Source organism: Leuciscus leuciscus, assembly GCF_965113295.1.
Source record: "Leuciscus leuciscus genome assembly, chromosome: 13".
Taxonomy (NCBI): domain Eukaryota; kingdom Metazoa; phylum Chordata; class Actinopteri; order Cypriniformes; family Leuciscidae; genus Leuciscus; species Leuciscus leuciscus.
In genome coordinates, this window is record NC_138737.1 from 5,829,193 (window position 1) to 5,885,241 (window position 56,049).

General features: G+C 36.8%; 2 protein-coding genes across 2 annotated transcripts in view; one reads left to right on the plus strand and one right to left on the minus strand.

The window, feature by feature from the left end:
• Positions 1–4,232: 4,232 nt before the first annotated feature.
• Positions 4,233–42,693, minus strand: slc6a8 (solute carrier family 6 member 8). Its single transcript, XM_082189149.1, has 13 exons — positions 41,730–42,693; positions 30,076–30,207; positions 29,248–29,512; positions 28,568–28,700; positions 24,665–24,799; positions 24,292–24,395; positions 23,152–23,276; positions 13,485–13,597; positions 11,353–11,490; positions 9,958–10,060; positions 9,695–9,795; positions 9,387–9,557; positions 4,233–8,009 (listed from the first exon to the last, which is right to left on the minus strand). Exons 1-13 carry the CDS (start codon positions 42,013–42,015, stop codon positions 7,869–7,871), a joined length of 1,947 nt encoding a protein of 648 aa, XP_082045275.1. The 5' UTR covers positions 42,016–42,693; the 3' UTR covers positions 4,233–7,868.
• Positions 42,694–55,231: 12,538 nt separating this feature from the next.
• The window catches only part of pnck (pregnancy up-regulated nonubiquitous CaM kinase), a 14,787-nt gene continuing 13,969 nt past the window's right edge, over positions 55,232–56,049 (plus strand). The window contains exon 1 of the mRNA XM_082187646.1: positions 55,232–55,752. The gene's annotated coding sequence lies outside the window, so the exon portion shown is untranslated. The remainder of the gene's footprint in view (positions 55,753–56,049) is intronic.

Below are 56,049 nucleotides of genomic sequence, written 5' to 3' on the forward strand. Positions count from 1 at the left end.
ACTGTCCTGCAGAGTTCAGCTCCAACTCCAGTTAAACACCTAAACCAGCTATTCAAGCTCTTACTAAGCATCACCGCCTGGCCCAAAAAGTCAGGGATTTAAATATAACATACTAGAAACATAATCACTACAATAATGATCCAATCCTTGACTTATTAAGCTTATGCCTATGTTTGGCAACAGTTTTTCTAACCCTAATTGATGGAGTGTGTAGCTTTTCATTTCTTAAACAACCATGTAGAAAGATCCATCATGGTCATGTTCCAGGATGACAATGCCAAGATTCTTCAGGCTCAAAATGTGAAAGAATGGTTGTGAGGGAGCATGAAGAATCATTTTCACAGATGAATTGGCATCTCTTGAGTCCAGACCTTAAACTCATTGAAAGTCTTTGGGATGTGCTGGAGGAAAGACTTTATAAAGCAAGAATCCAGCACTCTGTAAATACAAGATTTGACCAAAAATGTATGCACCTCTTGATGGAAACAACATTTATTTTCATCTAGATGCATAAATATTTGGTCAAAATCTTGTATTGACAATGTAAGAGTCCAGCACTCTGCAAAGTCTCCTCCAGCACATCCCAAAGACTCTTTTTTTACTTGTGGGTAGATTATTATTTTATTTATTTTTTTCAATTGTTTGCGCACTTGAATTATAAGTAAATATCATTAGTAGTTATCAGAGTTTTGGTAATAAAAATATTTTCTTACTTGTCAATAAGTAGCTGCGTTTCCATTACTCTTCAAATTGCGCGAATGGAAAATACGCCCAATGGAAACATGTCAATTTCGCAAAAACTCCCATATATCGCAAAAACTTTTTTCCACTCGCATGAGGTGATTTTTCAGGCATTTCGTATAAGGAATAGTTCGCAAAACTGCAATGGAAACAGTTTTTTCGCATTCACAGGTCACCTGCCGTACGTAAAAGTCACATGATCATTCTTTAAAAGATATGTTTGGACAGAAGACGAGACAGAGTTCTTCATTAAACTCGAAAGACAAAAGTATTACGGGAATACTGGACTCTAAACAACAAAATGCCACAATTTATCAAGACCTCGGAGCAGTTAGGAGGAGTAACACCCAGAAATATGTAGCCGCTCCCAAGTTTAAGGGGCTTTCCTTGCCATTAATGATTGGATAACACATATACGCCTCCTTCGATTAAATGGAATGACTCATCGCAAGAGGGAAAAAATTTGTTTTAGTCTCATAACATCAGTTAATGGAAACGCCGTCATTTTGGGATAGTTTTTTATCGACATTTAGAAAATATCGCAAAAGTTTTGCGCAAATCTGTAATGGAAACGCGGCTACTGTCTGTTTAATCTTCCTTTGTCTAGTGCTGGCTACTTAACTATTTAATAATTTACAATGATGTCAGATTAAGTTGACACGCACACAGTAGCATTAATCATTCAGTATTAATCAACCCCATTCCTGGCCACATGTCAATGTCCAATGGTCCACTGGTTGCATGGTAAGTTGTAAGGAACACTCTCAAGTCTAACTACCTTTAATTTAATAGTTGTTTATTTTTCTCCTGTTTTCCAGTTTCCTCTATTAAATCCAGTCACGCTTCAGGATGTTTTGCTCCTCAGTTCTGCTGAAGGAGTGTGTTCCTTCGGGAAAGTGACGTCAAAGCAAACCCTCCATGGGGACAAATGAAATCAGTTTGGATTTTGTCATCAATCGTCTTTCAAAGCATTTTTGTGCAATTACAGACTGAAGCTTTTTAAACTGCATGTCTATCAGATAGTCCTCAAACGTTTAGATCAGATTTGTTTCTCAGATGCATTCTGTTATGTAACTAATTGTGCTTAATCACTGCTAAATATTGCATTCAAAAATGACGGCACAACCCACTTAAACACCTTGTGATGTACCATAGTGAGCTAATGTTGAAGATAATATTCAATGCAAGCTGTGTAATCCATCGTTGTTTTTGAGTGTAAACAGCGAGTCATTTTCGTCATCATGGTTAACTTGCTCGTGTAAACGTGTTTAAGTGAGTGGGAGCTGATTCGAGCGTTTGTGCTCCAGGACTGAACGGCCAACTGTTTCAGGCTCTGGGCAGAAATAGAGCAAAGGAGCTCAGCTAAACATAGTCAACAAACTTCTGCCAGCCGCAGCCCGGCTTAATATGGCAGCTGCGCTCTCCTGACAAACAGGCATTTGTCTTTAAAACCAGTCTGAACCGCATGAGAATCATGCCTGGCCCTCCTGCCCGCTCCGGTGAACAGGCCCGACACAGACAACAACTGCGTCGCCAGGAAAAAATGATGTGATCATCTCGTGGACAGTAAAACTGACAGAGATCTTCACTCATTTATATAAAAACTGCTCTAACGGTGATTAAAGCCACTGTAAATTAGTATGGATCTGCAACCCTAGTCAGAAAAATCGAATTTTATGAAAGGAAATGTTTTTGTTTCATGTTTTCTGTTGAGAATCATATTTGATACATCGGGCGTTTATGTCAGTGGCACAAACTGAGCAAATAAGCAGTTTGTTGTGGTTTCTAATATTTAGCCTTATGCTGGGTACACACCAAAAGATTTTTTACATCTTATAAGATTTTCAAAATGTGACAGACCACAAACATGAGGACAAAAAATCCTAGATTTAAGCGTTTTGCTCCTATAGTGTGTGGTGTGCCATGATGTGACAAAGACAGCACACCACACACAAACAGATTTTCAACCAGAGTCTCGACTATGAACACAGGAAATCTCGCAAAATATCGTGAGACTTCAGAATAAGCATGACGGACGATATGCAGGAAGAAATTGCGATAGTGTTTGGAATGATTTTCACAGAAAATTCACGTGAAAAAACCATTGTACCTACCATTATATATAACCTTTTATACAGAAATATATTCATTCTGTATTGTCTTTATTTATTCTTTATTGGATTTATTGTCTCTTTAGAAAAAGTTATTTAATCCCTCTAGTCTATAGAACCTCACTGAACCCTTAACACTCAGCTTTTTTTTATTTTTTTATTTCTTTTTTTTATTGATTTTAAGAATTATACAATTACAGTCAGGGGGGTACAAAGAGTAAAGCCGATAAACAAACATAAAAAGACATATACATAAACAGTGACAAACTTAAAAGTTAAACAAAAATTTGAAAATGTTTACAGATTGAAACGCACTTTGCAGCTTTCTTATTTTTCAAACCCAATATTGTGTTTAGGTATTGTAAAATTTCTGCTCTTAAAATGAAAAACAAAGGCTTGTTTCCTCGAAATTTACACTTATGAATACTAAATCTTAACATTAAGCTTCCTGCAAGTGTGTGTGTGTGTGTGTGTGTGTGAGAATGACCGTGTCTTCCATCATCTCGCTTTCTGATTGGATATTGTTTCGTTTCACGTGATAATCTCCAGAGCGTGCGCGTGTTTGTCCTCGGAGTTCCCCCCACACATCAGGATTTCTGATCGTAAATATTAAACATGTTTAATATTTACGATTCGCGATTGGAACGGCTCCGACGTTCTTCCGAGCAGGTTCGGACACTCTTAACACACCTCACACCAAGGGAAAATCTGATAAAATAATCTGTTGAACCATCAAGATAATCGGGACATAGCTAGGATTGTCGGAAGGGGGGAAATCGGCCCAAAATCAGCCCGATTATCTTTTGGTGTGTACCCAGCATTAGTAAAATGAAATTCGGATAGCTTGTCATGTAAATCAATGAGATCTCAGTGTAACAGAGTACTTGCATAAAATACATAAAAAACCAGTTGTCACTCTATATCTCAAACAAAATTATATTTAAATGCTTGGTTTTATGATCAAAGCTCTTGTCTTTTTTTATGGGGGGCCAAAACATAAAATTCAATGCAATACAATGATGATTGACAGATGAACAAATAAATGTTCATTAAAAGCCTGATCATATTTGATACATTTTAAGATGAAAATGATGTCTGGATAATGAAGTAAACTTAAGTTGCTTCAGTCCCAGTATGTGTTCATGTTGAAATATTACTAACAATATAAATGTAATTATGTGGTTTTGACGTGGTTTTTCCCATCAGAGGGAAAGATACTGAAATATACCATCTTATGTAATCGCCCAATCAGTGTTTCAATTGTGGAAAAACTTTAAAAGGCTTGTAAACAACATCACCTGACGTCACCTTTACCTCAGAAAAAATAATTATATATATACAGAACAACCCACATCTGTAAATGAGACAACGACAAGAAAGCACATTTTTAATGGAGTTAGTTTATTGCCTTTTGTTGCTTTGATTTGGGCAGGTGGAACGGCACAAGATCACAGTGTGGAGCATGAAGCCCTTCTTACATGAGAGGGATCCTGTTTGATAGATGGGACACTAACATACACAGTACAGTTACCTTAGCTTTACTATTGTTAGATTTAAAAACGGACTACCATGGTTACATCACAGTGTGTTACAAAGCACAAGAATGAAAGACGTCAATGAGCGGATCACCAGATCGACTGTGAAGCTTCAAGACAGTATCGTCACCCAAAAGCTTTGGACTCTCTCATTAGATTGTCCTCTCGAGGACTGCTCCATCATTCGGCTCTCCTCATCTGTGACTGTCTTTGGAATCAGAGGCTAAACGAGTTGATAAATGAATGTGTTCATTCATCTGTGATTCTAACTGTGCTATTCACCATTCCCTTTAAGGACTTCACTCTCGACAAACGGCACCATTCAAGCAAACCTTCAGTGCAAAGATACTGTCGAGAACATTTGGCAGAGCACACAAAATGACAAAAAATGTTCTTGTTTTGTTAACATGTATTTTTCTAGATAAACATTTATACTTAATCACTATTTAATAACTGATCCACTGACCAACCCAAGCTCTTATTTGGATGGAAAGAAAGAAATGTTTCTGATGCCAAAAAATTGGTGCTTGATTCCTTGTTTGCAGTTTTTGGACTAAAATTGGGCTAAACGGTTAAAGAGTAAGGCCTTTGGTAAACCAGTAGCTCCTAATGTGAACCGCAGAGGAGGTCTAACTCGGTCCTCAGATATCTGAGGGGCACTTAGATCATTTCATTCTCACTACACACAGTCATAAAGGCATTTTCAACTCTATGGGAATCAATGGATGTGCCGCTAAAATGGGCAGGGCTAAATATTGTATTACCCATTTAAAGGGTGAATAACCTGATGGAATAAAATGCTCAAATTTTCCATGAAACCATAGAACGCATGTGTTTAAAGTGGGAGAAGAAATAAACAGAACGACGAACTAAATGGCTTCTCAAATTGAAATGGTTTGCTCAACGAAAACCAAATGGAGCTGGGTGGTCGGCAGAAAATACTGGAGTTTTACACACACAATCTAACACATTTAACAACTGCAGCACTTGATATTTCAAATAAAATCAGATTCATGTGCTATCTGTCTCATATGCCTCCCTGCAACTGCATTTCAGTAAGAATTCCCACTCCCCGTTATCATCTTTATCAAAAGTACATACGGCATCAAACGTTAAAATATAACACACAGATATCATTTATATTTATATGCATATAAGCAAAATAATAGCCTTCACAAAATAAATCTCTGATTTATTTTACAGTATGTAAATCACAAAAAAAAGAAAAACCGCTTTCTAACACGATTAAAAAGTGCTAGCAGATTATTTTACAACAATGTGCAAATGTATTCTGAAGCCTTACATTATGTAGTCTAATTTGTACATTCTGATTACATCTATAACGCCACAATGATTTAGTGTTTGAGTCGATTCTCCCACGGGGCAGAATTCCCACAGGTCGGAATGAGGCCGGTTTGTCTTGGTATAATCTTGGCTATTTGTCCATGGGTTCTCAACTTAAGACAAATAAAGGCAAAGTTTGGCAACTATGTGTCTATAGTTCACCTGCTGTCACAGGCATTACAGCAGAACGACAGAGATCAAGCGTTCTGCACCTGACATTGGCAAAAAAAAAAAAAAAACCTTGGTGGTTCTAGGTGGAAAACATTTGACTATGTTATTTTAAATTGTCCTTTTCAATTCTCTGACAACCTGCATTCAAACTAGGGCTGTGCAATTAATCGAATTTCTGATAAAATCGCGATGTGAGCATGTGCAATTTCTAGGGCGGCCCCCTAATAGTCGACTAAATGTTAGTCGACTTGAAGAGGATTAGTTGACCACAATTTTATCAGTCGGTGAGTCGCAGGGAAAAACTTTGAAGTCACGTAGTCTGTGCGGGACAGATGGCTGACAAAGGGGCCATGCAGTAATTGCAGAATGTCGGGCAGGAAATCTAAACGTTCTCCTATCATCCATCAACCTCAAATATGGCTTAGTATCATTCGAAACGTGTAATTAGTAGCAACTTTACATAACTAAAATGAGCCGGGTAATTTGCAAGACCTGTCAAACTATCATTGCGGCAAAACAGAGTAGGGGCCATTCAAACAGAACAGTTTTTTTTTTACAAATTTACACATTTTTAAGTTAAAAAAGCCATAAAAAATAACCAACGCTGTCATGCATCATTTATGCAAATATATGGTGCTCGCAAAGTATGTGTGTAAGAAACTATTGTCTCAAAATCGTAAAAAAATAGTTTTGTTTTGTCCATATTGCACAGCCCTAGTTCAAACTGTGGAATATTTAATTGTTAGTTGAAGCTACAGGAATCTTTACGATAATGTGAAACTTTATTAAGATTTTAAAATCATAAAATAAAATATATCATAGAACATATTAATACTGGCACTCAAAATGTAGAACTGAAACTAAAAATCAAAAGACAAAAAAAAAAAGTCGTCATGAAACATTGTTTGCAACCAATTTGAAATCAGTAATGTGATGTTATTGGTTGCGTTATAAAAAATGGGTGTTTCATGTTGAATAACCATTCAATCCTAAACAAAATGCAACGTTTGGTTCACAAGCACCTTAAGGAAGTGCCACTTCTTCATTTGAAAGCCTGCTCTGTGTCTAATAAAAACTCTCTCGATGTTTCCAAACATGAAGCACGTCGGGCTCGCGGTACGTTTCAACTCCACTATGAAGATGTTGTTTTTTTATGGCAACCGAAACCATCTCCTGACAAACTTGAGGAGAGATGGAAAGTGGCACATACAGTAAACGCTGTAATATCATGCACCAGGTATTGAGGTCACCTGTCTCAGATGAAGACACATTGAGAAAGCGACAGAAATGATTTTGCATCGTTTGGCAACCACCAACTTATTGACATGAAATCTGCAAAGACACATTTAATTTGATGGTTAGATCTTGTATCTATTTTTGCTGATCCGTTAAACTCAACATCGTTTATTGAAGCATGTATTTTAGTTCAAATCTGCATTAGAATTGATGAATTTGAGAAAGTGAATTACTACATGTCACTATGGGCCAATTTAAGTCAAGGTTGCATTTGTAAAAAAAAAAAAAATTTCATTTGAAACATGTGATTCTCGCTCAGATTTGATACTCGTGTGTCAATGCAAAGAGACCCTTATCACGTTCAGGAAAGTTGCCTGTGGGAATTCTGCCACTCTATCAAATGAAGTTAAAGGCTACACTATACTGTACCCTACCTCCAAAGACACGCTGATTTAGTCCTGCAAGTCTTGATATCTGCACTGAACATTGCACATCTTTTTTTCAATTTTTAATCATGAATAGACTGCAGTTTGAACTGGTGGAAGAGGAAGAACATCTGGTAATGTGCATGCTAGAGGATCTGTAGTTTGAAACAAATGTAACCATCAATATCCATCAGCTGTTTTAAGACTGTAAGATGATGCAGAATTCCATAAAATGTCAAATAAATACTGAGGATTTCGTCAACCAGCTTGCCTTAGGAGGGTTGTCGTAGGATTTCCCTTTTGATCTACATAACACTCTCAAAAATGATCACCTTGTTCTCCTCCGTTCCAGGAGACAGAGAGGTCAGGCTTTTAATGTCAGTGTCAGGGGCCATGTATTCGAGGTGATGGCCTCCCCACACTGGTTTGGTCAGACTTTCCCAACGCTGCGTGAAAAACAGAGGAGACAACCACAAATAAGCTTAGCTGTGACAATTACAATGAATGACCATCAAACTAAGCTTTATGTCAACAAATCGCTTCTGATTTTTACATTTAGAGTGTCAGCAGGTGTTCCCTCATTATCCTACATTATTGTCTAAGGGGTGTCATGATAATGCATGCAAATTATGGGTTATTTATTTATAAATCAGGCCCTGACAGACGTTTAACAAAAGCAAAGTCATTTGTGTTCTTTGTACGGTCAATGTTTTTTTTACAACCTTTTTCGTAATCGAAATAAAGCATCGGAATTTAGATAATGCTAAAAAACATACCAAAATTTAAGACTAAAATTAAAACGAAAACTTTAATATTACAAATATAAAAAAATTTAATATTAATTGCTGCAACAAAGCTTTGAAATATCACTCATGAGTGAAACAATTCATGGAAAATGTTCACCAAATATACAGTTGGTTATGGAAAGTTGTTTCTGCCATGGAATAAAAAATAAAAAAGCTAATTTCAACGCTTTATGTCACAATTTTTTTTAATCTCACAATTGCGAGTTTATATCTCACAATTCTGACTTTATAACTCGCAATTGCGAGTTTACATCACATAATTTTACGAAAAAAAGTCAAGCTTCCATAGTTGGTTTCTGTAAAGCTGCTTTGAAACGATATATATTTGTGAAAAATGCTATACAAATAAATGTGAATTGAATCGAATTGTTCTATTGAATTCTGCAGATTTAAATTGACATTTCCGGTGTGTTGAGATGCAGTTTGAGAAAAAATAGGAATATGATTGTTTTTAGTCCAAGCAAGACGAGCAGAGCGAACTATTGCATAAATATACCTCTGGCCAGTGTGTCATTCATGCAATTTGCTAAACCCCAAAATAATCTTTCTTGATTTAACACAAGATTAATCACAACTTCTTGACATCCCTATTATTTTCCACTTTTTCTCCAGCATCCTGTGCTAGTTTTCCCACAACATACATGCCACAACCCTCAGCTGCCTTCTGTGTGTTTGGAAACAAACACTGAGGGGGTGAAGCATTGTGGTCTATCTGCAGAGGAATGACAACCATTAGCCTAGTTACTATAAATACACGCGTCGTTTTCTCATGAGTAATTCTGATGCTTTTCAGTGAGGTAACTGACCCATAGTCCAACTCCAATGGCACCCAACCGCTATATTACACTGCAGATTTTGGACTGTTTGCACTAACTGCTGTTGCTTTATGTGTTTATGGGGTTGATAGTGTTAGAATGGATCACTTAAGTAAACAAAACTACTCTTTCGATGCCCTCCGCAACTCTTATTATATTATAGCTAGTGCATGAATAGTGAAATGTTTGCAACGGTGCACACCTCTCTGAATGTTCCCTTGGCTCCAGCAAGTTTGTACACGAGGCTAACGGGGATACAGAGCATGGAGGAGAGAGCCATACACCATCCGATCACCTCTCCCCACCACGGGTACACGTACACATTGTTGTAGGTCAGAGGTTTGTAGTTCAGCAGGTGAAATAGGAAGATACCCTGAAGACATACAGAACAATGGCATCCATCTGATTAAATTATACAGGCATTAACATGTATTACCTATCATTTTAATGGCTGACAGACTCAACCTTTTTTAAAGGAATGAACAGGTGGGAGTATTTTCCAGCACTCACCATGCAAACACATGGAGTTATAAAGGACCAGCACCACTTTATCCACGGGAATGGCCGGTAACCGATCATACGGGCAATATCGTCCATGAACCTGTCAGCACCTGCACACAGTGGCATGAAGTCAACACTCTTTTGGGCGTATGTAGGATTAGAATAGTGTTAGTGTCAGCACAGGGTCCTACATGCTATTTGTATCTCTTAATGCCTGCAGTGCTCATGATAAACTGATGAGACATGAGAACTCTGCATGAAGCGATTCTTACCATAAACCCACGCGACAACCACGCATTCCCAGAATGCTTGCCACAGTAGAGTCATTCCACTGGCTGAGTAGTAGTCAAAAAGCTGGAAGACGTACATCCCTCCCTGCAAACGCAAATATATATGGAGAAATCAAAAATTGGTATTGAAATGGACCCTATTTGACTAAATATCTAAATAGAAACCGTGATACTTTTTTTCAGGATGATTCTTTGATAAATAAAAATAACAGCATTCATTGGAATATAAATATTTTGCAACAATGTAAATGTCATCGATTTAATGTATAATCTCTGTATAAAAGTTTCTTTATAAAAAATCTAATTTACAGTATATTATAATATATATAATATAATATAATATATTAGAATATTATATTATAATATAATATATATGAGCTGTTTAATATTACATATTTTTTGCAATTTTTGCAAATCTGACGTCAAAATTTGGAACATAATCAAAACCTGACTTCCATTTGTTATTTTCTAGAAATTAACATTAAATAAACATCAAAACAGACAACTTTTATAAAATTCTATTTTATGCAACAAATAATATTCCATAATGGTTATGTGTAAATGGGGTGCAAGTGATAAATGTTGATTTGTAGTTTCTGATTATTATTATACTTTTTATTATTATTTCCTGTAAATTATTTTCCCAAATTCAAAAAGTAATATTAACCAATTATATCACAGTTCACTTTTCACAATCCAATCAAATCCCTAGTTCCACCCTATATTATTCCCCATTCAATATTTTGCTGAAATGGCAACATTATCAATGCCTAAATTAGTCTGCAGCAGTCAGGTGGTACAGCGGTCACGTGGTACAGTTAAGAGCTCTCCTGGGAAAACTGGGACTTGTAAATCCCAGTTTACAAGTTGTAATTACAAGTTCTACAAGGATGTGAACGCTTTTTACAATTTGGAATCTCATAATTACGGTAATTACGACTTGGCGTGAACGCATAATGTAAGTCACAAAATGTAAGTTAAATGCATCATGAATGTTGTTTCATGCCGTCTTTACACAATATTTTGTCAATGTCATCTGCGTTTGAAAAACACATCTGAATCAATCTCGCAAATGCTTCTTGTCAGGCCGTTATTTTCACTGAGATTCTTTGAAGCTTTCTTGTGTAAACTTCTGTGTGATTGTGAGCTTTATGAGTCACATCACTCCCACATACAGTAACAATTTCTCATGAAAGATCAGCCTCTGAATGAGAGCATGACGATCTAATATTCAGTGAAAGGGCTTGGGATAAACCATTATATTCTTATCTGACTAATGGGGGTTTATAACACTACTGACTGTGAGAGAATAAGATGCTGATATTCTCACACCTGACACTAACGCTAATGAAGGGGTGTTTCATTAAGGGGACTAACCTGTGTAACCATGGAGAGATCTATAATGAAGCATAATAAACAGCAGATCGCCACAGCGATTTCGCGCTGATAGCGCATGTAATACTTTCCAGGGAAAAGATCAAGAATGCCAGTTACGAAACCCTCCACACCAACAAACTGTGAAAAACAAGATGTGTTATTAATGGATTTGCTTTCAAATATTTTCAGTTGTGTAGTGATATACAGTATGAATCAAAAACACACAAGGGTGATTCTATGTTAACTGGAAAAAATTAAATTCAATAATACCACATTTGGCACACTAGACTCATGTCAGTTTTATTTTAGTATATTTAGTTTTATATATGAAGAGCTCTTTTCCAAAACGCGATAAACGCCATTTTTAAAGGCCGAACCTATTTTTAGCCTAAACTTGATACATCCTCTGGACTAATCAGAATTCTCTCTCTCTCACCCTCAAATCACTCGCGCGTATCGCGCCAGATGCTCAATTCGCCTCATTCGCGCGCCCGCGCCGCGCTAAACGCTGCAGGACCTCCAGACGCGCGTAAACGCGTCTTTACATTGACTTAACATGAAAATCACTTGCGCCAGACGCTCTATTCGCGTTTGGTGTGAACGCCACTCACTCACTCTCTCACTCACACAAGGTCATGTCGTGATTTGTTTTATGTAAAGTGGACAATGGTTCTACTTTTTATGTGTGCGACACTTTACTGAATGCCAATGTATTTATTACTGACTGACTTGCCTATTTTTTTTTATTTTTTTTTTTAAGACAAACCTGGATTTATAGCGTTTTGGGGAAAAAATTGATGGATTTATAGCAAAAAAAAAAAAAAAAAAGAATAACTTTGAATTTATCATCAACAATATTGTTGTTTGATTTAAAGGTAGGGTAGGTAATCATTTTTCTAAAAAAAAAACATTCCAAATTTGTTTAAACTGTCTTTATATACCAATACATAATTAAAATGTAAGTACTCTGAAAAAGAAAATATAAAAATCGAGTGACTGTAGACCTTTTAATCTGCAATAAACACAGCTCATTATTTCCATTCACTCCACCCCCTCCCTTCTGAGCTCCTTCCAAAGCCACGCCCCCAAAACACATGAACGCGCGACGCCAAACGCTCAGGCTGGAACAAGACGCATTTATTACCTGAGACGAGTGGAGAGGAAGGAGCGCAGTACATACAGTGACATCATGTCAGAATCACATGTAATAAAATACCTAACTTTATCACTATGAATATAAACAAATAAGATTTCTTTTAGTACTCACTATCAAGCTAGCATATCGATAATGGTAAAGTTTCATTCGGTAACGAGCTATATTTATAAGGCAAAACTAAAAACAGGTTGCATTGATACACGTTTTTCCATTACCATCAGTTACACTGTGATGAAGATGAATTTCGTGTAAGATTCATAACATATACGGTGTTTTGCATGTAAGAGTTTCCATGATGAAAACATTGTTGACTCTAATGAAGACTAACGTACACTCCGAGTCCGGAGACAAGTACCGCATCGTCGGCTCGAGGACAGGTCCGGGGTTGAGGGCGAAGCAGAGGAGGTCGTTCAAGAGTGCGGGCAGGGTCCGAGGAAGTAGTTTTTGCCTTGTTTGCCTTCGCTGACTGCATATGCAGGTGCTTTGAGCTGAATATTTCCGGGAACGGTGACATGTGATGAGTGCACGCCGGGCAGCGCGCGCAGTGGGGCTCGGGGCGGGCACGAGACATGAAGGCATCTGATTGGTTCTTTACATTCGCACCGAATGGCAGTGATTGGTCAGAGTTTTTACTGTCCTGCAGCTGCTACAGAGGTCTGATTTTTTTCATTCCTTTTTCTAAACACATAATGTATTGACTACTATCAGGATGGAAGGACCATTTCACCCAGTATAAAAAAAAGTGTTTCTGAACAGGATTACCTACCCTACCTTTAATAATCATTGTTCAACATGTTCAGACTGAGCCAAAAAAACATTTTAACAGGATAAATTGAATATTCACAAAATGTGTGGGTCTAGGTAACAAAAAAAAAATTCCTGAAAACTATTTAAATGGATTTATAGCGTTTTGGAAAAGAGCTCCTCATATATACACAACACACACCATCTTTTAGCTGTTTCCATGTGAACTGACCTGACTGTCCAGTCCCAGCAGTAGCAGCATGATGAAGAACAGTGCAGCCCACACCGGAGCCACGGGCATCATTGAAATGGCTTTAGGGTATGCTATGAACGCCAAACCAGGGCCTGCGGGGAGAAGAGAAACATGAGAGACGCGTCACCACGGGCTACAGGTCGCCCGCAACTCAGACACACATACACACATACAGCACCAACGGAACAGAGAGAGACAGAACTGAATAAAAGAGAGAAAGAGAGAGTATGAGAGATAGAAGCACCTGGATGAGGTGAAACGAAGTGATAGCTTGTGGAAAAAAGGGGACGGAGGGATTTAGTTTGTTCCTATTTTGTATTGTTTTTGTTTGTTTTTTTACTGCTCCTCTATATTGAAGGCAGTTTTCAATTAGCCATTTAGTTGTTATTAATGTCTAGCATTTGTGCATTTCAGTCTAATGCTTTTCATTGGAGGTAGTGTAGGCGGTGTCTCATTAGAGGCCTGTAAGTGCATGTTAACACCGAGGGCGTCTAAATCTATCAGCGTCAATAGTCATCGGCTACAATACTGGTAAGTATCACAGCACACTGTTAGTTCACGGTCAGACAAATATAAAAAGCTGGTTAAATACAAATTTGAGTCTTGAGTTTGTCATCTGAAACATCTGTGTGTCCTAAAATATAAAAGGGACACAAAAATGAATAAATGTTAATGTAAACTAAACTGAGCTGGCAATCAAATGACATGGATTTCTGCATTTCCATCTAAAATTACTGTTTAACTATTACCTATTTTAATCATAACAGAAACAAAACTAAATACTGTACTTAAAGGGGTCATATAGTATACTTTTGATCATTTATTTATTTTATTTTATCATTTTATTTCCACTGATACTGCTTATAAAAAATGTTTTTGCAGCAAAATATTAATTGTTTAGTTCACGCTCATGATATAAGGGTTATTTTTTTGCTGGTTTTGCCTATAGGACTTCTATGTATGTTCCCTCTTTGCATGTAAAAAGAGATGCAAAGTTTCCAATGTGGATTTAAGCTGCTCCATCCATCAAAAACAGCCTCTTTGCAAAGCCTGCATTACATAGTGACAGATTTATAAAACATTTTGACTGTCAGAAATGAACAGTGATCAGTCGCTGTTGAGATTTTTCTGCTATACAAAACAAGAACAGCACATGGTTTAACATATTTTCTGTATATTTGACTCTAGTTAGCTCTTCAGGTGTTTAGGAATGATAGTATATATCATACTTTGTCATTATTACGTTATTATGACTGGATGTGCCATGTTATAAGCGTCATTGATGTGTCAGTTGTGTTGAGTTCAGAAAGAGTTATTTTTACAGCCTAGTTTTAATAGATTCTGGACTGGATTCTGACAGTTTTCATGAATAATCAAACCGATTTGTCAAAAGATCATCTAAAATTGAATTTCTCATTATATGACCCCTTTAAGAAACTGTAGAGGTGGGAAATTCATGCATTGCCAGCGATATATTGCCAATGACACACTGTTTTTACATGACTTTACAACAAATATGCCTGTCATGATAAGGAATTCTGTGCGGACAATTTTAAAGGAGCTATATGTAAGAATTTTCATGTATTAATCGCTTTTTGTATTGTCATTTGCTAAAGCTTGTAACGACACTTAAAAAACGAGAAAATCCAAAGGATGTGACGTTTATGTGAGCTCCCGAGAGCCTCTCTTCCTTTCATGAATGCTTATACAATGTTCAGGATAATACCTAAAGAACCATTCTGTATTGTAATTTCAATGTGTCACACAAAGAAAGGGGATTCATGCAAACTAGAGTCTCACATAGCCAGATCTACAGGGCTTGACAATAAGGACTGCCCGGTGTCAGCGTGAAAGACGCTCAGGACAGGTGATGGAATTGTAACTTGCTCGATCGCCAGAGCTGCGATGTCACGAAAGTTTATCATTTGAACATGTTTGAAGTCAGGTCAATTTAAACATTCACGCGATTTTTATCCATTCAGATTCAAGTGAAAGAAGCTGTGAAAGAGAACTTTCGCACACTGTTTTCTGTGTGTACACTCAAAGAGCCGAGTCTCACAGCTCTCAGTGTGTGTGCGCGCACAGAGAACAGCTCGCGAGTACTGGATTGAGCTCTCTTTTGCGTCTACTTGCACTTGAACGGAAAAATACACTCAACAAAGTGTCAAAATGCCCATCTTGGGAGTATGCACGTAAACACTATCGGTTATGTCTTACTTGAACGTAAAAAGATGAGAAAATGCATGTGTAACAGTATATTGGATCCATGCATTTGGTCTTAAAGTGACAGCAGCCTAATATTCCTGCTGCCGTCGGTGTCCTTTTAAATAAAATCAAACAAAAGACGAAGAGAAAATCACTCACTGCTCTTGACTGAATAACTTTTGTAGCTTTAACAAGGATTAATCTATTAATCCTTGTTAAATTAAGCGATTTTTAATCTTTATTTAATTTATTATTTCTATATTTAATTAATTATATTTTTTCATACAATCTATAGTAAAGTGAAGACTATGCAGTGTTATTTTATGTTTGATTATTCAGTTTCTATACCTGAATACTGTTAGACCTGAAAACATTAAAGCACTGTTTTTTTAGTTTTTTTTTGCATAACTAATTTTTTTTTTTTAGCTCCTTGTAATTAGTTTATTTGTTCAGTATAATAAAATAACACTGAAGACACACTTGTCTTCAGAAATGTTTTTACTTTATATTAGTTAGGCTAGTATTTTTTGCTGGGGTACTGAAATATGTAAAATAAATAATAAATTTCAACGGTATCTAAAATTTTTGGTGGCTTATTTATTAGAATAAAATGTTATATGGGTCAAAACAACAAAAGCAAAACTTTTAATTTTTCTTACTTTTAAAGAGTCCAGAGAAAATTTGGGCCCAACCAGGCCGGTAGAAAAAATTGTTAGCGTCTATTTAGTCTGAAGTCTCAAATATACTTTATAATCAAACTATTATAACAGAGTAATGTTAATTACCCTTACGGTGGCTGAGAGAGCTCAATGCGCTGCAACTGAAGGAAACATTTCCGTTGTGGTCTGTGCTATTTGCAGCGCGCTTCTGTATTTGGTTGTGTTGTGAGAATTCGGAGCACACGTGATGTAAAACTGATGATGTTTTCTTAATTTGAGGGTGTTTTTTCTATTTGCATGTGTTTTCCTCAGTTGCAGCGCGTTGAGCTCTCTCAGCCACCGTACACCTCATCCGTCGTCATGATGCCGATGAATTGCAGAGCTTGAGCAAACATATCCACATCACTGTGATCAGTTGCTTTCTTAACTGCTGCTTTCTCACCGCTGTCATTTTGTTATTGAGGAAAGCGCACAGCACATATTTACATATTCATTTGAACGTCGCTCTCAGCAGTGTGGAAGGAGTTGGGATGTTCATTAATAGTATATCGCTGCAAACGTATTTCCAAATTTTACTACTAATCGATGAGCGAAAAAGATAATTACAAGTATATAGGGGCCTGGAATCACATTCAGTCTCTTCTCACTTGTAGGCCTACGTTACGTGTGGACGAGTGCGAGCACAAGCAATAGTTGTTGGCTGCAGTTCAATTAACGGCCACCGGTGTCGCTAATAACCAGGGTTTCTGAATTCTACATATAGCCCATTTAATTGTCATTCAAATAATTGCGATTAATTGTCGTGTTCATGTCACTTACAGTGTAAGCCTAATATGTTATTGTTTTACTTGGAATTATATATAATGCAATAATAATATTATTATATAATAGGCCTATATAATTTAATAATAATAATATAATACAATCTGATTAAACCCACAAACCCTCATTTAGTATGAGGGATGACCTTTGACTATCTTTGTTTACTTTATTTTTTTTATTCTTTGACAAAATGTGATTGAAATTTAAACTGCACTATGATTGCGGTTATCTCAATTAACTTTGATTAGATCGAATAACCATGATTAATCGATAATTACGGCAAGCCTAACAACAAAATATTCCTTTTTTTAATTTGATGGCTGATAAATGAAACCACGATACAGGGAAATTTAATGGAAATACAAGGTGAAGAGCCAGAAGAAGGATGTGTCTTATACTAACATCAAGTGACTGTTCTATGAGATTCAACACTGAACTGCACTGAAGTTTTTGTGCTGACAAAAGTTTGGAGAATGTTAGTGCTAGACATTAGCATGTTTCTATTGTGTTGGGGTTAAAACAGACTGAGTTTACAGCTTTTCCACACTTTGGCTTTGTCTTTCAAGATGGATGACCCTAAATTGTGAAATGGCGCTAGGCTACGCTGTGCATGTCGGGCCTGCCTGTGTCGGCAGACGCTCGTAGGTGCTGACTTTAGGGCTGGGCTGTAGTAGTGGTGTAAATGCTAACATTAGATATCAGAGGTTTACCTGCGTTGGCAGACTGCTCCAGGACCCCTCTTGAAATCGAGATGTGCACATCTCAAGAGGCAAAGTTCCTGGTTAAATAATCCTTAAATTAATACTTAAATAAAGCCAAAATATAGATATAGAGATATAAATGAATATATATGAATCACAAGATATATATATATACGGGACTGAAGACAATCAAGGAAAACTAGTCAAAGCATCAAATTTAAGACGGGGAATCTGGTTCGCTTTCTAACTGTAACTGTTATCCGATTGTGTGCTGCAGGAAAATGAAAAATAAGAAAAAGCCACAAACAATGTGTCAATGGTTTCCTTCTCAAAGTTGTCTGGAAGTACAGCACATCACAACCCACTCGGACATCACAACACAAACCCACTGACACAAAAAAGGCTCATTTAGACCTTAGGATCTGTTTCTAAACATCATACTGACACAGACAACACACTAGAAGACAAGGACCAACACACACGCAGATGAGATTTCACACACTCTCACTCATTCTGACAGACACACATTCAAAACATGTCTGTGTGTGTGTGCATATGTGCGTTCTGGATGTATTCTTAAAGGGGTCACATCATATATTTTTTTCCCTCGTTTATAATGTTTTTGTTCTGAAAACATCATATTTCATGATTATTTTCATCTTTTTTTTTTTTTTATCAGTAGCAATAGTTTGGGTTTCTGATTCCTGAAATTCATGGATCCTAAAATGAAAATTTACAGCTGAAATTGTATTTGTTGTTAAAATGAATAACTTTGCAACATTAAGGGCCAGATTTACCAAACAGGGCAAATTAGCGTGAGAGCGCAAATCCATAAAAGTGCCGATGGGAGTGGAGAGTTCTGCAAAGTAAAGAACACGGACGCAGCCGGATAATTTCCATAATGAACAACGCAATCTACAAAGAACAGCGCAAATTAGCGTCTGGTTTAAGACATGCTTTTTTTTGGGTGGTAAATAATGGCGCAAACTAGCACAAACCTTAAAGGGATAGTTCACTTTGAAATTCATTTTTGGTATGTTTTAGCTTACCTCAAGGGCATCCAAGATGTAGGTGTCTTTTTTTCTGCGGTAGTTTCAATTTTGATATTTTTAGGTCAAACCGTTCTTGTCTGTCAGTCATATAATGCAGGTCTATGGTCACGGTCTCAAAACACAAGCACAGAGTCCAAATTAAAACAATTCCCCGTCGTCCAAATTAAACAATTCCCCATCGTAAGTACACATTGATGGCCTGAGACACGAAACGAGCGGTTTGTGTGAGAAAACGAACAGTATTTATATCGTTTTTACCTCTTATACGCAGACATGTCCGAGTGATCTGATCTGACGTGTACGCAGACTGGTGCATAGATATATACACTAGATGTCACCTTAAAGACATTCGTTCCAATGAACTGCCGTAGACAAAGCGACATCTAGTGTATATATATCTATGCACCAGTCTGCGTACACGTCACACACCAGGATGCGCGAGCGCCCTCAGATCACTCGTGGACATGTCTGCGTATAAGAGGTAAAAACGATATAAATACTGTTCGTTTTCTCACACAAACCGCTCGTTTCGTGTCTCAGGCCATCAATGTGTACTTACGATGGGGAATTGTTTAATTTGGACGACGGGGAATTGTTTTAATTTGGACTCTGTGCTTGTGTTTTGAGACCGTGACCATAGACCTGCATTATATGACTGACAGACAAGAACGGTTTGACCTAAAAATATCAAAATTGAAACTACCGCGGAAAAAAAGACACCTACATCTTGGATGCCCTTGAGGTAAGCTAAAACATACCAAAAATGAATTTCAAAGTGAACTATCCCTTTAAACCTTTACCATATTAAATCACTTTGCATGATTCATTTAAATACTCTCTCCTCCCATACGTTTTGCGTCTGAAAGGGAAACTCCTAAAAATGCATAAGGTCAGCCACAAAAATAACTGTGTCCTTGCCTTTTCAGCGCAAATTTTTCACTGTGTTTCTTTAGTAAATCCTGACAGTAGTTTTTTAACGCCAAAAGAGGATTTGCATCGCAGACGAAACACAATGAACGCTCTCATGTTATCTTGCATTTGGATGCCTGGTGTTTGTAAATGCAAAAGTGTGAGACACTTCCGGGAGGGAATTAAACCAAATCATTTTGATGACAGACTTTGGCTCAGGCATATAACAATGACCAAACCAACATTTGAGATGCTGTGCAATGAAACTGATCCTCTGGTTAGTCCAGTTATGCAATCACATCCTCTGTTGAGCAAAGCCATGTACATTTTTTGTTGCGCATTGAGAGATTTATAAACACGTTTTCAAACTAGTTTATGCGCATGTCTTCTTATTGGATGAAAAATGTTCCACCTCAATTGAGCATTTTTAGAATTTATGTGCATCTTAGCGTTTCCATCCAGTGTTTCTTTTCCCGCTAACCCAAAATTTGCATAAAAATAGGAGGATGGAAACATTGTGAAGCTGCTAAATAAATATTTACATTTACATTTATTCATTTAGCTGACGCTTTTTATCCAAAGCGACTTACAATTGCTATATATGTCAGAGGTCGCACGCCTCTGGAGCAACTAGGGGTTAAGTGTCTTGCTCAGGGACACATTGGTGTCTCACAGTGGATTCGAACCCGGGTCTCTCACACCAAAGGCATGTGTCTTATCCATTGCGCCACCACCACCACCAAATATGACTTGACTTGATTTAAATGCCATCTCTTCCATGTGTTTAAACCAGTCATGACTAGCTACATTCAATTTAATTAGTTAATATTTACATTAATATTAAACTTAACTTGGCATTACAAAAAGCCTAGTGAAAAAAGAGCAAGGACATGATTTGACCCCTTTAAAATTTGCAGTACACCGGTAGGATATCAACAACACATTAAAGCTGCGATATGAAAATTCATTAAATGCAAGGACGTGAGGGTCAACTTTGTATGAAGTCAGTGGCATCTTGCCAGGTTATTCAAAAATATTATCACTTCATAGTCATTTAGTCTTTCTGTGTGTCTCCTTCAGGCCAAGAACATGCTGTCCTTTACTGAGCCTCAACAAACCAGTGCACTGCTTCCGTGCCGCCGCAAGCTGAAACTGATTTTAAAATGACAGTGCTAATTTACTATGCAGGAGAAAGAGGAATACCATTTACACAAAATGGAGCTCAGCAACAATTGAAAAACTGTACAATTTTAAACCAGGTCTACTGAGGTTTATTTTGGGGCGGGGGAGGGGGGGGGGGGGGGGGGTAGTCTTAGATTTCTTAGATGCTTAGGAAGTTAAACTATTTAATTTTGATTAATTTAATTTTGATAACTTTTGTAAACATCAATGTTATAATTGAAATTTCATGCCCAAAGGTTCATTATGATATAGTTCATTTTACTGATTAAAAATCCTGTTAAATGCAAATGCATGCAGATGATGGACCGACGAGTCAGTAAATCTAAAGTTTCTATCAAATATCATATTTAGTTCTACAGAAAACACTGTTCGGTTTTCTAACAGCCAGATTGTAAAATTTTGCTTATTAAAATGACCAGGTTGTGTTTTTTTTTTTAAAGAGAACAAATGGTATTAGCAAGCCTTTATTAAAAGTAGTTTCTTAATAAAGCTTTAAAGGATTTAAATGTCACGAAATTATATCTTAATTATGCTAATGTCCATGTGTCTATAGAAAAGTTATACACAGTATGAAACAATTTTCTCTCAGAAATGAGTTGTAATAGTAAATTTCACAAATTAACAAGAAACACATTGAATTAAATGTGAAATTTTTAAATAGAAAGACTGAAACAGAATTTTCTAATAAAACATACTCCAATAACCGCTGTTTTCTTAAAAAAATAAAATTAAAATTAAATCAGTGTATGAAGAAGATGGCTAAAAAACAATAAATGACCTTCAGCTAACCGTCACTATTTGGATATTTAGTGATTTCCCGAAATCTTCAAAGGGAAAAACGATTATAGTGTGCATTTCTTCTTTGTGCAACAGATTTTATAAAGACATTTATGCATATATTTATTTTTTGTAAAAAAATACATGAATCTAGTGCCAATTCTGGAGGATGGTCATGTTATGTACAGATCATTAGTGATAACTTCATAAAAATCTATGTGACAGATGGCCTGGTATTCACACTTTAAATGTGAAACATGTAGGCCAATGTGTAATGAGCTACAGTAACACCTCTGCATGCGTGAGATGAGCCTATCCTGCACATCCTGCTCTGCATGCACAGATGAGAGATAAATTCATGCCGCATACTATTAGTCTAGTCTGTGATTTCTGTTCATTTGTATTAGAATGATCAGTATTTCACTATAGGTAACATAAACATAAGATTAGACTTGAAATGCCAATAAATGTCTGCTTTTATGTGTGCAAATTGAGGGATTGCATTCTGGGAATCATGTCATCCTCATAAAGTGTTTGTGTTCATGGAGGACACCGCATACAGGAAGAAGACTGCACTAATTGTGATAGCAAAAAGTCACAAACATACGCACACACACGTACGCACGCACGCACACACACACACACACACATACACCTTCATTCAGAACAGACACATTAACATTCACACACACACACACTATTCCACCCAATACAAAAATGAGTGACATACAGTTGTTAATTCATGAACCATTATCTGTTATTTACCATTATAAACTCATAACACACACAAAAAAGTATGCATACACACACAAACACACACACATAAAACGAACTGCTAATTGTCTGCTCCCTTTCACAGTAACATGACTAAGAGCAAATAGCATTGTGTATAAATATAAACACGCTCTTCATTGACGTTCTGTTTTCAGTGATATTGTCAAACCAACAATAAACATTTACAGTAATACAAAATACAAGTCACATGTCACACTGCATTGAAATTCATTTACAATAGAATATCGTCATCACAGCACATATGTTCATGACTCACACAATGCACGTTTCATTCATTTTCAGCAGATCTTTCTTGCATTAAATATTGATCTCATAAATGATTTACAAGAACCAGCCCCAGGTCAGCAATGCTTATGTGCACTAAAAACAAGTGGAAGTGAATTATTGAACACCTGCATTAAGAGGCAGGCCTGGTACTAAGATCAAGGCTGGGTGGCACACACGTGAAAAAGCTTTAAAAATATACATATGTTTGTCTTACTTTCCATTATAGTACATACATAATCTGTCACCTGTACTGAAGTAAATGACTGTAGACTCTTACCCGATTCAGCCACTTTAGAGATGTCCACACCTTGCTCAGAAGCCATGAAACCCAAGATGGAGAAGACCACGAAACCAGAAAAGAAACTGGTGCCACTATTAATAAAAGCCAGAACAAAAGCGTCCCTGAAAAGAGAAGAAAAACACATTAACTGCAGCTCGGTTGTGGCGTGTGTGTTAATGCCAGGTGGTTGTGGAACACATTTGATGAAGCACATGTACCGTATGCAAAGTTATAATCTTTATGCCATAAATGCATTCATAATGTATATTAATAATAATGCCACCTTACTATCAATTATATCTTCTCATAGTTATACATTAAAGAGTCTACTGCATTAAATAACATGATTTCATCATTTCAGAGATATCATGTTCTTTAATGCACAGAACCTTGGATTGGTACATAAAAAATGATCATAACTGTGGTTACATGCACTCATTTATTTAGAATTATTAATAATTAAACTATTTCATAATTAACTAAACCAATTATTTAAATCATTAGTACAATTAATTATTTCATACTTAAAAATAAAAAATAATTATACATATAAATTAATACAAATAAATCTATAAAATATTTAATGGAAATAGTTTAAAACAATAATTTGTAGTTTACTAATAACATTCACTTCTAATTGAACACAAATTTTTATCAAGAGTGAAAAGCGTAACACTTTAGTTTACAAAACTTCATAGTAGCCTATTCGATTAGTCTATTTTTTCTTATTTGAATAATGACTTAAAAATAGTGCAGAATCTTCATCAAAATAAATTCCACTTCTTACCAAACTTTGTTTGTTCAATATTTTTTTTTGAATTTTCAGGATTAAAAAAAGAAATCGCAGATTTTGAATGCATATTTATGTCCTGCCAAAGTGCTTTGTACATTAAATTCAAAGCAAATTACTGCTGATTCAGTGCATCTGCAAATTTGAGATCTATTAAAGTGAGAGGCTGTTTGCTCTTTGCCAGCCACACAATCCAGCTTCTTATAGCACAAAGTCAGGGCTCTCTGATTGGGTAAACGTACTAGACACAACGTCTTTCGAAAAGAAAACACACTGGGTTCAGAAAGATCGCAAGGCGACATAACAAAATGTGTCCTTGTCTGTTCAAGGCTGTGACGAAGACTTACTTATAGCAGTCATTGTTGAATCTGTTATAGCTGCCCAAGGCGGTGAGGGCTCCGAGCCCGATAGCGTAGGAGAAAAAGATTTGAGTACCGGCATCGATCCAGACCTGAGAGAGACAGAAAGAGTAATGGCAGTCAGACAAACAGATCCACCTCTGAATATGAGCTCAATGTGACTCCAGGTACTCTGGAGAGAGACATAAAAGTCAAGTTTAAAAGTGCTTAGAAACAGAATTAAAGTGTTGTGTATCAGACCGATAGTAGAGCGAGAAAAGTAAGAAAGAGTGAAGGGTATTGAATTTATTCATTTGGGTAAAAGCAGATGATTTCATCTAAAGAGAGGTATGAAGCTAAAGGAGAAAACTAAAAGTCTCACCTGTGCCTCTCCTAGCTTAGACCAATCAGGTTTGACATAGTACAAGATCCCATCATAAGCTCCAGGAAGAGTAACGCCCCTCACCAGGAGAATAATCAGGACCACATATGGGAACGTGGCAGTGACGTACACAATCTGTGAAAAACAAAAAATAAAGACACAGTCATTTTAACTGGTTTCATTGCACATAACTCGCTGCTTAGCTTATTAACTTATTATTTGCATTTGCTAAGGCTATTACTGTTAATATTGCTAATATTTTAGTGGGGTATTTGAAGCATAAGCATTAAACTTTGCCACAAACTCATCCTGCATCACATGTGGAACATCCGTGACCCTCAAGTCGTGTTTGTTGAGCAAAATTATGCTACTATTTCTCGAAAATATCAGAATTATTAAAACACTCTAGCAATGATTTTGCGACGTCCTGAAAACCATGATAGAGTGGTGTTGCACGAGAAAATTACATTAAATGTAAAAATCAAGTTTTCGACAATGTTATTTCAATAAACGTCCTTGTTTGCTAGTCGTGTACGTGCATTTAAGAGCATTTGCTAGACTGATCGTAGAAAGACACATACAATCTAGATAACATAATCTAGTTTAAGCCACATTATCTGTCGATTTATATCAGGGAATTTGCTGCATTGCATCTCTAAAATACTCTTTATCTCTCGCAGGTCTCAGCGAGGACAGTGTTAGTCACATGCTGAGCATTCTGTCATGTGAATAAAGCTGAGAAGCATGTACCGCACGTCTCACTGCCTTCTGTTATCAGATCATTGCTGATTTATTTTTTTATTTTTTTCTGCAAGGAGAGGTTTATTGATTCAGTGGCTGGGTCCAAACGGTGTGAACTTTGAACTCTGACAATATGAGACGGATTGTTATCAGGGAGCATTTAAATGAGACCGGCTCATTCCAGGTGTTGCTGGTTTATGGACTTGGCTCACAGTATGGTCTTATGAGGGCTGGCAGTCTTCAGTAATTGCTCCACATAGACAAATAAAAGTAGGACAGCCATTCTAGATCAAGCCCATCACATTAAAGCACTCCCCGCTCAGCCCCAGCTCTTCACAGACTTCAATTGTTCTTTCAAAACTCTCGCCTGAATTCCCTCAGGAAGGCGAGCTCAACTCAAAAAGTACAATGCTGCCCAGTTACGACAAAAACACGGTCACTGATTATGATGCGCTGTGGATAGTAAGTGCTTTTTGAATTCTCCACGTCATTCTAACATCTTTGTCTGTCCAAAGTTCAAAGCACCATGTCATCTCTAGTAGTCCTGACAAGAACAATAATGAATCCTGACATATAAATGAAAAATGCCCCAATTACCTCTCAAACGCATTGATCAATAATGATTGAGTCAGCCTATTACGATTATTTATAAAGGATCATGTAACACTGATGTTTGGAGTAATAATTGGTGAAAATTAAGCTTTGCCATCACATGAATAAATTCCAATGAAAAATATATTCATATGAATTATTAAAGTTATTTTAAATTGCAATTTATTTTGCACAATATTCCTGTTTTTTACTGTATTTACTGTAAGTAATGCAGTCGTGGTGAGCATAAAAGACTTCTTTCAAAAACATAAAGAAATTTACCAACACTAAACTTCTGAATGGTACTGTACAATACCACACCATTCAAAAGTTTAGGGTTGGTAAATACTTCAGGACTATACATTTGTATTTTAATAATAGATAGCTGTCTGATGCACAGCCGTTTAAATCAAACACTTCTACCGAAACTCCGTTACCAGCTCAGACTTTAAGATTCAGTCCATGCCGCTTTCAAGTGTCAATAAAGATGCAGAAATAGACCTGAACTAAAAATACTGTCAGTAAACAAACTCGGGTTTAATTCCCATGAGGCCCGTGAATCTGGGGTAATCTGTGCCCCGTAATAAATAATCAGATTCTGAAATAGCCAATTAGCTCACTGTGTGTGTGTGTGTGAGTGTGTGTGTGAGTGTGTGTGTGTGTGTGTGTGTGTGTGTGTGTGTGTGTGTGTGTGTGTGAGTGTGTGTGTGAGTGTGTGTGTGTGTGTGTGTGTGTGTGTGTGTGTGTGTGTGTGTGTGTGTGTGTGTGTGTGAGTGTGTGTGTGTGTGTGTGTGTGTGTGTGTGTGTGTGTGTGTGTGAGTGAGTGTGTGTGTGTGTGTGTGTGTGTGTGTGTGTGTGTGTGTGTGTGTGTGTGAGTGTGTGTGTGTGTGTGTGTGTGTGTGTGTGTGTGTGTGTGTGTGTGTGTGTGTGTGTGTGTGTGTGTGTGTGTGTGTCAGTTGTCTGAATGAGCTTGACGTTTACTCACAGTGTCCTTTGCATCAATGAAAAACTATGAATTTGGCAACTAAATATTTAACTAAATAAACAAGTTTAGATAACCTAAATTCCATTATTTATCTTCCTTAACTGTTTTACTAGAAACATTAAACCCTGCTTTGAACACACACAGGAGTAACACAGCGGAGGTATGTTGTAATACGAGAATGACCTTCTGCACAGCAATACGCAGCAGGAATAAAATGAAGTTATTATATTACTAAGGGCTCATATGATCCCGCCTCCCAGAGAGAGAATATGGCTGTTGGCCATTTGTACGAGCACCTTATCACGTCCCACTGCAGACACCGGCTCGTGACCGACCAATCTCAGAGTGCCTTCCTGACAAGGCACTTTGTAATATTCCCGCCACACCCCCATGGCAAATAATGTTGCTATGGCTACCTTTCTGCCTCACTTCAGCGCTACTGTGGCAAAGCAGCAGTGGGTGGAGCTATGCCAATCAAGGTTACACAAGAAAGTCACATTGCATTTGAGCTGAACAAGGGAAATGAAATAAGATGCATAAGATGCAGTCTTTGACATTATATTTTTATGAATTTATGTGAGGCATAATAACACGGTAAGATTACATAAGAACATATTAAATGACCTGCAGAGTGAATTAAAGTTAATTAAAGATTCAGATAAGATAAAAATGTTGGTTTCCTGAAATTACTAGGAATATACAGTATGCTCTGTTATCTAAACATATTGAGCTGTTAGTGAGCACAGTGGCACAGAGAAAGTAAGAAACAATTACTGCAGCGTTTGAAAGTCCAATTCATACTAGTGTATGAAAACACTAGTATTCAACAACACTAAGCAGCATTTGAGGTCTTTTCTTCAATCAGTGATCAGAATACAGTAATATTGTGAAATATTATTACTATTTAAAATAACTATTTTTTATTTTAATATATTATAAAATGTAATTCATTCGTGTGATTCATTCGCAAAGCTGAATTTTCAACATTATTACTCCTGTTTTCATTGTCACGTGATCCTTCAGAAATCATTCTAACATGCTGATTTGCTGCTCAAGAAACATTTCTTATATTAATATTTTCGTGTAAACTGTGATATTTTGTTTTCAGGATTGTTTGATGAATAGAACAATAGAAAGTACAAAAGAACAGGATTTGTTTGAAACATAAATATTTTGTAACATTATAAATGCCTTTATTGGTCGATTTAAGGCGTACTTGATGAATAAAAGCTTAATTTCTTTGAAAAACCAAACATAACTGACCCAAAATTTTGAATGGTAGTGTGCATTTAAAAATGTATCATCTCTTGACAAAACAGTAAGCTAGTTATTGTTAGTAGCTTGTAATGTAGCTAGCACTTTTTCCCAAAAGTAGCTTGACAGTAGTTTAACTAGTGGCTAGTAGCTTCCCTAATACAAGTGAACAATAAGCTCTGACTGTTATGTAACCAAGCTTAAGATGCAGTGCAGGTATTTGATTCTCTGCTGTCCACGTGACTGCTTTTACCTGTCTTCAAGGTTCATACGTGTTATGAGAAGCACTTAAGAAAGAAAGATAGATAGACAGAAAGAAAGAGTGTCCTCACCTTTCCTGTTGACTTCACCCCCTTCCACACACAGAAGTAAACCATCACCCACACGGCCATAAGACACAGCACCATTTCCCAGTTTATGACGCCTGGCTGGTCCAGCCCATCCGAGATGTTCAGAACCTTGTTCCTGAAATGGAGATAAACATTCATGAATGAAAGCACTGTGTAGCACTCACAAAGTTTTGCTTCATTGCAGGTTTTATTTTAATTTATAACTACCTAACTCATATGAAGCTTGAAAGTGATGACTTTCCAGAGGTATAGTCTACTGTCCCTGATGACAAGAAAACTAATCATGAGCCGTTATGAACGGTCAATCCATGTGCTCTGTGAACAGATGTCCTTCCAAATCTGAGATCTCACCAAATCTGAGAACCATAGCCATTATGAAATGCCTGTAGATTCATAAACCTCATACACAGATCCAGATTGAACAGGCAGCACCATGTGACCAAATGTAATGCCACGGGTTCATTATAGGCAGTGAGCGAATTATGTGTTTAACCGGCTCTGACATGTGGGATTAATTAACAGTAAATCAACATGTCCAAGTAAGAAAAGCAAGTTAAATTTTAACAACAAAAACACATAAATCTTGTAGAGAGTGGTTATTATATCAAAGGCATTTCAAATATTGCAGAGAGAAATGAATGGATTAAAAAACAATCACTCACTCCCAAAATTCAATAATAGGGGAACGCCCATTAGCAAGCTCTTCGCACGTCATGTTGCCAAATGTGTTGTTGCCAATGGTGCCGTTGTGGCAGTCGGAGTGGTGGAAGATCTCGATGCAGTTCTCTGAGTTCCATGGGTTGTCGCAGGTGGACCAGGGCAGCGTGGAATTGAAGGACTTTATTAAGTAGTAGAAACCCCAGGCAAGTACCATGATGTAGTACGTGTTACAGAAGAACACAATGACCATGGAGGCAAAGCCAAGTCCTAAAACAAACCAGTGAAAGACAGCATGAAACAGCACTCGCAATGCATTTAACTTGAATCAGTTAAAAATAAACCCCTTCAGGTGAACAGTATCCCTTATATAACATGTACTGATGAATCATGGATTCAGCCAGGAAATAGAGTCAAATTTGATTTCAACTACAGAACGGTATTTTTACTCTTTTCGTGATAAAATATGTATATCATTTTGAAATATATCTTAATACAAAGTCTAGATATTATGTGATATATATATTATGTACAGGCGATAAGATATTATAATATATTATACTGTATATAAATATAAAATATTGTATTATATATAATATTTTTGTATAAATGATCATATTTAATACAAAATATTACTACGCATAAAATAGCTACTTTTAATGTGTTCTATTTTAATTTATAATATAATACATTATAATATAATAAATATCAAATGATAATATATATTATAAAATTCAATTAAATAAAGAATGCATGTGCAATGTTTTAAGGAATAACCTAAAAAAGCATCATAACTAAAAAAGTAAGGTAATGCATAAAGATGTAGAGCAAACCTTTAAAAAGAGGGGCAATGTTCCACACATTGATGCTTCCAGCTTTCATAAACTGACCCAGCGCAATCTCCAGGAAGAATATCGGAATGCCTCCCAGAAATATGAACAACACATAGGGAATGAGGAACACTCCTGTGAACACACAGCAATAGAGAATGACAGAGAGTGATGTTAAAGACAACATGGAATGACATTCACAACCTAAGTAAAGTTATTGCATTTTGATGCAAGAATAGGAATAATTGTTAGAATAACATGCACTTACAAATCATTCACAATAAGACAAGAAATGTGCACTAAAGGCTCGATTTGAAGGTCAAGCACTTGATATGAAATACAAAGAATTGCATTTTCCATTCATTCGAGTCATAAGATGTCATAATGTCCAATAAAATAATACCTAGAAACATAAACTGAGGTCTCATGATGCATATAATGCCAATTAACCCCCAAAAAACAACGCAAGATTGGATTTTACACATCTTTAAAGTATTACAAAACAGGTGACCATTTTAACTGAGGGAATTATCAGCTATTTGTGCACAACACCTCCACATGTTGGCACGTCAGTTTGGATTTGACTGCTGCTGGCAGCATTAGCATTCATCATGTGGTCTGCGGCAGCAATAAACCTTCGCTCGACTGATCTGAGATTGACAGCCACAGTAGCGGCTTAGTGAGGGGGTTGGTCGCCGGTGTGATGCAGATTATCCACTGAAAACAGAGCTGGCATGCTCAATGAAAGTCTTGTTGACGTCACCCGCCAATCATCGGTGAGGTGACTGCAGGGGAGGATGGGTGTGTGTGACAGACAGAGAAAAAAAAGGATACGATGGAAAAAAAAGGCAGAGTGGGACGCAAGTGACATGCTTACATAATGCTAGCTCTGCAGGCTAGCTGCCTCATGGCCAATTTAGAACTAATGCAAGCCAGATAATCTAAAACAATAAAATAACAACAACCCCTGTTGCTAATTTAAAAACACTGATATGAATGAAGTGGCTTCTTTGGGAGCACTGCCCGGCTTCCATTCAGAAAACAACCGCTTTCGTTGGACTCGTGACTCAGAAAGAAGCCTTTTGATGAACTGCCTACAGAAGGAAGCGGCGAACACAATGTGCTGCACAGATCTCCAGACCGCAGCTGCTATGTGAGTCTATTCCTCTGTGAAAAAAAGGAAAAAATATGCATATGTGGGCTAGTGTCGGGTTGATTTGCAAACAAAAGAGAACACCATGGCAATGCCCCGTGAGCGGATGATGCATGAGAATGTGACTGCGGGTCAATGCGTGGACACGTACACAGCTACAGCGGAATAAAACAAGCGTGACTCACACACACACACACACAGTCTTGCGCGTACTGCAGTGGCTGACGTCGTGCGCATAGAGCACCTGACTCTGTGTCAGCGTGTGCTCAATTTAATGCTCTCAGAAAAGTGAGGAATCTTTTCAGCTCTTTCTCTTCCAATACTGTACATAAGACCAAGGGTTTCATTCCTAATGGTGGCTACTGAGTTAATTTAAGAGGAAGAAGGTACACCAGAAGTACACAGTGGTAAATAATCCCACATTGGGATTGACATCTTCCCAAAATGTAATACTAACTGATAATCAGCATTTTGATGTAGCATTTTCTGCTTGAGATCTCATGTTTAGAATGTTAGAATTGTTTTTGTTATTATTTAGAACTGATGTGGGTATTACCTGGTGCGTCACTAATCAAAAATCAATTACTAACTTTTTGTAATCACACTAAATTATTTTAAAATGTTTTTTTCTTTTCTTAATTTGTAACATCATAAATGTCTTTACTGTCACTTTTGATCAATTTAATGCACCCTTACTGAATAAAAGTATTAATTTCTTTAAAAAAAAGAAGCAATCTTATTGACCCCAAACTTTTGAGATTGTGATCAGAGTTGCCAAGTCTGCTTATGATACGTGACTTTGGGCTTCTTCTTTTTTTGCTAAGTCTTGTTCAATAAAAAAATCACGAACCATGTTTTTTGGGGGCTTATTCGTTTCTTCATAACGAATTTACCATAAACTTTGTTTCTTTACATTTATGGTCGCTGTTTTCTCCAATACATTGATTGACACTGTCCGCTCAGCTATAGCCAATCAGCACAATAATAAAAGTGCTGTAGCGTAATTCGTCCTCCCACATCCCGCCCCCTCCTCCCCCTCATTGGAGAAAAATCACATTCAACGTGCAGGCATGTAATGTTGTAATCCAAGCGATGATAGTTTGTAGACGAAAATTGACATATGTACATTTTCACAAACAACGCCACCAACAGAGATGTACATGATGGAGAGGAAACATGGGAGATGATGGACGGTGCAGGGGAGGAGAGGGACCTAATTTAATTTTAAAATAATAAAAAGCGAATGAATTATTATCAACATTTCATGTCCATTTATTTATTTATTTGCTGAGTAGCTACATACACTTTAAAAAAGTTGCTTGAATGTCTAAGTCATTTAAACGTAAATTACATTAAACTGACTCATGTTACATAAAAAATTAGTTGAATCTTGTATAACTTAGAAAAAAGTTGAACAATTTGTAACTTATTTTGATGAGTTGAAGCTATGTAAAAACATTTGTTGTCATAACTTGCTGATGATATAATTTTTTTTACAGTGTAATAATTCTGGATATTACTCAGTCAGCTGCTCGCTATCACAAAATAAACCCAATACCGGAGTATTTTGCAATAATGACTGAACACTGACAGTACATTATCCTTTACTTAACTTCCACTAGCTCACGACTAGACAGCCACCTCAGGTGTGGAGAAAATGTGTTAGGCCGTGTGTCCAACAAAGCGTTTTTTCACGCGGCTGGCGTATTTTTTCAATTGTTTTCAATGAAGCGCTGACCGTTCAGCGTTTTTTACAGGTCGCCGAGAGTTGAAGAATGTTCAACTTTGGGTAAAACGCAGCGCTCATTCACTGTCACTTTTTACCTAACCGTCCAATCACAGTGGAGGAGGGGCGGGACTAATACCACACCGACCAACCGCTACATTATGCTTTTACAATGTCAACAGATGACAACAACAAGCATAATAACTGCACAAAATCATTTAAAACAAGTGCCAGAGAAAATACATTACATTGTATCGACATTTTAATATGGAATTAACACAGAAACAAAATATGTGTGAAATGAGATACTAGTAACACTTTCGCGGATTTTCTGTATCATAACAAGCATGTCTCAACTGAAAAAAACGCAACGCTGCCAAAATGCTCTCAAGCGCCCACAGTTAGGCGTTTGCTGCAGAGCGCCTAGCGTTTTCAGCTGGCTAAAAACACGGCCTTAAGCTTTCTATTCTGGATGGGCTTAAAATGTATTGAGAGTTAGCGATCGCAACGGTGCTGAAACCTGTTTGCCAGTTTGCCTGTGAAGCCCCGCTGAGAAGTTCGCATCATCCTGTAAAGCACACCCAGGAAGCGCTTTCACTCCTTTCTAACGAGCAGCCCTTAAAACACAGGCAGAACTGATTGGATTCTTGGGTAATGAGGGGAGACTATAAATATAGATTCCCACACCTCCCCCTTACAGAACAGATGGATATGGACACTCTGTCAACACATATGGCTCACTCCACTCAGAAGCCAATGATATTGTTTGCATGTATTACCAGGTGAAAATCGACTTGTCTCCAGCATCAGTATGTACTGTCGGCTAGCTAGAACCACATGCATTCAAATAAGAAAAACACTGTTCTAGAAATGTAGTATGTTGGATTAATAAGTACATTATTCATTTTAGTCCCTTTTTGGCTTTTTTTGGTAAAGACTCTCACTTGCACCTACATACTGGAGTGCGCTTGAGAACTTTTTTTTATATTTTAAAGGCTCATTATTATGATTTAGTATTTCTTTGTAATGTAGAACAATGTTAGCAATGTTATAATATTCTTATATAATATTCTTTCTCAGTCCTGAAACTCAAACCATTTTTGATGGTTTTTATCACCTTGTTTAAGATACTACAACAACAACGATTTCACAAACTGACATGATCATACTTGTTCTAGAATAATAAAAACATGCAAGGTTTGGCTCATGTTTGGGAAAAAAAAGATGAAAATGCACGTAGTTTTGCATGATTTGAGGTATTAATCATGTCCTTATGCAAATTTTTGTGCAAAAAGAGGAAAAGCTATGCTTCATACTTAAGGTTTCATACTTTATTCAAAGTTTATTCAAATCCCTAACTATACAGTAAGTATTAGCAGTAGTGATGGTGCTCTGCAAGAATACCTAATAAATGCTCTAAAACAAGAATATTGCAACTAGACTATTAAAACTACTAAGCGCAACAACAAAATTGTCAGCATATTGAAATAACAAGAAGATGAATTTACGCAGAATCTAATACACAATGGCTGGACCCTAAAGCACCCACGGTTAGGCCCCAGTCAGAAAAAGGGGATTAAAAGATTAACAGACGCTCTTCTTAATCGCCCGTCCATGTGGAGCGAGGAACTGATGTCAGTTAGGCAAGACGCCAACATGTCCTAATGTGCTGACATCACTGGCCTTCTCATGCCTAACCATTGAGAAACAGACACATTGAAACAATGCGCATTCTGAAATGTCATTTGCAATATAGGAATTTGAAACTAATCCACTTTGTAGGCTTGGAAATGTTGGAAATTACATTTTGCCAAAGTTTTACTGGTATTGATGATCATAAAAAATTCATTAGGGGTATGGCGTATTAGCTGTACACATGATTATGACACATAAATAAACCAATAAATAGTGTGAAGTGAGATGTGTTCCATAATGCTCACATGTAATTTATGTTTCATTCATACTCGTAGCCAGAGGGCGCCCTCGCACAGAAAGTCCACAAGTGAGATTATAGTAATAAAACGTATGACTTTCCAGAAAAACCCTTATATGGACAAAGGCATCCAGATAATGCTGCAGCTGAATAACTTGACCTTATTATATATTAGAATCTATATCTTAAACATATGCATGTATATTATCAATGCATTTTAAAAATGATCGCGACGTGGACGATTCCTCATCGATACAGTCATAGACCATAATCGATTATAGCCTACTGACGTTTCTCTGATGTCATTCATCATATACGCACTACTCGCGCTAGCGTAAAATGGCGGAGGGAGGCGAAACACAAAAGCGAGTAATAAAAAATGCACCCACTATTTTAAAATTTACAGCGTGTGAGCTTGAGTGTGTGTGTGCGTGCGTGCAAGGCTGAAAGCGTGTGCGTGCGTGCGTATGTACGAGGCTGTATGTGTGTGCGTGCGAGTGTGCGCAGGTTGAGTGCAATTGTGTTTGTGCGAGTGTGTGAGCGTTATTGTAACTTAAAGGTATAGCGGAGGATCTTTCCAAATTTTAGATAAGACCCGCCCTCTCCACTTTTTGAATTGATTCACCAGAATGATTGACAATTAGGAGGACCAATAGTATAGGTTACCCACCAGGAAGTAAAACATCCTCCGCTATACCTTTAAGTACACTTGACAGTTTCATGCACTTTTAGTATTTACTAGGGTTTGTTCTAAATAGTCCTTAAATCGTGAGACCAGTGACGATTCACACCCCTAATATATATATACATATGGAGAGCAGGTCAAATCTAATGCAATGCATATATACAAACAATTCGGTGTCATGTTTCTTAAAATGTGACATTTCCTAAAAAAAAATTTGAATACCAGGAAGATAAAACCAATCTGCTTTGTTTGTGTGCTGAAGCACAATCACAATGCCAGATTGTTATTAAAGACTGTCAGATCGGGGAGATTTTAGAATAGCTGTGATACCGTATTACAGACACAGCAGCCAAGGACGGGTAGAGGGCTTTACTGCAGAGATCATAAATCTACTATGTGGCCACCATTCTGTTCAGCTTGGCCTCTCTTAACTCTGAGACGCCGCTACATAATGCTGTCACCTGGCAACAGAAAGACTGGACTGTGTCTGCATCTCACATGTACATTCTGTATATGAGTTAGCGACACCACAGTGTCAATCTGAGCAGCTCAATGAAAGATTTGTTACCTTAGATAGCAGCACAGACATAAGAGTGAGCAGATCGCTGAACTGACTGCAGAGCTGTATAAAGAAACAGATAAGGCAGCTAATGTGACCTATGACCTCTACCATAAAAACTTGCAGTACAGTATGAGGCTGTTTGCTATCAAATAACAATCTTAAATTGTTACGGTAACAAACTGCAAAAAAATCACAAGTATAAGAGATTTGACCTACAGATTAACACAACTTTAAGTGTTGTCTCTTAACTTTAAGTGGTTCACATCAAGAACTTTAGACTGTTTTAATATAATCTGAGTTCTCTACAGGGAATTAGGAAAATTAGCAGACCTTCACTACAGGTGTGGAGAAATCTCTTGTGAGGTCTATGGGAAATAAATTAGCTCACGAGTGATTTGGCTAGAAACGGATTAGCAACACCGTATCAAAACTGCAAAGTCTCTAGATACACACAAGTGAAGTTATGGAGGGACGCAGAGAAACACTGTCCATGAGGCTTAAGCAACCCGATATATTAAAATTAAGTGTTCACCCAACAATGAAAATGTACTATTTACACATCCTTAAATCGTTCCAAATCTGTATGACTTTGTTTCTTGCATCAGAGTTCTTATTCTTAACTAAAAATGAAGCATTTTCCTTAATTAAATATAAATATTAGATTAAAAAAGTAAAATGTCACTGTGGCAACTTATTTAAATATAATAATAAGTTGAAGTACTAAAATTACTAAAACTGAAATCAAAATAAATTACAGATAAATAAAAAATATTAAAAAAGTTATAAAAATGTCAAAAACACATCATTAAATTACTAAAACTAAAAAAACACTATCTTGCATGGAGCACAAAAAGGGGCGTAAATTAGAATGCGAAAGTAGATTTATTCCAATGAAAGTAGATCTCAAAGATAAAGTGCATACAAATTCATAAAAGCGTCATAAAAGTAGTAAATAAAACTCATGCACTCTATTTCAAGTCTTCCAAAATTTGGTAACACTTTCCAATAAGGTCTCATTTGCCTAACATTAGTTAACATTATCTAACAATGAGAAATACAATATTTATTAATCTTTCCGGGTCGTGGTCACCATTCACTTTCATTGTATGAAAAAGAGAAACTTGGACATCGATCTTCCAGTGATACAGGTTAATAACAGTAAATAATCATTTTTATTTTGGGGTGAGCTATTTTTATTTTATTTTTATTTTTTTATGACAAACTTAAAAGATTGCATGGGTTTGAATTTGACCTGTGGCTAAATTTGTCTTCTGAGAGTGAGGAAAGTAAATATCACAAGTATCTCACAGACTCAACCTGTGAACACTGAGTAAAAGAATGTGTGACATGATCCGTATTTACTCTCCTTTTGCCAGCAGGACCTTTTTGGTCTTTGAGAGGTCTGATTTGATTTGGCATAACAATTCAAGATCCTGTCAGTTTTACAGACAAAGACGACACATTGTGTTTCGAAACCTGTACCAGGACACTGTAATTCTGTTACCTTAGAGATCCTTGTTGGGGGTAAAGAAAGTATTTGAGCATGAAGAGCTCTAAGAGTCAGCCAATTCTCACTAGACACTCATGCATCTCATATTTCTCAAGCTGGCACGTCTTATTTGAATCACTTATTGTTTTCGGGAGAATTGATGGTCTTCGTGAAATGTTCCCAGCAGTCGGTTTCCATCACCTTTCCCCTCTACCACAGGTGGTGGAGATTTCAGATCCAAAACACACTGACATCTTCTCTATCTAAATAACCAGAACACAATGAAATCAAGTTATCCGTCAAGACCAACTAGAATTGCAACCCAAGTGCTAACACAACATTGACCTAGTCTTGACATTTCACTCACAACAGGGATTCAGGGCGGTGCCAAAGACAAACACTGCTTTTAGACATGAACATTTACAGTTCACATATTCAGCGTAACGTCACACATCTTGACAAGATGTTTTTAAGTCTATTAGTGAATAGGACAATATTGGCATTTTTCCAAGGATAGTGGGAGACTATCCAGATTAGCATTATATTCATTCTGTTAGTCATTTCTCATCATTCTCTCTAATTAAGATCTAGCGAGGATGCCACTATTAAGCAAGTTATTTTGTAAAGTGATTTGCAACTATCCCATATGCGTACTGTAATGTAATCAGGATTCGACAATGAGGCTAATGATGTGCAAATGATCCACGACTTCATCTTTAATAAAGGTAATTTTTCATTAAAGAGGAAATATTATGCTGTTTTAAAAAGTCTTGATTTAGTTTTTAGGGTCTACTAGAATAGGTTTTCATGCTTGAATGTTCAAAAAACATTATTTTTCCTATATTTAATTTTTTTTGCAGCACTCTCTTCCCAGGCTGTCAGTATCGCTCTGTTTTGTTCCTGTCTCTATGAGGCCTCTCCTTCTGAAAAGCGCAATGTACTCTGATTGGTCGGCTGGGCCAGTGTGTTGTGATTGGTCAACCGCTTTGAGCATGCTTCGGAAAAGTCACACCCTTACCACAACTGTGAGTTTCAACACACTACTAACACAACACTAGGGCTGTCACAATATCAGATTTTTCACACCGCGGTTATCGTGGCCAAAATAATTCACGGTAACGATATATCGCGATATCCACAGAAACCTTGAAAAAAAAAAGAAGATCAGTCAAATTCATCTTTACAAGTATTTATTTTGTGTTTTGCTTTCTTTTTTAACCAATGAGTCACACCATTGCATACAACAATTACAACAATTAAGACTCTGGCTTTCTCAGGCTTCTTTGACACTTCCACGAGAGAGAAAATTCTGTCAAGTTCAACAGTATTATAAATAAAGCTTTAACAACACAACTAATAGCTTAACCTGTTAACTTGCGTTCCCATTTGGAACCCAAATCCGAGAAATGACATACCCAAATGAAATATAGTTCATGATGCCTTTGGACTTTAAACATTGTAGACTCATTTGAATTCACAGAGAAAAGATCATTTGGAAGCTTGCTGTTATAGCGCAGCTGAGATCTGAACAGCACACGTTGCTATTTGTGTTTAAACTATACTCATTTAAGCCTTGCCAATTTAAAAATTCAAGCGCAAGAAGACGCGAAAAATAACTTGAGTGTTCTATGAGAAGATTGTGTGTGCGCCCTCATCCGAAACGTGTTTTTAATGTTAATCAAACAACAAAAGACAAGGAAATCACTCACTGCTCTTCACTGAATAGCTTTTGTAACTTTTATAATGATTCCTCTTTATTTATTTTCTACAGTGAAGATTATATGTTGTTTTACGTTTGATTACATTATACATTGTCTGTACCTGAAAACTACTGTTAGATACTTGAAAAGCTGTGCTGTTGCTTGCATTTGAATAATTTGTTCTTATTTTTCCCATAACACATACCGAACCGTACCGAAACCGTGACCCTAAAACCGTGATAAAAACTGAACCATGAGTAATTTGAACCGTTACACTCCTAATCCCCATACATCAAGACAAAAAAGTATGGCCATTCATTCAGCAAATGTTGGATGGCATCCAGAGTGATGGGGACACGGGGAGACAGCTTCGTCATTCAGGCAAACACAATGGATCTCTTTCTAATGGGCTCTTAAAGTGTTACCCAGACTTGGCCTTCACATTCTATAGCCATCAGAAGATGACTCATAGAGCAAAAAAGAGAATCAATGGCGAAACAGTGACGATAATGATGAGAGGCTCACCATGACTACTAATGCTACTCGAATCCGTCATTAGCCAGCAGCTCACCCTGTAGCCAAAGACTGGTTGCCCACTGAAGCTAAGCAGGGTCGAGCCTGGTCAGTACCTGGATGGGATTCCTCCTGGGAAAACCAGGTTGCTGCTGGAAGAGGTGTTAGTGAGGCCAGTAGGGGGCGCTCACCCTGTGGTCTGTGTGGGTCCTAACACCCCTGTAAAGTGATGGGGACACTATACTGTCAAAGAGCACCGTCCTTCAGATGAGACGTTAAACCAAAGTCCTGACTCTCTGTGGTCATTAAAAATCCCAGGATGTCCTTCGTAATTAGAGTATGGGTTTAACCCCGTCATGCTGGCCAAATTTGCCCATTGGCCTCTGTCTATCATCACAGCCCCCAATCATCCTCATATACAGTACAGTATATACTGAGTGTCTTCATCACTCCGTCTCCTGTTCAGCATTAAGCTGGTGTGTGGTGTGTGTGGTGGTCTGGCGCAATACCGTCGCATCATCCAGGTGGATCATGATGCACATTTGTGATGGTTGAGGAGATTCCCTCCTTCTATATGTAAAGCGCTTTGAGTGCAGAGAAAAGCACTATATAATTGTAACTATTTATTATAATTATTAGACAACGGCTGTGTCCCAAAGCCTAATAAGCTGACTACTTAGACAGCATTTTGAGCATCATAGGCACCTTTGTGTTTAATAATGTGTTTAATAAAGACATGTTGTTAGCCAAATTAAAATTGCACTAAAGCTAAATGAAACTATTTATAAATTGTTTACACACATTTATTTTTTCAATTATATATACTACTTAAATTTAAGACTCAGCCAAGATTTGTCAGATAAAACCCTGAATTTGATCTATTTTAGTCAGGTCATGTGTGACCTCTAATGGTTGCATAGAAATGTGTGACCTCTACTTGTGCTTTCATGCATTGCATTCATAGAGCATTTTCACCTTCAATATCCATTTATAGCTGCATTTGCCACTCTGAAATACAAGAGTACACGCAGAGTGAGCGGTAATAAATGAGTGCTGATTTAAGACACTAGTCTAAAGTGAAAGTGGAAAAAAAAAAGCCAAACTGGATCATCTTACAAACATTCGATCCAGCACGTACTATGCGCACTTCTACTGTCTGTGGCTAAGTCATGGGGAACTGGTGTACAGACACATTTGACAATCACACCAGCTTTATAATTATAATTAACCAACTAATCCAGTTTAACAAAATAGTTTGAAATGTCATTAAACTTGAATTAATTCTGTATAGTCACTTAGTGGCCCCCCAAGTAGTATTTAAACTGAATAAAACAAAAAATGCTAAAGATTTTCTCAGAACTAAGCCATTTTTAAAAGCCATTTTATATTCGTTTTTAACAGTACATCTATTGCTTTATCATTAAAAACCAACTAATCAACTTTAAAAGCAAAACTTTGCAGGTAGAGTGTTTGTGCTAGGCTACATTTTCTTTTAAATAAATGCCATTTGGTTTTTTTATATATATTTTTTATCTAATACAATGATATTCAGATTATTAACAGAGACAGACTGATTTTGCCTGCCAATATTCATGTCTTCATTTAATCGCTTATTTATTATCATGGCTAGCGAACAATGGCAACATTGATGACACTAAAACTAGCCCTCAACATTAAACCACTGGACGTTAAACAGTAAAACAACAGTGTTCACAGCTTACTATTTTAAGGTATTGTTTGCATTTGCAATTTTTGTTCAGCCACCGAATGCATGAATGAATGAATGAATGAATGAATGAGTCACACACACAGGAGGTGTCTTCCACCGTGCAAGTGACGTCACAGACTAATGACGTCTCATCTAAAGGGATCTGAATGTGCTGCAGAGAGTCTTACCTCCACCATTTTTGTAGCACAGGTAGGGGAAGCGCCAGACGTTCCCCAGACCCACGGCGAACCCCACACAGGACATGATGAAATCCATCTGTCTGGTCCAGGTCTCTCGCTCAGGGTAGCCCTGCCTCTTCTCCACCGCAGAGATGGCTCCAGTGGCCGCGGGTCCCCCGTTGAGGGTCCCATTGACGCCTTGATGCGCGTTTCCATTGGGAATGAGATGGCCCTTCTTCTCCTCCACCAGGACCATGTTCAGGGCGCAGTCTGCGTCCAGAGAGGATTTCTCCATCTCTCGTGTAAACAAAGCAAATCAACCTCCTCACGAGAAGGGCTTAAATCAGCAGTCAAAAATAAATATTTGATCTCTTATTGTTTTTGGACTAAGTCAGTTTCAGTTGTCTTTTTACACCAATATGTCCCTTTTGTTCCTCTTTAGGTGCACAGGATCTGGTCCTTTATCCTTTTATTTAATAAAATCAGCTGTGTTATTCTTTACGAATGTATTTTTTTATTATTTTTTTTATTCCGTTGGCAGTTTGATTTTCTCGGCGAAATTGGCAACGGTTTTGTTGGTTCGTTTTTATCAAAAAGCGCGTTTGTAAAATAAATAGTAGACTTTAAAAGAAAAAAGACACCGATTTAAAACAGCACCTTCAAAAACAATCCACGAAACACTTAAAGGTGAGTCTGAAGAATCGCATGGGAACGTGAATCTCTCAGAGAGAAGGCGACTGCGGAGACGGTAAAACCAAAGCGGCCCTTTGCGCGCGCGGATCAGATGAATGTAATGGAATTACATTCACGAATTGATCGCTTAAATCTCTTCAGACCATTGTTCTCATCGGTATTAAACACCCCAAATGTATAAATGAGACGCTATTCGGTGTCTACAGGAGGTGCGGCTGCTGCTGTCCCTCTGCGTGCTGACTGACTGTCTGATGCGTCCGCGCGAAGCCGCTCGGTGTTTTAACGGGCTCGGTAACGTCATTTGAAGCTCATCCCTCCCCCTCCGTCCCGCTTAAGGAAAACAGGGAATGGAGAGCTCACGTACGCCGCACACTACATACTGTATACTGCATACTACACCGCAAGTGCGATTCTAGCTCACTGGTGCGCTGCGCGAGATCAGATATGAAAGAATTTCAGTGCAGTCTGATCGCCACTGACGCCACACAACGCATTTTTTATTTTTATTTTTTATTTAAGCTGTATAAATCAATAAGGGCAGTAAAATGTGATGTACACAAGCATATGTATAGATAGATATATAAAATAGTTTTTCTTTAAAAAAAAAAAAAATCTAAATGAGAACCACACAAAATAAGCAAATAAAAAGTGAATCAAAATAACAGATAAAAAATTAATAAAAAAATTAATTAAAAACAACTTGTTTGTAAATAAAGATAAAGATTTGGGGGGCTGGAATTGGGGAATGGGGCAAAAAAAGACCATTACCCGTCATCAAAAATCTATAAATAATGTATTATAAATTAATTTAGAATTATTTTACCATTACATTTCACATGAACTATGCTAATCCATAAACCTTAAATAAAAAATAAAAAAGCTAATTGTATTTATATGTTTTTATTTGTAATATTAATTGTAAAATAAATAAATAAATATTATAATTTTAATGTATTTTTTTTTTATTGTCTTTTGGGACTAGAAAGACAGCTATCAGCAGAAGTGGGAAGGGACTTTTTAGCACATGCGGGCAGTCTGTCAGTAGGTGTATGGTATGGCATTCCAAACATACCCACAGCAGGCCACGTAGTGCCGTGATGACTATTATTCATCAAGTACACCCATCGGGGTTTTTTTGCATTTCAAAGTACATAAGCCACCGTCTGACCACAGGAGATCATGTTGTTCCTTCTGGAAAATTACAAACTTCCATGAATCACTGCAGATTTTTCATTGATTTGACATGCTCTCCCAAGAGGGATAATATATATATATATATATATATATATATATATATATATATATATATATATATATATAAATATATATATACTATAGAGAGAGAGAGAGAGAGAGAGCTGGTATTAAGTTTTTTCTGAGACTGTTAAAGGTGGAAACAGTTTGTCCTTGTGGGATTATAAAATTAAACTAAGGTCAGATTTGTCTAATGACATGCATCAAATTTTCACAAACATGTTTTTGGACAGATTATAAGATTCTTGAAACCCAAATTCTAAGAAAACCTCACATGTACAGTTGGAGCGAGTCATACTGTAAACATCTCTGGATCATATTGTCCCTAAAAATGTGGCAAATTACAGCAGCACGTTCTGCGAAATGTATGTGGCTGTTCCCCTGAGACGGTTCGAAGAAAACTCCTAATTTTATCTCTATGATGAGTGAATTGTGAACATTGTGATGTGAACTATTTTTCCTCATAAATAAGCTGATTCCAGGGCATATGATAGGGAAATGTTTCAGTTTCACATTTATAAAGTAAACGGTAACACTTTACATTAAGGTTCATTAGTTAACATTAGATAACTACCTTAATACTTCTTCAGCATTTATTAATCTTAGTTAATATTCATTTCAACATTTACTAATACGTTATTAAAATCAAAGGTTGTATTTGTTAACATTAGTTAATGCACTGAACTAACATGAACAAACAATGAACAGCTGTATTTTTATTAACTAACATTAACAAATATAAAAAAAAAATACTATCTCAAATGTGTTGCTCATTGTTAGTTCATGTTAGTTAATAGCCTACATTAACTTAGCTAATAAACCTTAATGTAAAGTGTTAAGTACATTAACTTGACACATACGTTATTGAACTGCAATGACATCCCAAGGCTAAAAACTCAACCTCGCGTCATACAATTTTAGGAAATTATTATGCAACACATATTGTTATATTAAAGCGAAGAATGCCATAGAAGTGCTGCACAGGGTGTACAATCTCGGTGCTCTTTGGTTGTTTGGGATAATTAAGCTCTAAGTGTAGGAACTCCAAGGCACTCGAATTATGTTGAAAAAAGTTTATAAGCCTTTATTTTATTCATGGCTTAAACATTCAAATTGGTGACAAGTACACCTACGCGTTGCGGCTTTATATGCCTTCGTCAGTCACACACCCTGACGAAGGCATGTAAAGCCTTACGTGACCCGTAGTCACCAATATTGTTATTTTAGTTTTGCCTTGAAGTTTCACAATACAACAGTATTGCAGCAACATGCTAAATTGTAAAGCAAACGGAATCGAAGCGGCTATACAGCATTCCTTCCACTTGACAGTTGATCAGACCTGTCCTTTCAACATCATGATCATTTTCACAACTCTGAACAAACACTATATTTTAACTAAGTCTGAGATAAAAAAAAAATGGAGAAGTAAAATAAAGAAGCCCTGGTCATAAGAATAATTTTCAGTTTTCATGTTGACTCATTCGTCAGGTGAAACACAAACCCCACATATGTTAAAATTAGACAGCTTTGCTCTCTGTAAACTTTAAAATAGCTTCTTCCTGCCATCTTTTCTTCTTCCTTACCATACTAGGCTGTTCATTTACTTGGCCACAATATTAAATAGGACCTATTAGGCTTTTTTACATTTTCAACTTCATTTATTGTGTAATGTTGCTTTGGAGTCACTCCAAAGGCAGTTATTTCTCTATCATTGCGCAGTTTCTGAACTACCTGAAACACCTTGATTTTGGTCTTGAGTTTTCTACCGGGAATGTACACATCACAATATCCCTCATTTAAATCCCGCCCAAGGTATAAACAGAGAGGCAAGAACTGGTTGAGTTGTGTCAGTAGTGTTTCGCAACTCACAGTTATAAAGATGTGACATTTCCGAAACACACGCTCTAAGCGCTAGACCAATCACAACACACTGGTCCAGCCGGAACAGAGAGTTACTGACAGACTGGGAAGAGAGGTGCTGCAACCATGTCAAAAAAACATTCAAGCATGAAAACCTATCCTAGTAGGGCCCAAAAAACAAAATCAAGACTATGTAAAATAGGTCTTCTTTAAGTACTGTAATATCAGAATCCTCTTCACTTTTAGAAAAACTGTACAAAAATTGTTCCTTTACATGTGCAACAGCTTGTCACTGTGGTGCTGTTAAAGGGACGACTTTGTTCTATTTATACGTAATATTAAATACTGTCAGAAAGCTTCCTTATTTGCCCCTAAAAGGTGCATATTAGTACTTTAGAGTAACTATTTAATACAGTTAACTAAAGAACTTAAAAGGCCCACACTGAAAAATAACTCATTCAATAAATCCCCCCCACCCCATATTTGTCTGTTTGTTAAATATTTTGATTACAATTTCAGCTACAAATATGAATCATTTTACCATGGTTAAATGCATTCTGCAACAAAGGTTTGCAGCATTCTCCTGCATTTAACTATATTGTATTGAAATACTGAAACTGTGACCAACAAAAAGTAGCCTGTATCCACTTTATTTATCCGTGCACTGCAGAAGTAGGCTATTTTCTGTGAATGTGCAAGACTTCCATTGGCTACTATGTTGTAGGTAAATAACCAGAATAATAACAAGAAGTTGTTCCATTGTCAGTCATTGTGGGATGGGGAAATGAAGCCTCATAATGCACATAAAGGCGTTCCCTATACAGCAGATCTAAAAATCCGAGTGTTGAAAACAGCGCCATCTGCTGGCTAGTAAAAAATAAAGCAGCCAAAAGCCTGTGAAAGAAAAGCTCCGTCAAATGAAGGAGCATCCACCACACACACGTGTGTCATGTGATGACTTTCTCTCTCTCTCTAACCCATTCAAGTGTGGCAATAAATGCCAGTATGAATATCACTATGATGTAATAAAAAAATAATACACACATAGGCCTACTGTGTTGCATATGGCTAGTATTTTATTTCCTGAAATAACTGGTAATCTTCGAGTGACTGGGTATTTTAAAATGTAATTGAATAGGTATTACTCGTAAAATAAGATCTGGGGTTCGAACATTCCGACACGCAATAGCGCACGTGATTGGAGTTGGACAGAAAGTGAGGTTTCGTTTGTACTCGTTCACGTGACTCATTCAGTGAAAAGAATTCACTCCCCGATACGGGGCTTCACTGGAGATTTTGCTGCGTGCTCGATTCCTGCTACGAAGGTAACAACAATATCAGTCACACTCACAGCATGACTGAGAAAACGCCACGTTCCACGGCAAACAAATATAAATATTAGCATAAATAATGGTTAAACGATTACAAACATTCTAAGGGATATAGTTAACCCACAAATGAAAATTCTGTCATCATGTTGTTCATGATGTTGTTGTTCCAAACCTGTATTAAAGTGCCCCCATTATGCTATTTTAAAGTTTCCTAATGTTGTTTTGGAGTCTCCTACAACAGGTTTACATGCATCAAGTTTAAAAAACTGTTTAATTTTCTCATAATATACATTTGCAAATCACCACATTTTCAGTGATTCTCCAACGATGAAGCATGAAGTCAGATGAAGCAATCTCTCTAAATCCCTCCTTTCCTAGTAGTGCTCTGATTGGCCAGACAGCTCAGTCTGTTGTGATTGGTCTACCGTGTACAGTGCGTGTGTCGAACACAAAAACGGCCATTACCATAATAACGTCAGCTGTCGAGGCTTCCTACACTGTAAACTAAACATAGTAGCAAACAATGACGTCGATTTTACCATATCAATCTGAGCTCGAGTCCGATGATGAAACATTGAAATAACTAGTTATTCAACCCGAACCTCCATCGCAAGGACGACTCGAGCAGGACGTTTCTCAGTACGCTACTCAGTTTGAGGTACATTATGAGATGTTGCAACTGTAATTCCTTCCCATCAGCATTAAAGGATTAGTGATTTCAGGCCCAAAAAAGGCCCAAACATAAATGATAACATTCATCTAATCTTTCCTAACGATCCGCTTGCTGCCCGCCCCATAAGCATGCCGTCAAAAAACGCGTCTCTGTAGGCAGCCTAGGCTCTGAGATCTGCACACAAAAACAATTGGTTTCACCAACCACTCAAAACCAAAATAAATAGTGCTCCAACCAATCACCGACAGGGGATGAGTGTTGTGAGGTTTTGCGCTCGTGCACGGCTGCACTCGAAGTCGAAGACCACGAGGCAAAACCTCACAACACCCACTGTCGGTGATTGGTCATTGATGTCCATCAATCAACAAACCGATTATTTTACTTGTACTTATTTTTTTTTACCGAGTATTTTTCTAATTTATTGTGGTGAAGATGTGGAAACTGTATCAATAACAGTGCATACATTGGCCGAGGTCTAGCGTGAATGACTGATGAAACATAAACGTCGGTAAAACAAATCTTGCTCCTGTCTCAACACACTCCCGTTTTCCCCGGGAGTCTCCCGTATTTCACACCCATCTCCCGCCCCCCTCCCGTTTTGTTATTTCTCCTGTGAAACTCCCGTTATTTGTATGGCCCAAACGTCGTTATATGAATAATCACATCAATATATTATTCCAAGGTTGTCCAGTTGCCAGATCTTGTATGAAACCCATCCTACTCGCGCAATCAACACATCGTACAAATCGAACAGATTTTCACTGGAACTGAATCAATCAGCATATTGTTGTGCAACCTATTGGAACAGTATTTCACAATTTTTCACAGGACCTGAATATCACAAACAACTACTGCGAAAGAACGATTTACAAAACAACGATTGCAAAAGCGTGTACGGATTATGAATTTGTTCACTGTTACCGTTGTACCGTACGTAGTTTTTTTTTCTATAGAATGGTGATGTGATGTGTAATATTCAGTACCAGTAAACTCCACCCGCTGGAACAGTTTCTTACAGTAACTGAATATTACACAACATCACCTGTTCAGTTTTGAAAACAGTAGCCAACTCACAGATTTGTGGCCAATACCTTATTTTAGAAATCTGTTTTTCTGTATCTTGATTTGTTGTGTATTGTTAAGATGAATACAACTGTCTTAACTGAATTTTTCTATGATTTGGCGATGGGGTGTGTAATGTATAGATGACATGAAACCACATGTGGTTGAACTGAAACCCCCCCAGGTCTCCCGTATTTTGGTACCCAAATGTTGACAGGTGTGCTCCATGCTTAATCTTTCCTCAAAGTAGTGAGAACGACAGACAATCTGCATTAATAGACACAGTTTTAGGCAATAGTGGCCCACTACTGATGAGCAGAAGTATTTCAGTAAGACAGTAATAACGTGAGTTAGCCAGTTAGCAGGAGACCTATACAATATAAAACTCAAAACTAAGTATTTTGAACACCATCTTTCAAGAGCAAGCGGTTTGCGAATCCTACACTGAACTCTGAGATTTGAGAAGTAGTCGTCAGTAAAATAAAGGGAACGTAGCAAAAGTTCAGGATTATACTGCTGTGGTATCGTGGTTAAGATGAATTTTAATTCAGTTTTAATAGAATTTTAACCACTGATTCTTCACATGCTCGTCCTTGGGCAGTGTACAAAAACATGGTTTTACCGTCACATTGTAGAGCACAGTGTCTACTCGACATGATGCTATCCAGTATCCACAGGAATCAGCTGCTGTGTTTGAGGTTCAAGTTTTCCCCAATAAGTGGGCGGGCAGTATGCTAATGTTTCGTCTTGACATCACAACGAAACGGCTTATGACTCGTTTGAAAAATTCATTCATTTAGAGCTATGTTACACACTAGCCTACATGAAAGGTCATTTTCAAAAATCAATAATAGGGGCACTTTAATATCTTTCTTCTGCTGAACAAAAAAGACGATATTTTGAATGTCAGTAATCAAACAATTGATGGGCCCCATTGACTTCCATAGAATTTTTTTTCCATACTATGGAAGTCAATGGGGTTTATCAACTGCAAATGTAAATGTAAAATTAATGGGTTTATTATTTAATATTTCCATGAATTAGAAGTAAATTTCAGACATCTGAATTTCATTTACTGGGATTCTGAGCTGTCTGTCATCGGTTATTTAATTATTCAGCTAAATTGTCAAAATAAAAATTGAAATAGAATAGTTGATTTAGTATTTGATATTAATTACACTTTAAAAATATAATAAGAATTATTAATAAGAATAATTATATCAAAAGTAATTTGTACATTCTGTAAAAGTATATCCAGGGAGGGCTTCTTATCCCAGGTAGGGGACCAACTTACCCCAGTAGGGGCCGTCTTTTACGCCTTATTTTGGGTTTTTGAGAAAATTTAGTGCATACAAAAAAAAGTGGCCTGCACATTGGAGCCCTCTTCAGAAAAAGAAAGTGTGCACAGAAGTCTTTGTTAAAGTCGAACGGAGTAAGCTAACCTGGTTCAGGGCCTCCAGGCACGGGTGAGCACTATACGATTGCACTTTCACGTTTCTATCTATCTAAGTTTAGTTTAGAATAGACCCCGTGACTTCAGGAGCAGCTGCCTTGCAAAGGTTATGGCCCTTTTTTATAGCGCCTTAGAAATAGCATCTGCGTGGAGTCATAACCCAAGCATGACCATCACCCCACAGCCTTCTACTGCTCAGACTTTGACATACACGCTAATTAAACAGTAGAATAATACAACATTTCAACCATGATAAAGGTTTTATCCTATACACAACCATTCAAAAGGTAATATTCCTTTTTTTTCCCTTTAAAAAAGAAAGAAATGAATACATTTATTCAGCAAGGATATTCAATTGATCAACAGTGACAGTAAAGACATTTATATGGTTACAAAAGATTTCCATTTCAAATAAATGCTGTTCTTTTAAACTTTCCAGTCATCAAAGACTACTGAAAAATATTAAAAGGATAGTTCACCCAAAAATGACAATTCTGTCATCATTTACTCACCCTCAAGTGGTTCCAAACCTTTAGGAATTTCTTTCTTCTGCTGAACACAAAAGATATTTTGAAGAATGTTGGTAAAAAAACAGTTGATGGGCCCCATTGACTTCAATAGTATTTTTTCCCCTCCATACTATAGAAGTCAATGGGCCCCATCAACTGTTTTTTTTACCAACATTCTTCAAAATATATTCTTTTGTGTTCAGCAGAAGAAAGAAATTCCTAAAGGTTTGGAAGCACTTGAGGGTGAGCTTTGGGAGAAGTATCCCTATAAGCAGCACAAATGTCTATTCTTCAACATTGATTATAATAAGAAATGTTTCAACAAATCAGCATATTAGAATGATTTCTGAAGGATCATGCACTGAAGACTGGAGCAATGAAGCTGAAAATTCAGCTTTGCATCACAGGAAGACATTTTTTTCCAATTCAAAATAAATGCAGGCTTGTTAAACATAAGATACTTCTTTCAAAAACATAAAAATCTTACTGACTCAAAACTTTTGCATTTATAGTGTATAGAGTAATGATCTTGGAGGATTTCCCTGTATGACTAACTCTTACAACACGTCTGATAAATCACGTCACAACATGTCAGATGCGGGACAAACAAAAATAGTGGCAGTGTAGAAAGATGTCTATTCACATATTCATACAGACATTGAGTCAATGTGAGTCAAAGTTATCAAAACACATATCACATCAGACATATTTACATCTAGTCAAGACTCATTTGCATAAAGGGGTCAAATCATTTTGCAATTGCAGTGAATGCCCACTTTATTGGCTGTAGTTCACGGTGTTACTTTATAAAAGTAAACAGCTGGGGGTACAAATTGTTCCTATTTAGGTCAGAAGTTTAGTATGCTACAGATAAGGACTGGCACAAAAATCAATATGGCCATTCACAGCCTGTTGTACGTACTTGAACGGCACACGGACGGTCTTATCCTACAGCGCAAGACTGTTTACTAGCAGACTTTCACAAGAACAACTTTTTACTTCTCTTATAAGTTTCAATCTGACCTTTCCAGACATTTCTATAATTACATTTCTTGTAAAACAGCATCTCCTGTCTTGAAATGAAAATGATAGTTTCAGTTTTGGCACTGAGCATTTTCTGTATCAATGATCAAGTGACAAACATCAGCACTACTAATTGGATTCGCTAAAATTTTAATCGGAAGTATTGATTTCCTGAACAAATAGCAAAACACTCCCCCTGTCTTCCATTGGTCAGACAAACAGATAGTCCCGCCCTGAACTCATGCCATTGGCTTAGTCAGTGTTTACACAAATGCTTTTCTTATAGCTGTCTCTGCTTATTAAGTTGGGTAAGTATTTTAATATCCAAATTTAGCCAGCGTTAACATGTATGCGTTGATCATATAGCAATATTACAGGGTGGTTGGTAATTGATGGTTTTTTTTGTTTTTTTTATCATAAAAAAAAAACATGAAATGAGAGATCTGTCATCTCTGGAGACCAGAATATAATAAATACTTATTTTGAACTTTCTATTCATCAAAGAATCCTGAGGGGAAAAAAGGTTTCCACAAGAATATTTAGCAGCACAACTGTTTTCACATTGATAAGAAATGTCTCTTGAGCAGCAAATCATCATATTAGAATGATTTCTGAAGGATCATGTGACACTGAAGGCTGGAGTAATGATGCTGAAAATTCAGCTTTGCATCACAGGAATAAATTACATTTCAAAATATATTACTATTATTTTTTATTTTTTTAACGCACAGAAGATGCAAAACATCACATCTCTTGCAAAAGCAAACACTTAGCCTAATTCAGGTGTTTATATATTCAAAATGTTTATATATATATATAAACAGGGGGAGTGTTTTGCTATTTGTTCAGGAAATCAATACTTCCGATTAAAATTTTAGCGAATCCAATTAGTAGTGCTGATGTTTGTCACTTGATCATTGACACAGAAAATGCTCAGTGCCAAAACTGAAACTATAATTTTCATTTCAAGACAGGAGATGCTGTTTTACAAGAAATGTAATTATAGAAATGTCTGGAAAGGTCAGAAAAGAGAAGAAAAAAGTTGTTCTTGTGAAAGTCTGCTAGTAAACAATATATATATATATATATATATATATATATATATATATACATACACACACACACACACACACACACACACATATATGTATAAAGTCAGTGTGAAACTGAAAAATGTTATTTAGATAAATCTGTTTCTTTTTTTGAAGCACAATCTGAGAAAATTAAGCAGGTTGTTGAGAACATCACTTTCATAATATTCATAAAACATTTTTGTAATTTGTACATTGACTGCTGGGGGATCATGAACATCTTGTTCAGCATCACACAAGATTGAATGCGAGCCAGAACTGCAGATTCCTGTGGACTCTGAACACAACGTTCAGTTCTACGGTTAAACAGCAACATTGTGAGATTTAAGAATTATGATTCAACAAACATCACCAACTAAAGGTTCAAGTGTGTGTCATATAAAAGGGGATAGGCCTATATAATGAAAAACAGAATTTTCGGCCCTGCCTGGAGAACAACACAATACGTACTGTTATGCAATGGTACGCCAATCATAACAGAGATCAATTGCATGTAGAAATCCTAAAGGGGCAGCAGCACAACAGACTGTGTGACACTCATGATCAGAGAGAGGGTAGAAAATGTTCATGCAAATGGAAATTTCCGCCATTAATGCTATTACAGATCTTTTGAAAGATTACTGAACCTCCTGATCAAAACACAAGCGAAGAAGATGCAGAAACAGACGATCTCATATGTAATATGCATATGTAAAATAACGCGATCATCAACTTAACAGCATATAAATCCAAACTGCCTTAAGTTACTGAATGAAGTGTCGATAGGATAGGACTGTGAAGCTTTGGAGGTGTTGATGGACTCGATCTACTCCATCTGTGTTTTGATTATCGTTCTGAATATGATCCAGATGTAGTCGTTGACAAAAACATGATTTTCTCAGCTTTTTGGTCAAAATGTTGCTTTTTTTTTTTTCTCTTTCTTTTTGTCTTTCTTTTTTTTTTTTTTTACGAAACTTACACACATTCAAGTGTTGATAAAAAAAAGAATGCATAAAGTTATAATAAATATTTTTTTTTTTGTTGTTTAAAAGCAGAGGGTTTGTTCTTTCTTTTGACATATTGCATAGATATTCATACAACAACATATTCTGGAGGCCATGAAAATGTTATGAAAATGATCAAAAAACGCTGCCGGTGGCTGACAAAAAAAAAAAAAAAAAAAAAAAACTCTGGCAGGGAAAGAGTTAAAGGGTTGCCCTTTAGACTTAAGTGGAATCCGTATGTTCGTTTGGCCGGAAGCTTGTTATTTTACTTTATAAAGTTTTAAATATTGATATTTTTCTTACACAAACGCATGGCTTCGCTTCAAAGGGCCTTTAATAACCCCACAGAGCCGTGTGGATTACTTTTATCACGGATGGATGCACTTTTATGGACTTCAAAACAGAAACGACCATTCACTGCCATTATAAGCTTGGAAGAGCCAGGACATTTTTTTAAATATAACTCCGATTGCATTCGTCTAAAGGAAGAAAGTCACGTACACCTAGGATGACTTGAGGGTTAGTAAATCATGGGCTAATTTTAATTTTTGGGTGAACTATTCCTTTAAGATCTAATATGACCCACTACGAGTTAGGCGAGGGGCAGTCAGTCTTCACTCTTCAGTATCAAATTAGGCTAATCTATTTTTTTATGTAACGGATTTAAAATAGTTATGAACAGTATAAAAAAAAGAAGAAGAAAAAAAGATGTTTAACTTGTAAGACTAGTCTTAGTGGTTTATGCAACCGGCCCCTGCTGCACTAACATTGTAAGAGGATTTAGGAAAAAAAAAAATCTGGTTTCTTGCACCAAATGTAGTCATACTGTTTTTTTCTGCATAATCAAAAATATAGAAAAATAAACTGATCATGAACCTTGACATTTTGTGTGTGTGTGTGTGTGTGTGTGTGTAAATTTGTATATGTGTGTGTGTGTATATACATATATATATATATATATATATATATATATATATATATATACATTAGAATTATAGTATATTGTATATAATACATTTATTATTATCTCTAGACAACAATAATTTTCTCTAATAGTGTAGGGCCCTTTATTATGGAATTAAAGTTAATCAAGGCTTCCCTCTAGTGGTCATTCTCCATTTCAACATATGGTATGTGGTGGTGGAATATGACAAATACAATTACGTTGTTGCAACGTTCATCAACAAGAGATGCCAATAATTTTACAATGGTTTGTAGCTTAAAAAAATCTTAAAAGGTAAAATTCTACAGTTCATCACTGTAATTATTTATCAAATCAGATTTTATTAATATTCTGCCTAATAATGCATGCCATATTCTTTTTGCACATCATTTGTTGTTTGTAAAAAAAGCCTGGCATGATGTCTCGGTATGTAGTGTATGACTAATGTCAAGTCACATTTCATCCTTTGATACCTTGTGAGAAAGCGTATATTAAGGTGAGAAAGTAACCGTCATTCAGGGTTTATGAGTGAGTGTGTATACAGTGTTCACAGATGGGTGGAATGATAATACTCGAGTGGAAAACCCCTGTGCCCATACAAGGAGAGCTGCGAGAGCTCTGGATCTGTGGGAGCATTACTGAAAACAGACTCAATAACGTAAACAGAGACAGTGGCTTCTGGCGATCTCAAGGCATTTTAAAACAAACTGTAGCGCTTTCAGTTCAGCAAAGCCTGACTGTAATGATGAAGAATGTTTATTTAATGAGCAGCTGAGGACATTAATGTGCAGCCGATCAGATATATCCTGGAGACAATGTTCATCTGTCCTTATCGTACATTAAAGCATTGCATTTGAGGAAGTCTGAACCAGTCTTAAGGGGCCTGTTGGAGTTTGACCAAACCACCCCTCTATCTCCATGACTTTTTTTTCCTCTTGATCCCCCCCCCATCACTTTCTCTCTCTGCTTTCTGTGCCTACTCTCCTTTTGTCAATCTCTTTTCAACGTCAACTTCTCTTCTATAAAGCATGTGGGCGTTCAAGGTCATCAGTGTAAAATGAATGTGATTTTCGATTAAAGAGCAGAGAGGCTGTTGGGAGTTTGGTGACGTGAACAGACACTGTTGCATTCCAGATTTTCACAGCAGCAATCAGCAGGTAATTGAGCTTTTGCTTAGATCTCTTTTCTAAAGGGTATTTTTTGGGGGAGAATGTCACTGATTATTGATCTACTTTCAATGAAAAATATTCATTTATTTGTAGATATGTCAGAAGCAACTTAACTGAATTGCACTGGTTATCTGCATGTCAAAAGTGAGATGTTTTTGGTAGAAAATAAGAAGTTGTGTTAATAGCGTCTTTTTATGCCAAGGAAATCAAACACCAAGGAGTGCGTTCAAAACTGTTTTCCCAGCAGAGCTTGTGTGACGGAAAAGAAAATTTGTCAAATCTTAT

What these genes read in the sequence shown, in the direction of transcription:
- slc6a8 (XM_082189149.1), bottom strand. Translation starts at nt 42,015, where the DNA reads ATGGAGAAATCCTCTCTGGACGCAGACTGCGCCCTGAACATGGTCCTG. An exon ending in CATTGCCCCTCTTTTTAAAG is followed by an intron (nt 29,513 to 30,075) that starts GTTTGCTCTACA and finishes GGTTTGTTTTAG; the next exon opens with GACTTGGCTTTGCCTCCATG. An exon ending in CCAAGGGAACATTCAGAGAG is followed by an intron (nt 8,010 to 9,386) that starts GTGTGCACCGTT and finishes TTTTTCACGCAG; the next exon opens with CGTTGGGAAAGTCTGACCAA.